This window comes from Miscanthus floridulus, chromosome 2 (genome assembly GCF_019320115.1).
Source record: "Miscanthus floridulus cultivar M001 chromosome 2, ASM1932011v1, whole genome shotgun sequence".
NCBI lineage: Eukaryota > Viridiplantae > Streptophyta > Magnoliopsida > Poales > Poaceae > Miscanthus > Miscanthus floridulus.
Window position 1 is genome coordinate 154,198,513 of NC_089581.1, and position 71,326 is coordinate 154,269,838.

General features: G+C 47.3%; 3 protein-coding genes across 4 annotated transcripts; 1 reads left to right on the top strand and 2 right to left on the bottom strand.

The window, feature by feature from the left end:
* Nucleotides 1-26,167: 26,167 nt before the first annotated feature.
* Nucleotides 26,168-27,076, top strand: LOC136540178 (small polypeptide DEVIL 11-like). The gene has a single exon (XM_066532184.1). The coding sequence runs from the start codon at nucleotides 26,258-26,260 to the stop codon at nucleotides 26,570-26,572; it is 315 nt and encodes a 104-aa protein (XP_066388281.1). The 5' UTR covers nucleotides 26,168-26,257; the 3' UTR covers nucleotides 26,573-27,076.
* A 12,772-nt stretch (nucleotides 27,077-39,848) lies between these two features.
* LOC136540179 (tRNA (guanine(26)-N(2))-dimethyltransferase 1-like) lies at nucleotides 39,849-45,556 on the bottom strand. Its single transcript, XM_066532185.1, has 12 exons — nucleotides 45,113-45,556; nucleotides 43,915-44,205; nucleotides 43,364-43,451; nucleotides 43,145-43,266; nucleotides 42,677-42,816; nucleotides 42,529-42,601; nucleotides 42,273-42,361; nucleotides 42,074-42,179; nucleotides 41,758-41,973; nucleotides 40,568-40,762; nucleotides 40,380-40,457; nucleotides 39,849-40,268 (listed from the first exon to the last, which is right to left on the bottom strand). Exons 1-12 carry the CDS (start codon nucleotides 45,215-45,217, stop codon nucleotides 39,957-39,959), a joined length of 1,815 nt encoding a protein of 604 aa, XP_066388282.1. The 5' UTR covers nucleotides 45,218-45,556; the 3' UTR covers nucleotides 39,849-39,956.
* Nucleotides 45,557-48,498: 2,942 nt separating this feature from the next.
* On the bottom strand, nucleotides 48,499-60,510 carry LOC136533650 (uncharacterized). Of its 2 annotated transcripts, none has more exons than XM_066526199.1 (3): nucleotides 60,337-60,510; nucleotides 48,932-49,572; nucleotides 48,499-48,839 (listed from the first exon to the last, which is right to left on the bottom strand). In XM_066526199.1, exons 1-3 carry the CDS (start codon nucleotides 60,429-60,431, stop codon nucleotides 48,781-48,783), a joined length of 795 nt encoding a protein of 264 aa, XP_066382296.1. In that variant the 5' UTR covers nucleotides 60,432-60,510; the 3' UTR covers nucleotides 48,499-48,780. The 2 variants fall into 2 exon arrangements, with proteins under 2 accessions (XP_066382296.1, XP_066382301.1); XM_066526204.1 differs by lacking the exon at nucleotides 60,337-60,510 and adding an exon at nucleotides 57,003-59,923.
* Between the last annotated feature and the right edge of the window lie 10,816 nt (nucleotides 60,511-71,326).

The following is a 71,326-nucleotide window of genomic DNA, read 5'->3' on the forward strand; positions in this document are numbered from 1 at the left end:
CAACCAAGATATTGCAATTGCGTGACGCCGATCACATGGCACTTGTACTTGAGGGCGGTAGCATAGGCTTGGTCTAATCGACTGCTGCGAGAATCTCTCCATGTAGATGAAGCAGACGCTACCCAATTTAGTCCTGGACCAAAGACAGAGATGTATATGACTAATTCAGGCACTGTTCGTCTGCTACTGTACCTCGCGACTTGCAATTTAGTCCCAACCCGTGCAAGCACACGCGCGCGCACCCATTGAAGATTAAAACTTGCTTAAACCAGTTGCTTGTGCGGGCCAATTACATCCAACGGATAAGGTGATCAGGACAGGAAGCATGGCGCGGCGTCCCTCTCCGCAAGCTAGCCTAGCAGGGTGCGGTCTCGGCTAGCTAGCTGGCCCTTCGATCGGGACCAACCACGAGTCCGTACATGTCATCGCCCTATCGCCCCCACGTGCCACCTCGTGGCCTCCTTGTGCACGGGAGCTGATCGACATGCGCGTGTGCCTGCAAAGGCACGACCCAAGCAACCCCTGTTACCGCGAGGTGAACAGCGGTCACACTGCACTATCGAGCTCCCTGTTGATCGCGGCATTGTCGCGCCTGGGCCAGCGATGATGAGCTACCGGGGTTCCCATCCCACAATTCAGGCTTTGGAAATTTAATCTGGACATGCCGTCGCTGCCAAGGCACCATGAACAGCCGCGCTTGGTAGCACAGTGGCATGGTTGTTCAAGATCCTGTCGCCGGTCATCCGCTTCGATGCCAGAAGTGGACCTGCAGACACTATACGGTGCAGTCCTGTCTCGCACGGTTGCGTTTTCTTTTTCCTTCAAAGTGTTAAGTATGTAGATGAAAGTGACAGACAGATTGCAGATAATCGCAAGAACAGTCCAGCAAGCTTCCGTTGCCCAGCCGGCCGGTCCATACGAGGGCGGCATATCTGTCCTCGAAGAGCATGACCGGATAACGGCGGCTGAACCAATTCCCAACCGAACCTAGCTACAACGAGTACGACTACGAGAGCCGAATGCGGCGGCGACGGCGTAGCACGGGCGGACGGTATGGCCGCGCCGGGCAACGCCATAAAAACAGCGTAGGCTCGCCATGCCGTCGTGGGCTCGTAGCGGCACACGCGACCCATGCATGCATCCCCGCGACCGCGAGCCGATCGATCCCTCGTATTTGGGACCAACCGAATGAACAGGAGCCGAGGATAAGGCCGGCCCCATGACGATGCCGAGCCCACCTGCGGAGCCGTCTCTGACCATTTCGGTCCAATCGTCTAACGGTCGCATCGCATGCGCCTCGCGGCCGCTGCTGCACCGAGGGCCGAGGTGTTGCTGAACCGTCCAAGTGCCCGCGTTTTGTCAGACGCCTCACGCACGCCGCTGTTTGTTCCAGCATCGACTCTTCGGTCTTGGCTCTGGCGCCTGCCTTGCCTTGCCGCGGCAGCGCGGGAGGCCGACCAATCCCGCGGCCGCGTGGGATTCGGCGACCGACCGGGCGGCCGGCCGCGTGCCGCTCTGCGGAGTGGGAAAAGAACCCGGCCGACTAGCCGAGGCGCGTCGCGCGGGTGCCGCGCATCGGATGCGCCGAGCCAGAGCCACGCACGCTGCACGCACGAGCGGACACGGCTGCACTGACTGGGGCGTCCAGAGCAGCGATCTGCCGCCGCGCAGGTCCGTCCGTCTACGCGAGTCAAGGCGCCCACTGATTCGAACGGATCGGAGCTAGTAGGTTGCCCAATGCCCAGCAGCCCAGGACCACGACGCGGTTAACAGCGCGCACGAGATTCCAAGTCGTCAAATCAAGTGTTAATCTTATTCGCAAAAAAAAAATCAAACGTCAATCTCGCGGTCGAATGTTAACCCAAAGCCCCAAATAAATCCGACCATGGACTGAAACAACAAAAATCGCTCCGTCCGTTGGGCTATAAAGGTCATACAGTACTAGACCTGGAGTATTTGGACAGGCAATGAAGTAATGATAACAAGGAAATAATAGCCTACTTTTCCTTAAAACCCAATCCTAATCCGAGGAGTTTCCGTTTTAGACGTTGATTAGACTGGAATGAAATGAGGAAACGGCAGTAGTCGTGGGGCTGCGCCAAGAGACATGCGCATTTAATCACCTGCTAGCCTGTGTGGACACGAGGGAACACTGAAGGGCCCGCCTCCAGGCCCATCTGACTCAGCCCAGATTGGACGGCAAAGCCATCAGTCGAGAACACAGAATGCCTATCTACTACTACTGTACTCCATGGGATCAACCATTCGTTCGATGGTTTTGATCTACGGCTTAGCAGTCGTTCTCTCACAATAAATCAGTATCCGTCGGACTTATCAGTCGAAACAAACCAGCCGATGAGCGCGCCGCTGCATGCTCTAATGCTTGCACCGTTGAAGAAACAAGAGAATGGATCCAAATGGTACTTTGCCCTTTTAAAATCTTTGCTTTCTTCCGTGGAAATCACAGCGATTATTAGGTCGGAATGCAGTCTTTTGCAGGACGATTTTCGTTGCATGGTTTCTCGAAAGAATCCAGCCGTACGCCCTTGCATTGATGAAACTCACATGCAGTCGGCCCGCGAAATCTTGAATTGTGACCATTTGGGAATGATTACTCGCTTTGTACACGGTAGTAACTGGTAACTTACGGCAATATATACCACCCATGGCCAGCCAGATGTTGTTGGAGTTTTTTTTTTGTTTTTTTTTTATCCGGGTGTTGTTGGAGTTGAGGATTGTTGCTAGTGCTCTAGCTATCAAGAGTGCTTAAGAAGAGATTAGATGATTAGTGCAGTGATTTACGAAATGGTTAAGCTAGTTAGACCATCATAATAGTGCTTTGCTCCAGGCTAGGCTTAGCGTTTAGGAGTTGTTTGGTTCGCGCATTTAATAACTGGAACCGATCACAGCGGCAACCGATCACGATAATTTTGTTTGCTTCACCGTCAAGGGGACCCAATAGCAGAGTAACCGATCCTATCCTTCAGACGACCGATTACGCCCGATTTTGACGGGCAACAGGTGGCACTCCCGGCCGTGCAGTTATCAAAGGGAACCAAACAAGATAAGAAATCATCGATTTCCTTTCCATTCCCGCGGCGGACACATTCACGTTACATTTATATAGCCAAACAACACATGTATGAGATTTGCATACCTTTTGGCACTTGATGCTTGCACGTAGCACTGTGTTTTGTAATGTTTTGTAATCTTGCGAGATCGCATCAACTTTGTTTGTGGACGGTTAGAATAATACTCATTCCGTTCAAAATGTATGAAACATCCTTAGACGAGGATGTATCTAGTAATAATCACAATCATAACAAACAGACAAAGAAAGACATATAACCAAAATACTATCATATAGCCAAGATATCAGACAGCTTTGATGTGCCCTAAGAAGAAGAAAGGGAAAAAAACATCTTCAACAAAACAACTCGTGTAGTAATCACCGTCCATGACGTTGACTCAAGAAAAAAACTAGCTTCACCGTGTTATATTCTTAGGATCAGTAGGACTAGATCTAGCGGGTGATTTCACTTGCATTTGGGATAAAAACAACCTAGAACATGTACTAGAGAAAGAGAGAGAAGAAAGGATGAGAGAGAGGGGAGGTGTTACCGCCCATCAGTGGGCTTGGCGGAGGAGGAAGCCATGGCGACGGTGATGGTGGAGCGAGGTGTCGGTGAAGGGTGGCAGTGGTGTCCGGCAGCGGTGTGGACGTCGGGCATGGTGCAGAGGTGGCGGTAGAGCTTCCTGTCGCTATCAGTGCCTCCCTCTAGATCCGATTAGGGTTTGTAGGTGGGGTTTGTGGCAGCGGTGAACCTCGTACCTCGAGCCCCGACACCCCACCCCCTTTTTATATGGCGCTACGTGACTAGGCCAACCAACCATGAATTGGTTGGGCGCCCCCGATTAGGGCGCGGGATTAAGGCCCAACTCGGTCGTTGGACCGAGTCAGAGGAGATCAACCTAACATTATCCCCCTTGATCTCAACTTATGACTTAAACTTAAAATACTTATCTCTTTTCTCATTCCATCACAGATTAGCGCATAGAGCGTGCCTCATCACAACGGTTAGTACCGTTAGATTAACAGCTACAATACACCTCTCTGTTTTGAAACAGATTCTCAACTAGACCCTTATTGTCCAGGGATCATAGACTTTCTCGTAAACCCATGCTGGCTAAGTGTTCTCTGAACACATTCGGCGGTAAGTCTTTTGTAAGCGGATCTACAAGCATTTTCTTTGTACTTATATGCTCGAGACTAATAGAATGATCTCGGACTTTGTCTTTCACAACATACAACTTTATGTCAATGTGTTTGGCAGCACCACTTGACTTATTATTGTGAGCATAACATACCGCTCATTATCGTAGTACAACTTGAGTGGTCTATGAATGTCGTCGACCACTTTCAACCCGGGTATAAATTTTTTTAGTCAGTTCACCTGTCCCGTGGCCTCATAACATACTACAAACTCGGCATACATCGTGGACGATGTAGTGACAGTTTGCTTAGAGCTTTTCCACGATATAGCTCCCCCTGTGAGAGTAAATACATAGCCTGATGTGGATTTTCTATCATCTACATCTCCCATAAAATCTAAATCTGAATACCCCTCTATATGTATGGAATTAGATCTTTTGTACGTTAGCATGAGGCTTTTTGCGCCTTGCAAATAACGCAAAGCTTTCTTTACCATTCTCCAGTATTCTATTCCTGGATTACTCTGATATCTGCCAAGTATCCCAGTAACAAAAGCTAAGTCAGGGCGTGTACATACTTGAGCATATTGTAAGCTTCCTACAGCTGAAGCATATGGAACCGCTTTCATTCAATCGATCTCATATTGGTTCCTAGGACATTGGAATTCTCCAAACCTAACGCCCTTGACTATAGGAGCAGGTGTAGGCTTACACGCATGCATACTACATTTCTTTATAACCTTTTCTAAGTATGCCTTTTGCGATAATCCTAAAACCTCATTTCTTCTATCTTAGTGAATCTCTATCCCTAAAACAAATGAAGCTTCACCGAGATCTTTCATATCAAAATTTGAGGATAAGAACTTCTTCGTCTCCAATAGTAGATTAACATCACTACTAGCGAGTAAGATGTCATCTACATATAAGATTAGGAAAATAAATTTCCCATTCTTGAACTTTGTATAAATGCAATTGTCCTACACATTCTCTTTAAACCCAAACTTCCTTATCGTTCCGTCAACTTTAAATACCACTGTCTAGAGGCTTGTTTTAATCTATAAATGGATTTCTTCAGGTGGCATCCCATACATTCTTTTCCTTTTATGACAAAACCTTTTGGTTGTGCCATATAAACATTTTCATCCAAATCTCCATTAAGAAAAGTTGTCTTTACATCTATCTGATATAATTCTAAATCATAGTGTGCCACTAACGCCATTATGATTCTAAAAGAATCCTTACATGAGACTGGAGAAAATGTCTCATTGTAATCTATTCCTTCTCTTTACGTGAAGCCTTTTGCCACAAGTCGCGCTTTATATCTTTCCACATTCCCTTTGGAGTAATATTTAGTTTTGTAGACCTATTTACAACCTACTATCTTGTCTCCTTTAGGATTTTTTTATAAGTCCTAAACATCGTTGGTACTCATTGATCTTATTTCATCTTGCGTGGCTTCAAGCCACTTCGATGAGTGAGCGCTTCTCATGGCTTCTTCAAATGAGGTGGGATCACCCTCTATTTGAAATTCTTCACATTTATAGACTTCGTAGTCATCAGGAATGGGGTTTTTTTTGCTCTTTGAGACCTTCTAGGGGCCTCATTAGTTGGCACTTGTTCCATATGGGGTTGTTGTTGCTCTTCCTCATGTGCGACAACGGGTTCTATAGGATCCTGAAGGATAGGTTCCTCATGTTCATTTATTGTTATCACGGGAGAGCTAACAATAAGTGTTGTCACTACAGTGTACTGTACTGTTGGTGAAGCGGCAACAGGTAACGATAAAAATGGCTCCTGAACCATCGGAGTGGGCACATATACCCGCTTCTCCTCAAAGTTAATTTCTCACGCTACCATGCTTCTCCTGACCATATCATCCTCCAAAAACACAGCATGTCTTGTTTCTACAAACTTTGTATGCCTGTCAGGATAGTAGAAACGATAACCTTTAAACTTATCTAGGTAGCCAATAAAATAGCAACTGACTGTCTTGAAGTCTAGCTTCCTAATGTCTGGGTTAAATACTTTAGCCTCAGCTAAACAGCCCCACACACATAAATGGTTAAGTGAGGGTTTCCTTCCTGTCCACGACTCATATGGTGTTTTGGGCACCAACTTGCTTGGTACTCTATTGAGAATATGAATGACGGTTTTTAACGTCTCCATCCACAAACTTATCGGTAAAGTGGAGTAACTTATCATACTTCTCACCATATCCATTAATGTACGGTTGCGTCTTTCAGCTACTCTATTTTGCTGAGGCTCGCCCGGTGTAGAGTACTGGGCAACTATGCCATTTTCTTGTAAGAAGTTTGTAAAAGGTCCAAGAACTTGGCCATATAGGGTATGTCGACCGTAGTACTCCCCCATGGTCGGATCTTACTACCTTAATCTTTAAATTGTGCTAATTTTCTATTTTAGCCTTAAATATCTTAAATTTATCCAATGCTTCTGATCTTTCCTTAATTAGATAAATATAACCATAACGAGAATAATCATCTGTGAATGTTATAAATGAATCATAACCATCCACACTTTTCACAGGAAAATGACCACATATATCTGTGTGAATTGTTTTCAAAATTCCTACGCTTCGTTTGATATCTTTCTTTATTTTCTTAATATACTTTCCTTTAATGCAATCAATGCATTGTTTTAAGTTTGAAAATTCTAATGGTGGAAGAATTGATTTCTTAATCAATCGTTTTATTCTCCCCCTTGAAATATGGCCTAAACGATAGTACCATAATTTTGATGATACATCAACATAAATAGTTACACCTGAATCAATCCACCAAGTAGATTGTGCATAACTTAAATACAAGGACTCATCTACAAATGTAATAATGACCTCACCTTTTCTCATCAGGTGCTTTAGGAACTCTGGACAATCTTTCTGGTAGTGTCCAATCTTCTTGCACCATCTGCAGGTGTCCTTGTCTACTTGAACATGGTTTGATTTCTGATGGTGATCTTTCTGGAGGGCCTTTCCTTGTGACTTAGAAGAGGAGCTATTGTCCCACTAAGGTTTCTCTTGTGGTTTGTCTTTCTTGTTGTTAAAGTTCTTCCTTTTATTTTCCTTCACACGGTTGACGGAGTCACCATTTGAGCTCTTAAGCCTCTTCTCTTCTTGCACACACATGGCAATGAGCTTCTCAATGTCCCACTAATCTGGCTATAAGTTGTAATTAACAACAACGGTCTCATACTCTTTGGGCAAAGAAGCAAAAATCAAAGGAATTAGGAACTCATCCTTGAGCCCAATGTCCATTGGCTTGAGCTTGGATGTTGTGTTGCTCATTTTCAGTATGTGCTTTCTAATCCCTCCACCAGTGTATTTTTCACTAACTTCTTAATAAGAGTGCTTGCATAAGCCTTTGAAGAGCCAGTAAACTGACTCTTCACCTTCTTTAGATACTCAGTGGTGGTGGTACATTCTGGGATTTATCCCCTTATTGGATCTTTAATGGAGCCCTTAATCACCGTCAAACACTTGCGGTTTGAACTATCCCACTTCACACGATCAAGGTCGTACTTCATTCTCACTGATGCGTGGTCACGCTGCCGAGTAGCGAAAGCTGCATCAGTCTTATTTTCTGCCCTCATCAGGTCCTCAGGCTCAGTGGGACATGGAGAGATAAGCGCTAGATCATTGTCGGACAGTGCAAGTGCTATCTCAAGCTTCTCTCGCCATACGTTATAGTTGCTTCCATTTAGAGGCGGAATGGACGAGATAAATATCATTGGGTTGTATCCTAAAAATGACATCAGAGATTATGAGAAATATTTGACATAATAATTGTATGCCTTAATTTAAAGTTGGTCAAAATTAAAACATACAATGTGCTTCTACATTAACTCTACATCACCGTTGGATGGAAATAGAACTAATGCATAAAACTCATGAATAAACTTACAATATTGTTATCATCAACGTTGGTCAGAAAAATAACAATATCATATTTACTAAATATTATGACTACTCTTCAAAATTAAATCCTCCCATTGGTTCAAATTTAATTAGAAGATAATACACATCAACTTTGCAGCGAAAACATGAATATTGTACTTAAAAATATTATTCAGAAGCATTTTTATGTACATAACTACTCTCTGAACAAATTCTCCTGTTGGTTCAAATTTGAACAAAGATTAAACATCAAAACTTCACAAAAAACATCAAAAATTGATTCTGGAAAATAATAAAACTAAACAAAACATTCTTCCCATTTAGCCCGGCAGTGAAAAATGGCCCACGGCCAGCCACGCGCGCCGCTTCCCCCGTGCCCAGGCCACAACCTAGGCCTAGGCTAGGAAAGTGCCTTCCCGCCTAGGCCGCATCCGAACCGGCCGCTCTCAGCCATCCATCCCATCGGACGGCTAGGCGTGGACTTCGGCGGGACAAAAAAACCCGACCAATGCCTTCCCAGAACCCTAGATCATTCTACTCCCTCCCCTTTCTCTCTCAGCATCATGAAACAGCGGAGCAGCGATGGCCACCCATGGCTGCAGTGAGGGGATGGCGCCACCGGAGCATGTTCTGGTCAACTCCCCCTCCTATTTCCTTTCTCTTCCCCTCCCCCTTTTCACATCATCTAACCACATAACCAAGCGAGTAGATCTAGAGGTCATGGGGCCCTTGACCTCTGAGCCCAAGGCAGAGGCCACGCGGCGTGGCCTCCCCGGACAGCGGCTCGGGTGCTTCTTCCCGCGCGACGTCGGCAGTGGCGACGGTGACAGGTGTGGTAGAACCGCCTAATCTAATGTCTCCTAGGAGTACTTGTCTTCCATTAGACACTAAGTACCCAAGAGAGGATACTAAACTGTGTAGTTCCATCGAGCACACCCCAAGGGAGAACTCGAAAATCCACATTTTCTCATCAGGATCATAAATGAGAGAATACAACTTACAACATTCTCTTAAGTCATTTCTTGTATCACTTTATTACAGTAACAAAATATTACCTCAATTGATTATGACAACGAAATATAATAATGTTATCAGAGTTACAGAGGAAGTAAGATTAATTTAATGATATGATGGAGGATTAATATAGTGGACATTTCCATACAAGAGATGCTAGCGGATTTAACATCTTTTCTTATAAAGACCTTTAGTGAGGGTTATAAATAAAAACTATAGTCGTAGCGGGAAAGGAATCCTCTCTGAGCCCACCAAGAGGTTTCAACACACAAGGGTCAGCTCTATGTATCCTTCGATCACCTACAACAGGGGAATAAAACCCTGAGTACTCGATTGTACTCAGCAAGACTTACCCGATAGGAGGAAAATAAAAGGACTCCAAGGATATGCAAGGCTTATTTGGCTTGTGGGTTATTGCATCTGTAGAAGCATTACTAAATATGCATCCTTATATTAAATTTTTATTAGCAGTTATCATTAGCTCATTAACTATCCATTCTATGTAAGCTCCTGTGCTAGTTTTAAGCAGGTGGTGAGCAATCAGAACCATTTTGCCATCTTTCATATTCTAGTTCTTACTATGGTGCTAGACCATAGCTAAGTCGATACCGTCTCATAGAAATAGCGATTCACAGATCAATGTATCCTAGCTGGGTACCCCGAAACATATGCCACGTTTGTACCCTAGGCACAAACAAGACCAACACATTCTACTCCTACCACGGGGTCTAGGTCCCCGTCCAAACTTAGACTCTAAGCCCCCCACACTTGAGATCCGGTCTCAGTATGGTGCTTAGACCTTCACTTTTCCCCGCCTCCAATCAGTCGGTCCGGAAAGAGCCAGAATCCACGACAAGAGCATAACGAGCCTTCTCACTCTCATAAGCAAGTATGTGCTCAGGATAATAAGTCTGTAACCTGACTACCATCCACAGCAACGGACGGTCCTCAATCGACACAGGCGGAACAAGTGCAATCCAAGCATCGCTCGAATGCCTAACCAAGACCAGATCCAAAGTACCATTCCGTCTAGTCTCCAATTATCATCCATATATATATATTCCATGTGATAGTAATATAATAACAATAATAATATCTTTCCTATCTCTCGCGAGTAACAGGTAATCACTTGACTTCTACCGGATCCTATAGCATAGCAATCTACACGATCTTGATATACTAGTAGGACTCATAGGGTAAGAATGTATAAATGCAAGTGGTTTTCATTCAACTCCTTAAAACTTAATGCACAAGCATAAGATAAAGTGCAAAATAATAGGGGTTATGCACCTGGGCTTGCCTAGGCAAGATGTAAACAATGATTAGCATTTAATCATGGTGACACGATCATCAAGGCACCATATTTTCCGCTACTCTAGATGACTTCGCAATCCATCATTGTTCCTATTATCATATATGTGGATGCAACACAGAAAACGTAATTAATCAACGGCAACCGTAACTCTTAAAATACGTTGACGCCTCTAAAGCTAACGAGCTAGCTCTAACGGCTAACGCACTAGGCTACGTGTCCACGTGGTCGAGTAAGACGTCGTTTCCCAGAAAATATTTTAGTTCTACGATCCCAAGATGTTTCGGTATTTTATTGATTATATATATATATATATATATATATATATATATATATATATATATATTTGAACTAGGGCTCATTTAGTTACCTTAGCAAACTAATTATTATGAAGCTACAAAAATTACAGTGAGCCTATAATAATACTAGGAATTTACTGTAAAATTTTTAGAATTAACACTAGCACTTGTTTGATCATAAAAAATCCTACAAGTTCATATTTTAATAATATTAAAGCATGTTAAAGTATTTAGAGCAACCTTAAAATATTTTAGAGTTATGTGAACCAAACACACTAACAGATAGATTAAAATTTTAGGAACCTAACAAAATTAGTTTCACAATTTTTTTGGACTCCTAAATGATTTTATATTTAAATAACAAAATTAGCCCAAAATTTATTTTAGAAAATCTTTACTAATTCACTGGAGAAAGAAAAGGGCACCGCGACCCACTCGGCCCAGGGCGGGGTGCGTCCATGCGTGGCATCGCCGGCCCAGCAACAGCCCAAGGCGGGGAGCCCGCGCACGCTGGTAATCTTGCAAAAAGGACCCCAGATACTAGAAGAACTATGCAACGCAACGTGTTCCTATTCCAACAAAGAGAGGATTTGCGCTCAACACCGTGCAAAGACTCATCTTTGCAATGGGCATGTCCCCGGGCGCGCGTGCACGATGACGTGGTGCACCGACGGCATACAGCGGTTATGCCGGGGCCAACGGCAGGGTTAGCCAGCGGTCGAATACCTAAACCTAAACAAAGGGGGACCCTAGAACGTGGTTTGGTGACTAGCGGGGCCCTACAGCGGCCTGGCCACGATGGTAGGCCGAACAGTGCCATTCACGGTGTTGGTGTGGCTACTCCAGTAAGCTAGAGCGGTGGTTAGACAAATGGGGAGGCGTGGGAGCACTAGGAGCTTACCACGGTTCTAGCCAAGGTGTTGGTCGGGACCGAGGAAGGCTGAGTCGCATTGGCCACGTACAAGCGGATAGTGCAACGGCACTCCGAGCGCGGCACCTCCGCATGAGCATGTCACTAACAGTGCCTTTGGTGGAACTAGCGTGCGCATGAGGATGAGGGGCCCGGGTAGGCTCATAGGAGCAAGTAATCGAATCACTACCGAAGCATACCAGAATACCCCTGACTGAGTTAAGGCACGGCGGCGGAGGCAACCGGCGGTGAGGAAAACATGAAATTGGTCGGCAACAGAGCTTGGCTATGGCTCGGGGCGGGTGGCTTAGCTAGACAACTCTGCGGCGAAGCTATAAGTGCGACGAATCAAGCTCTAATGAACTGAGGCGCGTGAATTTCAAAACCTTTGTGGGAGGGGAAGTTGGCCTATCGTCCATGATGGCAGTGATGGCTTGCGACGAATCCCGTCGGTGCGGTGGTCTCCATAAATGGGCACACAAGTAGGGTAGAGCGCATGCAGGGAAACGCCAAAGCGGCTGCCTTGACTCTCTGGCTGGACGCGACTCACGTCGGGCGAAAGAGACAAGGGAGGGGTTAGGCTTTTACACAGCTCATCCTTGCCTCGGCGATGCATGGCTGGCTACTAGTGAGGTCAAGCACACATGCAACAGTGAGCGTGCACACCGGCATGAGACGTGTGCTTGGCTGGAAGTGGCGCGAGCGATGTGACCAAACGACGAGCGGTGGGATGCTTGCGTTGTGGCGCTTGGCCGGTGGTGGCACGGTCAGACAGCCGTATGGCCTCTTGCCACTTGGTGTACGACAGCACAGCGATGCACATAGTGAATAGCGTAGGCTATGATGAAGGGAGGGAGAGAGAGAGCAGCGCAGCAGACAGCAGCGGCGGCATCGAGCGCTGCAGCGTGGTAGCAGCGGTGGCGGTGAGCCGGGCCGAGGCCGGCCAACGCCACGGCATGGGCGACTATAGCCGGCCAGCACGTGGCCGAGCGTGGCGTTGCCGAGCCAGGGCTTGGTGACCAGGGCCAGAAGGGCCAACAGTCGTGCCTAAATGCAATTTAGACTATTTAAAACTTTTAATTAGCGACTAAAACCATCTCTAACATGACTAACCCTTATACCATTGCAAAGCACTCGTCAAGATGCAAATCACTAGGCCAAAACATGACACTTGTTTTTAATTCCATTTTTTGGGATTTTAAATGCCAAAATTGCATTGTCATTATAATTTTAGACTTGTGAGAAATCTAGGGTTCAGTTTGAACTAACAATCCTTAACACTTTTGACTAAACTTCTAAAAAGGTCTAAACCCTATTTATTTCACCCAACAAGCATCTCATGCAATAGTCCATACTTTATACTAATCTTATGGAAACAAAATATTTAGGCACTATTTAATTAGTTTGCTTAATATAATTTGACAAAATTCGAACTTTAAACATAAGTTCAAATGTTTGCCTACTTAACGAAAAGAGTTTATCTTAATTTCAAATTGGGATTTTTGAACTCCCAAAAATATTAGTTAACAATATTTATTCTCAAAAATCCAAGTTGCATTTTGATCTACTAAACTTACACTTTGAATTTTATTTAAGTACTATATACAAGTCATATTTTATTTTTGTTTATAAAAATTGTTTTTCGTGCCAAACAATTAAAACGACCTATCCTATTTTTCTTGTTAGGATTTTCATTAGCACTTTTATGCACTAAGTAAGTTAACTTGGGATATTTAGTTGAGTCCACAAAAGTGAGTCACATAGGATTCGTTTGTCATTTTATGTGTGTTTTAAATTTTTAAAACCTGAAAACTTGATTGGTTAATCCCTCTTGGGCCTCAATTTCGGTGCTAAGCAAGCTCGTAACACTAGGTGTCGGTGCAGAAAGTGATCACCACATAAATATTTGTAGTTTTGGCGTACTTTGTGATCAGAGTTGGCCTAGCACTCAATGATATAGAGTTTATACTGATTCAGACAACATGCCCTACGTCCAGTTTGAGTCGATCGGTGACTTTATTTCTGAGCCTAGGTGCTTGAAGTTTGCAGTGGGGTTATAAACAAGAAGGAGAAAGATGGGGGTATAAGAGGTCCGGTCGAACTCTGGTCAGAGGGACCGAGAGTGACAGGAACTCTGCTATGCGATGTGTGTTCGAGCATGTGCTCGAGGTTTGAACCTGGTGGTTCTGTTGTTCTGTACTAGTGAACTGGTTGATCTGAATGAACTTATATGTGGGAAGAGAGCGCATCCTCTTTTATAGATGAAGGGGATGGCCTTACAAGTGAGAGGGAGGGAGTACGTTCGCTGCTAAGTCTTGCTGCCCACGCCAGCGGGTACAAGATGAAGGTAGGCGTCTACAATACAGTTGAATGTCAGATGCACGTGGAAGGTTGTGTCGTCTTCTTCAGGTATGGCAGATGTTGATACCTACGATATTGTTGATGCCGAGAGGCATGTAGGGGGTTTTACCATGTTTGCCTGGCACGGTAAATGCCGATGCCCACAACACTATTGATGCCTCAGAGGCACGTGGGGGAAGCCTTACCGTGTTTGTCTGGTATGGGAGTTGATGGCGCCCACAACACTGTAGGGGAAAATGTCGGCGCCTACAACAATGCTTGGGCTCTGTCATGTTAAGGAGGTCGCATAGTACTGTCCTGCAGGTGTACAGGGCATGTTCCTTGATATTGCGGTTGACTTGAGTGCCCTTCCTGGTCCTCACCGAGTGGGCATCCCCGATCGATTGGTCCTAGTTGGCTCTGATTGCGCCAGTCAGAGAGGAGTCGTAGGCAGGGGTCCGGCACATTCCTGGTCAGAGGAGCGAGCTAGAATCGGAAGTGGCATTTTGGCCAGGCCTTCCGGTCGGAGAGACCGTCCGGGGATAGGATGGAGACCGAAGAGAGTGCTCTGGTCGGAGAGGTGGGGCCAGATTCAGAAGCGGGCGTCATTCCTCCTCGGCCAGGCCTTCCGGTCGGAGATTGGATCATCCTTCTGGCCTATCGTCTAGGTTTTTGGGCCGGCCCATGAGTTGCGCGTTGCTCGCAACGTTGTCTGTTGGGCCGAGTGTTTGTTGGGAAGCCGGTCCATGAGGGACCCTGGGTTTATGAACACGACAAGAGGTCCCAAGCCCCTGGACGATTCGGGTAGAATTGTCTGGGGGGGTTTGTCTCGACGGCAGGTGCGCGCGAGCGCACCCGCGGGTGTAGCCCCTCAGCCCCTGGGCGATTTGGGCAGAATCATCTGGGGAGAGTTTCATGTTGCAAGCAAGGGGAAGTTTTTGTTTTGTCAGCGGGTGCGCACAAGCGCACCCGCGGGTGTCACCCCCGAGCCCCCAGGTGATTTAGGTAGGATCGCCTAGGGGGTTTTGTCAGCGAGCGTGTGTGCGTGTATTTTAGTCGAGTCAGTTATTTTTAGTTTTAGGGATCGGACAAGACGGAGCTCGCGGATCCTGGCGTCGGTGTGTGCCATGGGATCGGGCGAGTCAGAGTCTTTGATTCTAGTGTCGGTGTAGACCGTGCAGTCGAGGTAGTATATTTTAGGGATCGGATGAGACAGAGCTCGTGGATCCTAGCATCGGTGCATGCCGTGGGATCGAGCGAGTCAGAGTCGTGGATCCTAGCATTGGTACAGTCCGCGTAGCCAAGGCAGTTTAGTTTAGAGATCGGGTGAGACAGAGCTTGTGGATCCTAGTGTCGGTGCGTGCCATGGGATCAGGCGAGTCAGAGTTGTGGATCCTGGTGTCAGTGCAGCCCGTGCAGCCGAGGCAGTTAGTTTAGGGATCGGGCGAGACGGAGCTCATGGATCCTGGCCTCGGTGTAGCCCGCGCAACCGAGGCAGTTAGTTTGGTTTTTGGGATCGAGCGAGACAGAGCTCACGGATCCTGGCCTCGGTGCAGCCCATGCAGCCGAGGTAGTTAGTCAGTTAGTTTAGTTTTTGGCATCTTGAGCCCCCGAGCCCCATTGGGCTTTGGTAGGGGTCGGTTTGAGTTTTATGCATTACCCTATCCTCGGTTTCTCACAACTAGAGGAGCTAAGCTTTGTCGCTTGGCTCGATCGCTTAGGCTCGAGTGACGCGCTCAGTGAGTTCTCTAACGGGTATGATCGAGTGGAATCCAGGTCCATCGTTCGTGATAGGGTCGGCATAGCCCTCTTGTGACATTCCACTGCTCCTTTACCTGCAACCCGGCAGATGCCTAGGTCATTCTAGAGACCGACCCGGGTGGCCTACTGGCCTCCCCTCGATGGAGATTCTGTGGGCTTGGTGAGAGGTTTAGGATCGAACGAGAAGGTTGAGATGACCCTATCTGCTTTGGGGCAGACTGGGCGAGGGCCGCACGGGGCTCATCTGTGTTTTCTTCCCTAGCTCTATTTGATGTGGGGCGGCCTCGAGCCCTTTGTGGGTTGGCCTTTAAACCTCAGTCGGTCATTGCTCATGTTGAATGAGGGAACTGCCGCTTCGTGACGCAACACGGAGCGTTGTGATGCATTTCACCACACGTGCGATGGCTTAGTTTCTGAGCCCCTGGGCGATTCAGGGCCTAAATCATCTAGGGGGTATGAGCATATGGGGTATGAGCATATGGAATGAATGCATGTATGAATATATGAATGATTATATAAAGAAATAGCGAGGGTCGGTAGTGTTACCTTGATGACTCGAGTGAGGGGGTTTGAAGGGCTCCAATCGGAAATGTCTGACTGGGACCCGTCCTCGTCGTTCGTGATGGAGTTGGCATGACCTACATGGGGCATCCCTTTGCTCCTTACCTATATCTCGGTGTTTTCCTGAGCCGTTCGATGGGCTTGAGGAAGCCCGATGGTCTCTCCTGGCGGAGATCCCGTTGTTTGGGTTTTTTCTAAGTCCCGCCTAGGGAGGTGGAGAGCCACCTACGCGTGGTGATGCTTTGGTTTTTGTGTCTGGCGTGCAGTAGTGGTAGGCCATACCTAGGCCACGTCCCATCTAACCAGGTGTTGTTCCGTCTAACTAGGCGTCGTTCTATCGGTCAGTGTGCGTCCCATCGGTCAGGGTGCGTCCCATCTTTTCCCATCCGCATTGAATGGGGGAAGGGAGAGAGTTTTTTGCTCTGATCCTTTGCCCTTCTTCAGCTATCATGTTTCCTCCTTAAATAGGGGGAGGGAGAGGGCTTCTTGTCGTAGTCCTTTGCCTATTCTCCAACTATTGCCTCTCCTCCTTCCTCCTCAACGAGAGTGCCTATATGTCGTGGTGGTTCCTAAGTGAGAGAGAGGGTAAGCGAGGGGGAGGACTTATAGATCCTTTCTTGAATCCGAAGCATGATGTCAAGCTGGAGGCTGCCTGAGGTGGTGCTGGCCGTCTTTGCCTGAGAAGGGGCGGTTTCCACCGAAGGAGGTGGCGCGCTGGATTCATCTGCGAGGCCTTTTTTAGGATGGAGCCGTGTGTGGATTTTTTTCGATGGATCTTTACCAGGCGAGCCTTGTCGGACGAGAAGTTGCCTAGGATCGTGCTGGTGGAGGGTTTTGTGCCTATAGCTGCTCAGGTTGGCTAGTTCATAAAGTTTGATGAGATGTCTTCCAGCCATGGTGGCCATACCTTGGTGGCAGTGTCCCTGCCCAGGAGCTGCCTCAACTACATGAGAAGGTTAGGAGCTCCATGCTCTTCTGCTGAGCATTTATGTGTGCGACGCCCTTGAGGTACCTGTTGTGCTCGCCAAAGTCGAGGGAGCGGAACCGGACGGGTCCCTTGAGGTACCCGTTGTGCTCGCCAAAGTCAAGGGAGCGGAACTGGGCAGGGCCCCTGTGGCGGTGGTTATGTCCAGCGGCGTGTGTTGTGGCCTCTCCTTTGGTGTCAGGCGATGTCGTCGAGCGGCCGCAGTAGTATTTGGAGTAGAAGTAGTTAGAAAATGTAATAGTTGAGTTCATGGGTAAGCCCCCGTGTGAACAGCTTTTGTATTAATGAATACTTCAGTTATGTTTTTGTGATAGAATCACTATCCGTTCCTTGTTTCATCCAAGCATAGCTTTTGTTTTTGTCCTTTCTTTTTTGCACCTGCCCATTAGTTCTGTAGGCTGCAGCTTTTAGGAACCTGGGCATGGCTCGTGGGGCTCCGCTGCTCATAACCGTAGGTCATGGCGAGATGTGTTCGGTTAGGAGTAAGAACAAAGTCACGTAGGACAATCAAAGGAATGGAATGCGCTTCCATTTGGGGACAAGGTTGTTACCATGTGATAGTAAAAAAGAGAGATAGTATTTAGTATTATACCCTCATGGAGCCCCTGAGCGACCCAGGCTGAAAGTGTTTGGGCTGGGGTGCTTTACAGGAGCAAGTGTTTGACTAAAAAGCGGTAAGACCAAATTTAGGGGAAAACGACGTAGTTGTTCAATGTTCCAAGTGTTGGTGAGAACGTTGCCATTGTCATCCTCCAGTTGGTAGGCACCCGATCGGATTACTTCGGTTACCATATAGGGTCCTTCCCATGGTGGAGAGAGTTTGTATTTTTCCTTCGTTGATTGGGTCCTTCGGAGCACGAGATCACCGACTTCAAGGATCCTCCCTCTGATCTTCCTTTCATGGTACATGTGGAGAGTTTGTTGGTAGCGAGCGGAGCAGATGACGGTCATCTCATGGGCCTCCTCGAGTAGGTCGACTGCGTCTTGCTGAGCCACCGTGGCTCGATCGCGGTCGAAAGCCTTCACTCTTGGGGCGCCATGGTCGAGGTTGGAGGGTAGCACTGCTTTAGCTCCGTAGGCCAGGAAGAAGAGTGTGAACCCTATGGATCGGTTCGGGGTCATTCTCAGGCTCCAGAGGATCACTGGGACCTCTACAACCCATCGCTCGGTGTACTTTTAGAGTCGGTCGAAGATGCATGGCTTAAGTCCTTGGAGGACCATGCCATTGCATGCTTGACCTGACTGTTAGTACGTGGGTGTCCAACTGAGGCCCAGTCGATCCTGATGCCATATCCATCACTGAAGTCTAAGGACTTCTTTCCAGTGAAGTTAGTCCCATGGTCAGTGATGATACAATTCGGAACGCCGAACCGGTAGATGATGTCGAGGAAGAATTTGACCGCCTCTTCCGAGTGGATGTTGGTGATGGGCTTGGCCTCTATCCACTTGGTGAACTTCTAGACTGCTACAAGTAGGTGAGTGAAGTCGCTCGGGCCCTTTTTGAGGGGTCCTACCATATCGAGGCCCCAGACCACGAATGGCCAGGTGATGGGGATGGTTTAGAGTTCCTATGTCGGCAAATGAGTTTGTCGAGCATAGAATTGGCATCCCTCACACCTGCAGACGACCTCCTCTGCATCTCATAGTGCGGTGGGCCAGTAAAAACCTTGGCAAAAGGCTTTTCTGACCAGCGACCTCGGGGCCACGTGATGTCCGCAAATCCCAGCATGGACCTCAAGGAGGAGCTGCTTCCCCTGGTTGGTGGGGATGCACTTCATGAGCACCCTGATGGACTCTATTTGTAGAGTTCGTCACCAAGCACGACGAAGGTGTTGGCACATCAAGCGATCCATCGGGCTTCAGTCCTTTTGGGTGGGAGAACCTCCTCGAGGAGGTAGGCGAGTAGCGGCGCTCGCTAGTCGGTTTGATCGAGTGCCAATATGGCGACGTCAGCGGGTGATGTCGATATAGAGGCATCGGGGTCAGAGCCCCCGAGTGCCGGGTGAGTTTGCATCGAACCTTCTAGGATGCGGGCGGACGGCTCGTGGAGATCGTTGATGAAGACCCTACTCGGGGACGGATCTTGCCTGGCGGCCAATTTTGTGAGAAAATCGGCGGCATCGTTGTCCTTTTGGGGGACGTGATGTTGCCCGATTTGATGGAATTTGTCCTCGAGCTTGTGCACCTCTTGGCAGTATGCTGCCATGAGGGGGCTTTTGCAAGAGGACTCCTTCATTACCTGATCAACAACCAGCTCTGAGTCGCCATGAACGTAGAGTCGTGTAGCACTAAGTTCAATGGCGATGCGTAGTCCGTTGATGGGGGCCTCGTACTCTGCGGTGTTGTTTGAGGCTGAAAAGTGGAGGCAGATGGCATAGCGGAGCCTGCTCCCATCTGGGGAGATCAGAACCACTCCAGCCCCTGATCCGGGCACCATGACAGACCCGTCAAAGTACATTGTACAGTACTCGTGGGTGACATCTAGGATCGGTAGCTGGACCTCCGTCCATTTGGCAACAAAATCCATGAGAGCTTGAGACTTAATGGCAGTACAGGGGATATACCTGATGTCGTGGCCCATGAGTTCAAGTGCCCATTTGGAGATCCATCCCGTGGCATCGTGGTTGTGGACGATATCTCCGAGCGGGTATGAAGTGACAACCGTGACTTCATGGTCGGTGAAGTAGTGCAGGAGCTTCCGGGTCACCATCAGTATGGCGTATAGGAGTTTCTGCACCTAGGGGTACCAAACCTTGGGGTCCGTGAGTACCTCCCCAACAAAGTATATGGGCCGCTAGACATTAAGGTGGTGTCCTGGTTCCTCCCTCTTGATGACCAGGGCGGCGCTTACCACATGGTTGCTAGCCACGACGTAGAGGAGGAGGGGTTCTCCCCGTTCAGGAGCGACAAGGATTGGGGCCGACGTCAAGGATGCTTTGAGGCTCTCTAGAGCCTACTAAGCTAACTCAGTCTAGATGAAGGCATCGGTCTTTTTGAGGAGCTTGTAGAGTGGCATCCCTCATTCGCCGAGCCGAGAGATGAACTGGCTCAAAGCGGCCAGACAGCCGGTGAGCCTTTACACGCCCTTGACGATGCGTATGGGCCCATGTTGGAAATGGTGGTGATTTTTTCAAGGTTGGCCTCAATGCTGTGCTCTGACACAATGTATCCTAGCAGCTTCCCCTTTGGAACCCTAAAAACACATTTCTCAGGATTCAATCTGATGTTGAACCTTCAGAGGTTCGTGAACGTTGCGGCCAAGTTTGCGATCAGGTCACAAGCTTGAGCCGTTTTGACCACTATGTCATCAACATAGATGGCGATCGTTGGTCTTGGTCACTCGGCTTGATCAGGCTGATCGAGCGGGTCAATTTGGTCGATGAAGCATTGTTGCATGCACCTTTGGTAGGTGGCGCCAGCGTTCTTTAGGCCGAAAGGCATGGTTACGTAGTAGTACGATCCATATGGGGTGATGAACGAGCTTGCGAGCTGATCAGACTCTTTCATCATGATCTGGTGATAGCCTGAGTAGGCATCTAGAAAGGAGAGGATCTCACAACCTGAGGTGGAGTCGACTATCTGGTCTATGCGCGCAAAGGAAAGTGATCCTTCAGACACGCTTTGTTGAGGCTTCTCCGCTTCCCAATCTTCTTTTTTAACAAGAATGGGATTAGCAAGCCAGTCGAAGTGGAATACCTCTCTGATAAATCCAGCTGCCAGGAGTTTGGTGATCTCTTTGCCTATGGCCCTGCACCTCTCATCATCAAAACGGCGCAGGTGTTGCTTGGCAGGCTTTGAGCCCGGGATGAGACGCAGCACGTGCTCGGTGATGTCCCACGGTATGCCTGGCATGTCCGATGGCTTCCATGTGAAGACATCGTGATTGGCGTGCAGGAAATCAATAAGCTCGTAATCCTATTTGGCTAGGAGTTGGGTCCCGATCCGCATCATCTTGGTTAGGTCAGTGGGGTCAATTCCCACCACCTTGGTTTCCTCGAGCGGGCAGAAGGCCGTCGAGGAGTTTGGTTTGTTGCAGTCTAGGACTGCTGGGGTCGACGACTCCCCAAGCCGTGGAAGCTCGAATGAGTTGATGACCGTGGTGGCGAGCTCGAAATGCTCATGGTTGCACATGAAGGCGTGCAGAAGGCGTTGCTCACGGTGATGATGCCGTTTGGTCCCGACATCTTCAGCTTGAGGTAGGTGTAGTTGGGGATTGCCATGAATTTGGCGTAATATGGCCGCCCCAAGATGGCGTGGTAGGACCCTAGAAAGTCCACTTTGAAGGTGAGGACCACCGAGCGGAAGTTGGCTCGGTTGCCAAACATGATGGGTAGGTCGATCTGCCCGAGCGGGTATGCCTACGCTCCTAGGATCACCCTGTGGAAGGGAGAGCCCGCTAGGCGGAGTTCCAACCAGGGGATGCGCATGGCGTCGAGGGTGTCGACGTAGAGGATGTTGAGGCCGCTGCCTCTGTCCATCAACACCTTGGTGAGGTGCATCTTACGGACAATGGGGTCAACGATGAGCGGGTAACGTCCCGGTCTCACGATGTGGGAGGGATGGTCCCTCTGATCGAAGGTGATCGGAGATTCTCACCAGCTAAGGAAGGAGGGGACAGCTGTCTCGGGTTTGCATGCCTCCCTATAGCGCACCTTGTGCTGGTGCTTGGACCAGATGATGTCGGATCCACCGAAGATCATGATGCATTCCTTAGGGTCAGGGAAGCCGTCTCCGTCCTTGCCCGCCATGCCTCCTTTCTTGACTGTCGCCTCTTTGCCGTCTCCTTCTTTCGGCCCGCCGGCCTGTCGTAGGAAACGTTTGAGGAGCTCGTAGTCCTTGTAGAGGTGTTTGACAGGGTAGGTGTGGTTAGTGCATGGGCTGTCCATGAGCTTGTTGAAGTGGTCAGGTAGTCCCTATTAGGGCTGCTTGCCCGTGCGATCAGCCATGGCGACCAACGCGGTGTTGTCCGATCGGCGCCGATCCTTTTTGTTCTTCTTGCCCCAATATGTGGAGGGGCCCTCGTCTTGGTCTGTGCGCTTGGCCTTGCCTTTGTCCCGACCTTCATTGAAGACTGCTCTGACTGTCTCCTCACCGGAGGCGTGGTTAGTGGCGACGTCGAGCAGGTCACGGGTGGTACGGGACTTCAGGCAGCCAAGGTTGTGGATTAGGGACTCGCAGGTCATCCCAGAGAGGAATGCGCTAATGACGTCCGTGTCGACGACATCAGGGAGGGAGTTGCATCATTAGGAGAACCTGCTGATGTAATCCCACAGGGACTCACTGGACTCCTGCTGGTAGCTCTTGAGGTCCCAGGAGTTATCAGGGCGGACATACATCCCCTAGAAATTTCTGACGAAGAGCCTCTTGAGGTCTGCCCAGTCACGGATATTGTCGTGCGCGAGGAATTCAAGCCATGCCCGAACATGTTCTCCCATGCAGATGGAGAGATACTGAATGATAAAATAGTCATCATCCATCCCTCCGGCTCAGCAGGCGAGCCAGAAATTCTCGAGCCAAATACCGGGGTTTATGTCCCCGGTGTACTTGGTGATGTTGGTGGGCGGTCGGAAGCGCTGTGGGAACAAAGCGTTCGGATACGCTGGTCAAAGGCTCGTGGTCCTAGGCCCTCAGGGCTAGGACTCCGCTCGTCTGGCCAGTGACCATGCTTGGGGCGTGTTTCACTGCTTCCCTTGATGGTTCGGCCAGGATCCGTGTCGCCTACCCTCACCACAGCCCAGTGGACGTCATCATCATGCCGGGCCTAATGCCAGTTGTTGATGACGCTGCGAGCGTCTCGATGCAGATCGGGCCATTCGTGTACCGGCGGTAGGTGCGGAGCAGGTGCTAGGTCGGACCACGGCGCAGCTGCTGCCTCCCGAGCCATGCTTGGCGGCTGTAGCGGTGAGTAGATGGAGCGATCCGTCTGGCGCGTTCCCACTCCTCCAATGGGGAGAGAGGGCGCGTGTCGGAGTCACGATGTGGAGCTTTCCGCCTGTTGAACGGTGGCGGCCTCTACCAGTGCTCGGAGGTTCTGGTAGACTGCCCGCTCCCGGGGGTCGACGGGCTCGGGAACACCGCGCAGAAGCATTGCCGCAGCGGCGATGTTCTGGCTAGCTCGAGCGAATTGTGGGGGTTTGTTCCCCTCGTTCATGATGTCGCGTTGGACTTGGCGAGCGCGACCCCGGGCGCTACCCGTCGGGTCATGCACATGGGGCGCAACGTGCTGCACCGAGCGCGCCGACGCAGAGTGAAACTATTGCTCTAGATGGATGTTCAACTTAATAGTCTCCATCGAAACACTGGTATATAAAAGAAATGTGGTTCTAAGACTACTTTGTTATAAACCCTAGAGTTTGATGGGGATTGTTGGATATATTATAGGCTTGGCCCGTATAATATTTAATAAATCAAATAAAACTCTATGATACGTAACTTTAAGTGTTGTATGGTTTAATACCGTATGGGATTTTGACTGAACGTTTACTCAGCTTATATGGTTGGAAATTATCCATCTTAATTGAGAGGCTAAGAAAAGGACAAAGGAGTGCCACACACACGCGCGCGCCACCGCCGCTGCCGCCCGGGTCGTGGGCGTGGGTCGGGCCGGGCTGAGGCCGAGGCCGTGGGCGTGGGCATGGCGTGGCGACGCGAGGCAGGCAGGTAGGCAGGCGGCGAGCGAGCGGGCGGGCGTGGCTAGTTACCGTCTCTTCCACTCTCCATCTCCTGGGATTCTCCGCTGCCTTTCTCCCTTCCCTAGCCAGCCATAAATCTGTAGTCCTCTGACAGTCCACTATTCCGGCTTTACTTACGAGAGAGACCACATCTCAGCAGCTCTTTGGCTTTTCCCGTCCCGTACCTCTGCGCGCACGGAGGAGCGGGAGAGCAGGTGCCTCCAAAACCCTCATCCGCCTATGAACCCTGCACGGGGTGTGCGGCGATTAGGTTTTTAGGGAGCGATTCCGCGACTGCTCGCTGAACCTATCCCCGTCTTCTTCCTGGTGATCGCTGGAACCCGTGGAACCCATCCCCGTCTTCTTCTTGTGGATCGCTTGCGGAACCCGTCTAGTGACCGTTAGTGAGACTGCACTGCGAACACCATCCTGCATCGACTATGGTCCATGACTTCGAGCAACGCACCATGTCGACTAGTGCGAATGGAGCCTCCGATGCCCTCGGCATGGGACCCTCCGCTGGATACAATCTCAACTCTGTGTTTACCGCATTTTGTGTTCTTACTGTATCGATCTGTTTATCATACTTGCATGCTGTAGCGTTTGTCAATGATATACACATGCACATATATGTCATCACAAACATTTTGATGTTTTATTTCTGGATTAAATTGATCATAAAAATACCTAATTATCTAACAGTAACGACATCAAGTCCTGTTATGCAAGTTTCCCATCATCGGAGAACTTACGTTTCAGGGGAAACGCTTGATTGCTTCTTTGCTGCTACCACATCTAGAAGCACCGCCACTACATCGTCTTCCGTGGCATGACACCCTCCCTCCTGCGACGACTAAAGGGTGTCTAGGACGGGATCACTAATTATGCTCCACGAACTCCATCATGGAGAAGTTCTATAAAAAAACCTAGAGTTTATAAAGCGCCCCTTTAGGTGCTCTCATAATACATATTTTTTCTTAGAGCAAAATTGCATGGAGCTTAACCTGTTTGGCTAAAAAAACATATGCCATGTTCGCTTGGCTGATAAAACATGGCTGAAAGTACTATTGACTGATTTGTTGTGAGAGAAAAATATTGTTCATTGGCTGAAAAGTATGGCTTATAAACCAAGCAAACAGGGCGATAGAGCCGAGCTCAGAAACATGGGTTGGAGCTTCCAAATACCACCTGCAAGGAAGCGAGAAGATGTGATTGAATTTCGGGCTGCTGAGAAATAAACGCCGGATCGGAGGAATGCAAGGCAGGTTACTCGCAAATAGGCTAAGTTTTTGCGGGTTACCCGTAAACCCACAAAAATTGGTAACCCACAAAATTTTAGCCTATTTACATGTTCGTGGACAACCTGTCTTGCATCCATGCTGGATCACTTAAGTAAGGTGTCATCTTTGTCATCCATGTAACACACAAGACTACCATACAGCGGCAAAAATCATTTCCACTCTTCCTGAATTGCCATATACTATAAGAACAAAATTTTACTCAGGTGGAGAACGCCACCCCCAACCAAAAAAAAACAAATAATAATAAAGCAATGTCTCTTTTCGATGATTTTCTTTTCCTCCTTATATCAACAGAAAAGTGCATGACCTCTGAGATGAAACGAACGCCTTCCTATTACCAAAGAAATGGGTTGTTCGGCTTATGATTTCTGCGACTGATAAGCCGACTGAAGCTGATTTGTTGTAAGAGAAAAACTTTATATCATAACTAATAAGCCAGGCTGATAAGTTCAAGCGAAAAGGTAGTGAGAAACAAGTGTCAAATACTTAGAATCTTAAGATCAGGAATAATAACACTTGGCTACAACAAAGTCTAGCGTACAAAAGAAGAAGCAACCAACAACGACAGGATTCACAAATGATTGAAAATTCTGACCAGAGAACCTTGGAAGCGATCATGGTGCAAACTGGCTGGAAATTATTTCTGGACCACGCAAAATAAAGCTAGCAAATGCATAACGGGATACAGATTCCAGCGAGCGCTGAGCAGCGTAGGAAGGCGGTCCAACTCAGCCCACCCAATGGATGGAGGCTGCCGCGCTGAAGAAAACGGTCCAGGTCTCGGTCCATCCCCCCACCCCACGCCCTCCTCCTTCTCCCAGGTCCGTCACAGTCTCACCCTCACCCCCGTTATAAATAGCGCTCGGATTCCTCACGCCCCCACACCTCTCTCTCTCTCTGTCTCCAGCGCACTCTTCCCTCCTCACTACCCACCTCAGCAGCCTCAGGCCTCAGCGAAGGCCCGGCGAGGCGCATCGATCCATGGAGTTCTACGTGGACGAGAAGTGGAAGTTCTCCAAGAAGAGCCGGAACAACGGCAGCCGTCGCGTCCCGGGAGCCGGAGGAGCCGGCGGCGGGGACTCTCTGCTGAAGAGATCGTCCAGCATGAGGGACGTCCCGGCGATCGGCCGGCGCGGGAGCGGTGCCGCCGGCGCCGCGGCGGCGGCGGCGGGCGGGTGCGCGCCGCAGCCGTCGTTCTCGAGCCGGTGCGCGGGCCTGGTGAAGGAGCAGCGGGCGCGCTTCTACATCATGCGCCGCTGCGTGACCATGCTCGTCTGCTGGAAGGACTGCTCGTAGCCGCGGTAGTTCCAGGGCCGGCCGCCGGCGAAGAAGCTCCACCCCTTGCAGTTTCTCCGTCCGCCAGGATCAGAGAGCCAGTCATGGTGCTGATTGCTGAAGCAAGCCGAGGGACACGGGGGAAGAAGGCAGATTAGGTGATGTGTGTATAGATCGGTCTTGATTAGGAGTCCTCTCTTTTTTTTACCTCCCATTTCTGGGAAGTTTTCTTGGTTACCGCCTTACCGGTGTTCGTTTAGGTAAGTAGTACTAGTAATTAGCACGCTCTGGCGAGGTAGATGTGGAATCGTGGACAGTTTTGGGTTCTCCTTCAAGGGGAATGGGGATCTGGGTTCTTTACAGCTGCAGTGCTGCAAAGGAGCACCGCAGGCAGGCAGGCAGCTGAATGAAATCTAGTGGATCTTCTGTTGTACCACGACCACGACCACGGTGAAAAAAGTTGTCACTGCCCATGTATAGCTAAAGAAATCAGACCGCAACAGCATGTTAAGGTGTCACCGCGTATTTATTTACCTTTTTTTAATCTTTCTCTCTGTTTTGTTTCTCCTTGCCATTTCTCTCTCTGGGTGGCATCCAACAAGGATGCTGCTGATTGACAAAAGGGACATTGCTGGGTGCTGATTGACAAACCACGAAAGAGAGATGCAAATGAAACAGCCAGAAAGCGGAGTTTCGGGATCAGGGTCAGGGAGACGGGCGATTTGTGGCGAAGACGACTGGAGATGAGAGGAGAGCTGTGACTGTGAGCAGAGCAAATGCCTGCCTCCGATGCAAGGCATATGGATGAGGAAGAGGAACTGAGGGAGGAGCAGGCAGGCAGCCAGAGGTCGATCGCCGGGATGGTGACGGTGATGGCACCCCCCCCCCCCCCCCCCCCCCCCCCCCCCCCCCCTTTTTTCTTTTGTCCTCACCCTTTTGGGACTGCCGTTTCCGGCGGGGCCATCTGACGACCTCCATTATTGCACCTGGTGCTCACCTCTTCTTCGATCTCCACCTCAGCTTGGAGCTCTCCGCTGCTCTCTGCTCAGCAGCAAGACAGCAAGCACGCAGTCAGAGAGACGCACATGTAAACAGAGCGAGAAAACTGCAGGGCTGTACTAGCGCTCCACGCTGATCTGGGCCCAAATCACTTGTTAATTGGGGCGACAATCAGATTACGTCAGCCACCAGCGCCTTGATCCCATTTGTTAATCCCCTGGAATGAGTTGGAATGGTCGATTTCGGGTGGGGAATCACTTGCTACTACTGCTGCCCACGAGAGAAGTGGCTCGGCTTTTGGCCGCAGGTGAGGTGAGTTGGGCCATCACCTCCCTGCCTGCTCCCTTGTAAAAAGGCCCCCGCTTCCCCTGCTGATCAACAGAGCACCCGGGAACCGAGCTGCAGCTCGGATGGTGAGCTCTCCGGGTGTGGAGGCCACCGGTCCTGATAACCCTAGGCAAATTACCCACTACCCAATACCCGAATTCGAACTATCCGAACCCGTACCCGAACCCGATCTACCGGTTATAATTTCGGATAGTGATTCCAGATACCCGAAATTAGTTCAGAAAATTCGGGTAACACCGCCCGGTACCCGATTTACCCATATTCAGATATGCAAAAGAGCAGCAAGAACAAATAGCCCTACCTCCGGTCTTTCCTGTTTCCTCTTCTATTTCTAATTTGAAATGGTTCAGTGCTTCAAGTGATACCGTGTAACTGTTTCTCTGTAATATTTATGTGACATTGTGTTATGACTCTATTTTTAACATTTATGTACTTGTGAAGTGTGAACTTATGGTCTTATGCTATCTGGTACTGTTAGTACTTTGCTTATACATTTTTCTCTATGAAATGCTGGAAACTTGGAAAAAAACTGATTAACTAAATGCTGCTGAAATTCTGTACAAATGCTGGTTTTTCTAAATATCGAATAGTTCGGGAATACCCGAACCCGAACCCAAATTATCGGGTACCCGAAAATTTCGGGTAGTGATTTTTCGAGGCTGAATTCGGGTAACGTTTTTCATTACCCGAATTTCTTATTACCCGAACTACCCGACCCGAAAAATTCGGGTAACCCGAACGCTCAGGGTTAGGTCCTGAGTTTGAGCCCTGCTCGGCTCAGTGATTTCCCACCGTGGGATTTATTCCCAATAGATGATCTTACAGGTCCTAGACACTCGCGTGGCGCTACAATGGGACTACGACGTGCCCGTCGTCTACGAGGCTCGTGTGGCTTCGTTGATTTTCAGAAGGACGTTTGAGATGTATAGGTTGTAGCTTCTAGGGTATATGTGTGTGGTGGTATAAGTGTGTTGTGTAAAGTACAGATACTATAACTTGTACACAAGGAATCAGGCTAAAAAAACAGAGCACCCGTAAACACGGGCAGGCGAAATGATGTGTGCTGGAGTCGCCACCCACCTGCACGGCGGCCGCGCCATTGGCCGAGCTCCCCTGCGCCCCTCTGCCGTCGCCTGCGTGCCCGTGTAGAGGTCGGGCCGATCGCCCTGTCGATGTGGATCCATGGATGTCTGTCAGCAGCTCCCCTGATGATGCCGCTGATGGTCTGGGAGTCGGGCCCAGTAACGCTGCTGGCCCTCCTTCGCCAAGGCCCAAGAGACAAGCGCGGCCCAACTCCAGGGTGCTTGGGCCCATGTGACAAGCCTAGCGGTGTATATGTGCCGAAGCGCCGTGAACGAGAGAGCTTAGCAAAGAAGTAACAGAATACCATTCTTGTATTACAAGCACTTATCATGCGATACATGTTCATACGATACTTGTTCTTCTTCCGCGCCAGTATACTTAGTAACCGTGTCTCACAATTGGTGTCAGATTAGGCCGATCTGGATTCCGCGCCACCGCAGCCGCACGAGCACTTCACCCGGCTCCGCCGCGCTCAGGGTGCCATGGATCCCCACCTGAAGATGGTCCTCGACGAGCTCAATCGCCGGTTCGACGAACAGGATGAGAAGTGGGAGCGGCGCTTCTCCGATCTGGACCGCGACCGCGCCGCTCGCGATTCGGCGGTCGACGTCCGCTTCGCCACCCTGGAGGCTTCCTGCTCCGACCTGGACTCGATTCAGCTCGCCAACTCCACCGACGACCGCGACAGCCGAGTCACGGCGCTGGAGGTGGCGGCTTCGGCCCTCGGGACTTGGCGGCCAACGGTCGAAGCGCTCGTGGATGATCTCAGGCTCGAGGTGAAGCGCATCTCCGACAACTGGGACCACACGCAGGGCGCCTCGTCCACTCTCCAGTTCGGCCCCTCCCCGTCCTCGTCGTTGGTAGCTGCACGGCCAGTTACCGGACCACCCACCGAGGGAACCAACGGGCATAGCTCTCCATCGATTCCACGGGGTACTGGATCCGGGGTCGTCATGACCTGGAGCCATATCTCGGCCAACGGTACGATGTCTACTCCTCTTCCTCCTTCGATTTCTTCATCTGCTGTAACATTGGATCGTCCTCCTCCTGTTATCGTTCCGCCTCGCCCTCAAATTTGGCCGCTACAGCCCACTTTTCCCCCACCTTACCCGCCGTCGGTCAATTTTCCCCCACCTCAGCCAAATCCACCTAGCTTTCATCCGCCGTATTCCAATTCGCCGAGTTATCACCCCACCAGTTCTATTCAGCCTCAATTTTCTTCTCCCCTTCCGGTTCCCCCCAATTTTGCCCAACTCACTCCATATCATCCAAATTTTTCTACCCCACTTCATCCTCCTCCTAATTTTTCCATTCCTTCTTCGGCTCCCCCAATTTTTCCGACTCCTTCTTCAGCCATTTCGTCAGTTTACCCACCCATTACTTCAGTTTCCCCAGTTTTTCCACCACATCCTTCTATTCCTCACAATTTCGCCCACCACAAGCCAGCCGACTCTTATTCTCCATCATCTGTGTTAGGTCGCCTTCCTAAGCTTCCTTTCCCCAAATTTGATGGTGACAACCCTCGCTTGTGGCGTCGTCGCTGTGAGAAGTATTTCGCTATGTATGGTGTGGAGGAGTCTATGTGGATCAGCGTGTCTGAACACTATCTAGAAGGCCCTGCAGCACGCTGGTTCCAATCCATCAAGTCCCAACTTTGTTCTGCATCTTGGTCTACCTTCTGCCAATTGTTGCATGATCGTTTCGATCGTGACCAACATGAGCTGTTGATCCGTAAGCTATTTTCCATCAAACAGCTTACCTCTGTCTCTGATTATGTCACACGTTTTACTGAACTTGTGGATCAACTGTCAGCCTATTCCAATTCTACCAATCCTGTCTATTACACAATGCGCTTTATTGATGGATTGTTTCCAGAGATTAAAGCAGTGGTGTTGGTTCAGCGTCCGCAAAACCTCGATGCTACTTGTGTTTTGGCGTTGTTGCAGGAGGAGGTAGGGGTTGCGGCTCCAACCAGGCAGTCTCATTCTGGTGATTGGTATTCATCATCCAAATTCCAGCATCCTCCCTGGATGCCATTGCCTCTTCCTCCGCCACCCCGTGCTGACAAGGGTCCGGCCCCAGCTCCTGGCCTTGCGGTCGCGGCTCCTGCAGTTAAGCATGCCTCCAGTGCTGATCCCAAGCTTCAGGCAGTCAAAGCTTATCAGAAGGCTTTGGGTCTCTATTACAAGTGTGGTGCCAAGTGGAGTAAAGAACATACGTGCCATCATGAGGTGTTGCTTACCGTGGAAGCTCTTTGGGATTCGTTTGATACCTCTGAAGTTGATTGTTTTGACCTTCAGGAGAAACCAGTCACCGAACAGTTATTTGTGCCCATTTCCAAAGCTGCTACTCTTGGTGCTTCTGCTGCTCGTACTATAAGATTTTTAGGGACAGTCGGTGGCCGTTCAGCCTTAATTCTGATCGATTTTGGTAGTTCGTCATCATTTCTCAGTGAATTGTTGGCCACTCAATTGTCATCAGCAATGATCACTCCGCAGTCCACTCAAGTGCAAGTTGCTGGTGGTGGCTTGTTACTGAGCTCCGGAATCCTCCATAATGTGCCATGGACCCTGGACAAATGCACATTCATTTCTAATTTCAAGGTGCTTCCATTGACGGCCTTCGATGCTATTGTGGGTATGGATTGGCTGGCTGCATACAGCCCAATGCACATTCACTGGCAACAGAAGTGGATCTCTATTCCATATCATGGTGAGTATGTGCTGTTGCAAGGTTTGGATGAGGAGTTGCCCAGTCAGTTGCTTCTTCAGCTCTGCCAGGTTCTGAATTCCACTGCAGCATCTTCTTCTACCACTCAGGAGCTTCCAGCGGAAATACAAGCTCTTGTTGATTCATTTCCGGAATTGTTCACTCCACCGGTGGACTTGCCACCATCCAGAGCCTGTAACCACTCCATTCCGCTGCTGCCCGGTGCTAGTCTGTGTTCATCCGCCCTTACCGGTACCCACCGAGCCTCAAAGATGAGATTGAGTGCCAAGTCAATGAGATGCTCTCTCAAGGGATCATACAGCCAAGCTCTAGTTCCTTCTCTTCGCCAGTGCTCTTGGTCAAGAAGAAGGATGGCTCATATCAGTTTTGCGTGGACTTTCGTCACCTCAATGCACTCACAGCAAAATCCAAGTTCCCTGTACCGGTGTTCGAGGAGCTCATGGATGAGTTAGCTCATGCCAGTTGGTTCACCAATCTGGACCTTCGTGCGGGGTTCCATCAGATCTTGCTCCAACCGGGTGAAGAGCACAAGACCGCCTTTCAGACTCATCTCGGTCAATATGAATTTTGAGTTATGGCATTCGGCTTGACTGGAGCTCCGGGAACTTTTCAAGGTGCTATGAATGTGACATTGGCTCCGGGGCTTCGCCGCTTTGTGATAGTCTTTTTCGATGATATTTTGATCTACAACCGGTCTTATGAGGAGCACGTTCAGCACGCTGCTCTGGTTTTCCAGTGGCTGGCAGCAGACCAATGGAAGATTAAGCTCTCGAAGTGCAAGTTTGCTCAAAGGCAAGTTACTTACTTGGGCCATGTGATCAGCGGCTCCGGTTTGGCCACAGATCTGACCAAGGTTCAGGCAATTCAGGATTGGCCACAACCATCTTCCGTCTGTGATCTTCGGGGATTTCTTGGGTTGGCCGGCTATTATCGGAAGTTCGTCCGCAATTTTGGGATCATCTCCAAACCACTGACGGATTTGCTCAAAAAGGATTCACTCTTTGTATGGACTTCAGTTCATCAGTCGGCTTTTCTGACCCTCAAAACAGCACTCTCATCAGCACCGGTGTTGGCACTACCAGATTTTTTCATTCCTTTTGAGATCGAAACTGATGCTTCTGGAGTAGGTGTGGGTGCAGTTCTGCAGCAGCGAGGCCATCCCTTGGCTTATATCAGTAAGGCCATGGGGCCTCGCAATCAGGGTTTGTCAGTCTATGAAAAAGAGTACCTAGCCATTCTTATGGCAGTGGATGCTTGGCGTCATTACCTGCTGTAGTCTGAATTTGTTCTGCATACTGACCAAAAGAGTCTCATTCACCTCAATGAGCAGCGGCTACACACACCGTGGCAACAAAAGGTCTTCACACGATTGTTGGGGCTCCGCTACCGGATTGTCTATCGTCGTGGTGCGGAGAATACTGTTGCCGATGCCTTGTCACGGCGGCCCCATCCTGAAACCCTTCTGGCCCTGTCGTCTCCAACACATGATTGGTTGGTTTCTTTACAACAATGGTATTCTTCAGACTCGGAAGCAACAGCCCTGCTTACTCAGTTGGCTCTTGATGCCGCGGCCAAACCTCCTTTCAGTTTGTGCCAAGGTATTATCTTATACAAAGGTCGCATTTGGCTGGGTTCTAATACTGATTTGCAGACTAAGGTAATCTCAGCCCTCCATGACAGCGCTGTGGGTGGTCATTCCGGTGTCCCAGCTACCCTTGCCAAGGTCCGTCAGCTGTTCTATTGGATTGGTATGCGCGCTGCCATTCATCAGTATGTGCAGTCCTATACTGACTGCGCCCAAGCTAAGCCTGACCGCAGCAGCTATCCCGGTCTCTTTCAACCCTTACCTGTACCCAAAGCATCCTGGGAGGTGATCTCAATGGACTTTGTCAAAGGGTTGTCGACGGCTAGTGCTGCCAATGTCATCATGGTGGTTGTTGACAAGTTCTCCAAGTTTGCCCATTTCATTGCCTTGCGCCATCCACTCTCTGCTGCATCTGTGGCACGGGCATTCCTGGATCATGTCTATAAGCTACACGGGTTGCCTTTGGCCATAATCTCTGATCGGACCGGCTGTTCACCAGTAAATTCTGGCAGTTGCTTTTTAAGCTGGCAGGGACAGATCTTCGCATGAGCTCAGCGTATCATCCCCAAACGGACGGGCAAACCGAACGTGTTAATCAGTGCATGGAGACTTATCTTCGCTATTTTGTCCATTCATGTCCCCGGCAATGGTCTCATTGGCTGTCGACAGCTGAGTTTTGGTACAATACCTCATTCCACTCCGCTTTGGGTCGCTCTCCATTTGAGGTGTTATATGGGATTCCTCCAAGGCATTTGGGACTAGATCTTTCTGCAGCAGCGCCGGTTCCTGAACTCCAACAGTGGCTGACTGATAGAGATCTCATGCAGCGCTTGGTTCAGCAGCACCTTCATCGCGCCTAGTACCGTATGAAACGGCAAGCTGACAAGCATCGCACTGAGCGTTCTTTCAATGTTGATGATTGGGTATTTCTTAAGCTTCAGCCTTATGTCCAGTCCTCTGTTGCTGCTCGCTCCAACAACAAGTTATCCTTCAGGTTCTTTGGCCCCTTTCGCATCCTCAAACAAATTGGGAAGGTTGCCTATCATCTAGACTTGCCAGCGTCTGCTGCGGTACATCCAGTGTTCCATGTCTCCATGCTCAAGCGGTCTCCAGGGTCCCAGCCGGTGAGTCCATCCATTCCGTCTTCCCTGACTGAATTTCAGGTTCCTGAGAAGCTATTGCAGTGGCGTTGGTCATCGGGTGAGCAGCCAATTCATCAAGTCCTTGTCAAGTGGTCGCACATGCCGGTGTCTCTGGCCACCTGGGAGTCAGTTGAAGACCTTCGTCGCCAGTTTCCCAGATCACCGGCGTGGGGACACGCCGGCACTCAAGGAGGGGGATTGTCAGCAGCTCCCCTGATGATGCCGCTGATGGTCTGGGAGTCGGGCCCAGTAACGCTGCTGGCCCTCCTTCGCCAAGGCCCAAGAGACAAGCGCGGCCCAACTCCAGGGTGCTCGGGCCCATGTGGCAAGCCTAGCGGTGTATATGTGATGAAGCGCCGTGAACGAGAGAGCTTAGCAAAGAAGTAACAGAATACCATTCTTGTATTACAAGCACTTATCATTCTATACATGTTCATACGATACTTGTTGTTCTTCCTCGCCGGTATACTTAGTAACCGTGTCTCACAATGTCGCAGCGCCACAGCCACACGACGGCCCGTGATCTAACAGGGTTACAGGGCGGCAGCGAGGCGTCTACGGTCTACCGACGGATACACCTGAATCTGCATACCTGACACTACTGTGCGGTAGCGTCTTTTCGCGGTGAGGCTATGATACGGCAGAATCTGAGTCCGCTGGCCTGGAGCAGTGACCGTATGTAGGAGCTGCTGGGCAACGCCAACTCGTCAAAATTTCTTGCGAATTTTTTTTCGAAAGGACGGCAAAAGCTTTGCCGCGGATTTTATTAGACGATATAAAGAGAAAAAGAGCAAATACAACTCCCTATTTACACCCAGCGTCCCTGCTAATCAAAACGGAAACCAGTAAAACGGCAGAAAAAACAACTATACAGGTAAAAAAAAACTTAGACTAGGGACACTCCGAAAACAAGAACCCTGGCCCAACTGAAGAAAAGGTCTACTGCTAGTTCGTCGTGTTCGTCGTGTTATGAATTGGAGCCGTCGCCAAAGAAAACTGACTTATATCATCTTTGCACAAACTTGCGACTTGTCTTGGGCTCAAACTTTTTTGTTGAAAAGTTCGCCTATTCCTCTCTTTCCAGATATTCCACCAAAAATAGATTATGATCCCGTCAAAGCACCGTCTTTGATTTTTGTCAACTTTTCTCCTACATCTTCGCCAGTAATTATGAAGCGACCCGGTTGTGTTTATGGAGCTTAGGTCAGTTAAACTGAACCATATCTTGATCAACTCCCACACTTCCTTAGTGAAAGGGCAATCTTTACACAGGTGCATGTAGGCCCAAATCTTGCGAATTGAACTCTGGGCCGAAACCGAAACTGACCCGGAAACATGACAGTGACCTAACAGTGAGCATGTAGGCCCAAATCCGGGGCTCGGTCTTGGCAGGTGTCGTGGCAAGCTGAAAGGTGTCCGGCACGCACTTCATAGTCCATCCTTCTTCGGATCACGCGGAGAGCTCGTTTTCCGAACGCAAAACCCCACGCCGAACGGAGTATCCTACGATATCTGCTGCCCCCTGCCCGATTTCCCAAGAGACAGGCCGAATCGTCTTGCGGAATGTGCTGTAGCAAAGTCCGGGCCACGACGTGCGTTCGTGCGCTTCTAGGCAGAACGTTCAACTGCGCACTCCATCCATCGTCCTCGACATCTCCTCCATTATCTCACCATCTCGATCTGAACTGAACATGACATTGACATGCGAAGGTAGTTTCAGTCAGACCACGCCATGGGTTTTTTGTACATGCGGCAGAGGGACGGACGATCAGGCGCGCTCGAGAAGCAGAGGAGAGAGCACGTACGGTACGGTGCGTCGCAAGAAAGCCAAGGCGAAGGACCATACGAAAAGGGCTCAAGTGATTGAACCCAGCTGCCCCTCGTCCCGTGCCCTACCCCTACCCGGCCTAGCCAAGAGACAGTCCATGTGCCCTCGCCAAACACTGATGTGATGTGCATGCCCAGCTCTCTCTGCTCGTGCCTAAGGGCCGGTTCGGATTTCGGATAAACACACACTTGGCGTTACCGTTGAATTATTGCTCATCGAGATGGCACGGCACGGGTATGCAACCCAAGTATCCGACCAATCACAGCACTGATGACAGTGTCATCTCGCAAGTTTGCAGCGACAATCAGCTCCGGTCAAGCCTGATCACGCGCGGAATCCCTCTCGTCAGCTGTCAAACTCACTCGCGGCTCCACCCCCGCTTTCGCAACTTGTTGCGCATGCAAAGCAACGCTTTAGAGGGGTTTTGGCTGATGTATCATCGTGTGTCGTGTCGTGTCCGCTCTTTTGGGGCGGGCCGGGCCTACGACGATTTTGCCCGGCGCTCATGGTCACTGGGAGGAGAAAGTGGCGTTGTTCGTGGCCGTTCGCCGAACATTTGTGGGGCAGGCGTATATAAGCTACTAGCTGGGCCTGCAGATACGTTTCAGGATTTGGCTGATTGCTTATAAACACGAGCTGATACGAAGAACGGGCGGTGTCTCTCCTTGGCAGGTGCTTAACCATTAGTCATGTTCTGTGATATATTTTGTGATGTTCATATAATATACATATAATATTCTGTAGTATATGATATTCTATAATGTTGTGATGTTCACGTAGTATGCATGTGATATTCTAGGATATTTTTTGCAATGTTCAAGTGATACACATGTTATGTTCTGTGATATATTATATAATGTTATGTGATGTTTCAATAGTATACATGAGATGTTTTATGAAAATTAACTTACAAGAAAAAAAAAACAGGCTAACTACATTTGAGTAAAACTTAATATATATTACTTGCTTTGTATTCTTCTCGGGCGCACGCACGGTCCTTAGGCGCACTTAGGTTAGCGGAAACGGTTGCCCGCCCCTGGCGTCAGATTCTTTCTGACCGATAATTTTCTATCAGCGAGAGCCCGCGCGCCCTAACTTCACGCCTCCCACGTTCATTTGACCTCGTTAATTTTAGTGGTGGTAATCTAAGCATGCTCTAGCCACTTATTCCGGTTTGTTTTGGAAACGCTACTGTTTCTTTTGGGAAGAGACTTGTATTACCATTTTCCCTTCGGTCTTCAGCTCTACAAAAGTACTACTCCTACTAGGGTAGCTGTCCCAATGCGTGAGAATCACTCTACCACAGCTTCCTCGGCGTAGGCGCGGGCGTGGCCCCCCTCCCGTCAGCAGTTTGCCAAGAATTTGTAATTTTTTTTCTGTTTATGTTTTTGGGATTTTATATTTATGTTTTTTTGCAATTTTTTATTTGGCCTTTTATATGTTTAATTTTTTCAGTTTTTCAATTTATTTTTTTTTCATTACTTTTTTTTGTGGACATCAGATTTGGATCTGACGTTTTTAAATTTGGTTGTTTTTTTGGTTTGTAACAACTGTTTTTTTTTTGTTGCTTTTTGGCTTTGAAACAACCCGTTGTTTTGAAGCCTCAAAACAACCGTTTGTTCACTAGCTTTTAATTGAACCAAGCCCGGCACGGCGGCAACGCAGCATGGACCGCCCGTCTCGGCTCCCGGATGAAACGTACCTCGAGGCTCATGACACCCGTGCGTGCGCCCGATGGGACGTGCCACCAGTAGTGCGCGCCCGTGCGGTACGTCCTTGGCGCGGTGCATGCTTGCTTGCAGCGTGAAGCGATCGGCAGCTGGCCAGCTGCTGGAGCTGAGATAAACCGATGGGATGGTAGTAGAAACAGATAGAAACACCGTCGTTGTGCTCGCCACGCCGACCGGCGAGGGAACATGGAGACGCATGCATGCACGGTGGTGCGGTCGAACAAAAGCTTTTCCATTCCGTCGGCAGCGGAGTGCCGAGTGCGTGCATCAGTGGAGACTGGAGGTGCGACAAATGCTCACGAGCTGGAACGGGCACGGGGAAAATTTCTGTTCCAGGCATCCGACGCAGCCTGCACTCCAGGCACCTCTTTCTTTGACAATTTCACTTGCAGCGAACGGGTTCTCCTCGGTTCGCACTCAATTTCCACGCGCACCTCGACCTCGTGCCCGCCGGCCCGAGCACTGGTGCTAGCTGCGGTGTATCGTGCTCGTGCACGCGCGGCTTGCGGCCCGGGCAACTTGCTACTCTACTGCATTCGGGCGCTGCGCCCGTGCGCACGGCGCGGCCCGCCCCTGACCCCTCCAACGTTGGGGGCGCCGCTAGAGCTGCCCGTGCGTCGAGAGTCGAGACCGCAGCCGCCCCTCACGAGCGAGGCGCCGCCGACGGGCGTGCCGCGTGCGCATAGGGGTCTCCCTCTCGCGGTCACGCCGCCGGTGCACCTGCCGCCGGCCGGAACGGAGCGCGCGCGGGAGCAGAGGATCCATGCCGTGACGCTGACCGTTGACCTGATGCGGTCCAGGACCCACAAGTAGCCACGACGGAGTCATCCAGCCGTCGAGCGGGCAGCAGAAAAGACAACCTCAACATCGCACGTGGGGGTGGCGGCCCCATGCGCTCCCCCACTAACCGGACCTGGATCAGCCGCCCCCGGTGTGACGGATTTGACCGCGGGCGGGGACCACCTGGGTCCGGGCCTTGCTGCCCGTGGGTCGCGGGTCACGTCGACGAGCGGCCCGGCCCGCCACGTCGGCGGGGTCCGCGGCGGGGCGGGGGTGGGGACTGGGGAGCCGGGCCACGTGCGGCGGGACCCGCCCGCGGCTGTTCGGCTCGGGCTGATTCTTTGGTTTCACACACTCGAATCCTGCTAGCTTTTTCCCTGATTCTTTTCCGGGGTGCTCGCCGGCTGGAAAATCTGCCGGTGGGTACCGAGGAGATTCAGGTGCCGGGGCTGGAGACGCGCCTTGGATACGCACGTACGTAGCGCCGCCGTTTGGATCCATGCGCGCGTGTGAATGATGAGTAGGATACCACTAGGAGCTCCGTGCGGGACTGCAACGTGGTCACGAACTCATGATTCGGGCTACAAGCGGCCGCAAAGAGTTGGTGGTTTTGACTGTCTCTGACGACTGACCGCGCGCACACCCACGCACGCTGCTCTGCTCGCAGATGCTGCAGCCTGCAGATGACTGACCTCAGAAGTCGAGCCTGCAGGAAGACTGACCTCAGAAGTCGTAGGTTCTTGGAGGCGGATTGTTCGTGTTGTAGCCGGAGTCAGAGATTCTGCATGCGTCCAATGTTAATACAAGCATCGAACATTATATGACAGTCTATGATAGCCTCTCCCTGATCAAATTTTGCTTGGTAGTGGTGGTGATTGTTCGATGTAGTTTGCTTCGACGACAGAGCTAGTTTCCACAATGGTTTCCTTGTCAAATTCCAACGGCGGCAACATTGCTCAGCTTAAGCAACACTAACATCTCGACATTGCAAAAGCTATATATATATATGCTTTAATAGGGCTTCCCCCCTGTTAACAGGAGCATCACACATGCAGCAAAAGATAACAAAATCTTGGCACAAAATTTATTCCATCAAAATTCAGGTGATATAAATAACCCATCGGCCACAAACTAGCAAAGCATAGGCACAAAGGAACCACGCAAAAGATTGACAAACAAATCAAGGTTCGCTTGCTGGTTCGCCGTCGCTGGTTTTTTGGCGTTTGTTTGAGGGTTCATTCTCAACGTCTTTGATCCCCTCGGGTTCTGGGGCTGTATTATCTGGCGCAGCACCGTTTCCTTCTTTGTGGCAGTCACCACCATTCAGAGCGCCATTGATAGCCTCAGGGCCCAACAGAGAGAGATGTTTGCTCGTGATCTTCCGGCCTGCTCTGACCTTCGGACCCCAGTGCCGTTCTGGGTTTGGAAGGAATCGTTTAATCTTCTTTGCCTGAGCCTTGCTGAGGGCAGCAACTGCTCTTGAAAATTTTGCCTATAAAAAAACATAAAAAGGAAAAATAAATAAATATACAGTTTGCAGCCTGCATAGAAAAAGAAAAACATATAAGGAACATCACAGGCCCAATAATTATAGACCACATACTTCTAGCTTTGGTGATTTTGAAAGGATCGCCGTGCCTGGCGAATCACGGGGCTGTTCCTTAATAGGATGATTCTTCACCTGTGTTGAAGTTTGCAATCAATTTTGTACAGCAATTTAGAAGTTCATGTAGGCAGGACATCCACCAGTTCATACTAGACACGAGATGCTGAGGAACAATACAAACTTACCCAGCAGCGCATTATGTCCCAAATAACATCCCAAGGGGCATCAGACTTAACGCCAAGTGGGTTAACATGGGTGCTTGAGATCTGATACCCTGCATTTAGAACTGCAGACCGAAACATAACCAAAGATGGAGATGTGCACTTAACAGTGCCAGCTATGTTATGGAGACTGAAAAACAATGGAATGTCATGTAACTCCTGCATCATCAGAATAACTCAAATGAAGTTGAGTGTTTAGAGAGTATACAAAATACTTCGTGAATTGCAAACAGTTAATAACTCTAAAAAAAGAACAGGTTGCCAAAAAGACAAAAGTTAAGCTATTCAGTCAAACTTTCTGCAAAATCCTACCAAAACTTAGCTGCAATCATTCAATTTTTATCATGCACAAGGGGAATGAAAACAAGGCCCAGAAATGGTTTATTAGTTGCACTTGGGTAACCTATTGATTAGATAACCAAATTCTTGACTTAATGGCCTATACATCTAGTTTGTATATCTCCATTCCCAATTATATAGCTTATACTTCGGTTTTGTCCTAAGTCTAACTTCTCTAACTTGTGACAATTCTACGGAAAAATACACCAATGTCTACGATGTCTAATTAGTTTATTAAATTCCCCATGACATATGTTTTGATAATGCATTTATTTGAACTATAGATGTTAATATATTTTTGTAACAGTCGGGTCAAGAACAAGTTAGAAGTTTAACTTAACACAAAGCCAAAGTGAGCTATAATTTGGAATCCCCTACATTGTTTCTTTGACTTGAGCAGTAAACCATGTATAGGTCATCAAAACATTAACCTTGCTTTAAAACTCTTGCAAGCGTTATCTTTTAATTAAACTATATACTAAAGCATAAAAAATCTGGAGTTGGCGATACAAAATAATATTAGAAACCAATAGGCCTTTAACAGTAATGAGAATAACAATTTGATACTCCTCAGGCATCAATTAAAGGCATGAGTAGGGAAAGTCAAACTTAATTTTGAAACAACAATTCATCAAATTATATGAATATTTAGTGCATACAAAGTTGCATCAATAAATTCGTATTGAAAGAACCTTTAGGATTATGTTGATTTTATGGCAATTGACATAAAGTGCAAGAGAAATTAAGGGTCAAAACCTACTGTGGAACACTTTTCCCCTACCTACAATTGATGGACGGGGAGGGGTAGGAGGTACCTCTGACACAGTAGTCAGAACTGAAGTAATTTTATCATATGCAGGATATCTATCCTTCATCAACTTAACACCTGTCAAAGTAGAAACTACCCAGTCTTGATCATGAATAGGAGCTGACCATATTGGCCCACCTATATTAAATTTCTTTCCACAATCACTGCATTCTTGAGGAACAACAGGTCCAATAGCAGGTGCATGCTTCACACCATTATTCTTCTGCTTATACAGGAAGAATAAACAAAAGGAAAGTTAAGAGTGTCAATATATAACAGAGAGAATGTTGTATCAAAGAGTTAAAATGGTATGCAAAACATACCTTCGGAACAGTCCTCGCAAGACATTGAAGATGGAAAGAGTCACAGCCAACACACTGATATATGTAAGAAAGTTTAAGAGGTGTATTCTTTATTTCACTTGCAGAACTGCACATGGAATCCAAATACAATGCCACATTAGAAAAAAGTACTTTAACCAAATATATGGAACAAACTAGGCACTAGAGGGGGGAAACTCACGTGAATACTCGAACAAAAACACGGATATAAAAATCCATGAACACAGAGAGAACAGGCACAATATATCGCTTGTACCGATTTGCATGGCTCTGGTGTAAGAAAAGAAGGGTTAAGGGCATGAGAAACTAAGATAATAACCAAAGAATGAAGCATGTAAAGTGCAGATTAACTTGATACATCCTTTAGCAAAAGCCTGAAATGAAAGTAGTTTATAGTCCTCAGTATATATATTGCAATTTGTAAATCACCTATGTACCTCAATACTGGCAAGGAGGATCCTCAAAGCCATTTCGTGGCAATACTTGCCCTTGGTTGGGAATGAACCATACCTACAAAATATAATTGATTATTACACTATAAACTGCTCAGATGGAACATTCCTTGAACACGTAGTACCAACATACTTCGAGTAACAAACTTCTCCATTGGTACCACAAAGAACTGCCATATCAGTGGCAGTGCACATTAATAAACCACCATCAGCAACAGCCTGTACAGCTGAGTCGAGAAATATAGATGGTGATCCATAAGGGTCAAGATCAACCTAAGAACAATGAGAAGAAAATATGGAGTAAAATCATATTAAATAAAATTTGCAATGTTTATAAAAACAACCATTATCATTTAATGCGATTATTTCATGGCATATTTACATGTGACTTTTCAGTCCATTGACTTGTACCAAGAACAAGATTCACCCTTGCATAATAAATACCAGAAATGGTAACCCCCACACCCTGACACAAACAAGTGCATCATTCCAATCAAAAAGCTAATGTATACAGCAACCTTGAATCCATTGTGTTTTCATCTTAGAAAGAATAACAGTAACAAAATCTCAGATTTAGAAATATTTTTCTAGAATGCCTTACCACATCAAATTCTTTTGGATGCATCAGCATGTGAATTCGAGAATCAACCAAGTAAGCTTCCACCTTACTAGCAGCGGAAGCGCCATTGAACTTTATGTTTCGCTTGCAATCTTCGACAGATGCTGAAGAAACAAGAACCATAGTGAATTAGTGAAATAAAGCGTGGAGGCGTCAATAGCAAAGAACATAAGAAGCAAATGTAGTAAACTGAAGCATTACCTTTATCATTATCCAGAGCAACTACCTTTCCTAAGCCCTCAACTTCACGGGCATACCGGAGTGATCGCAACCCAGTAGCAGCTAAAGCCTGGGAAAAAATTAGCAGTGCAATCTTACAAACCTAGATATTAATTGTGAGAAGAAAACTAGTTATTTGAAAGAAAAAAAGAAAACTAGATATCAGTTAATGTTAATTTAGAAGTATACAGAAACTGCATTTCCATTAGGGATGAAATATGGGAAGGATATTCCAATCTGTCCATCCTTCCGAAGGATTTAAATCCGTCTGTAACCAAGCCTAGATATTCAATGTCCCTTTCAGATGGACATTCAAAGTTGGGTATATGATATGGATATGTAGTATTTTATTATTATCCGACTATCCCTTGACCAAAACTATTCGTTAGTATCTGTATCCAACACGCCTGATAATATTTGTGTCCGAATCTGAATCCGATAAAAAATAACTATCTGTATTCATATCCATATATATTTGTTCGTATTCGATCCGTTTTCATACCTAATTTCCATACTATTATGAGAAGTCTCACCTCGAGGACAAGTGGTGGCTTAAGCTCTCTGGTTACTTTCCAGGAAGGTTTTGTTGCTTCTTTTGACAGATCATCAATTTGATCTTCAGCTTTATTTAGCTCCTTTTCACAAACAACATCCATTTCATCTTGCTGCCCAGTTGACGCATCCTCTCCATTTTGACTGGATGTTTCACTCTGTTTGTTTTTTTCAAGTGATGTATTCCTCTTGTCCACCAGCGCTTCATGTTCTTCCTTGCGCTTGGCAACAAAGGTCCTTAAAACAGCAATGGACATGTCTCTGTTGTGAACCTAATCAAAGCAGTAAACTTCAATTTTCAGAAATCTTTATGATGGTATAACTGGGAAAATATCCCTAACTTTGGAGTCATATGTGATTTTTCCTCAGCGTATCAACTTTAAAACAATAACAAAATTGACTATCAACAAACAGTAACTACTTTCATTTGAGAAAAAAATGTTTCATAGCAATGTATCTGTTATGGGAAAAAATCAGGGAGTTACAGCACAATTTAAAACTGTTATCTTCTTCAATGAAACCATAATAAATACTGTGATGTGAAACCATTAGACTTTTTTTTTGCCAGGTGCATAGTCCAATACTAGAATATGACATGCAGAAGCTCAATCTACTGTTTCGAGTTTGAAATATACCTAAGCAATTTGAAACTTACACTGTTCCCATCCACTATGATAAGCAAATAGGTCGAATGGATAAATTCATTTAGCTGCACAAACTGGTAGAATGAGGTAAACTTGGAGTGGACAACTTGATCACTAATTGATTTCCACAGAAACTCAGATAACAGCAAGATAAACAAGACACATACACAAAACACAATTCACTGTTTGGTCTCCGTATAATAGCAAGCTTAACCGCTACCGGTGTATGTGAAGCACTAGTAAATGCAAATGAATTGTGATAACAATATAACTAGATAAACTTGAAGCCTACAGACCCAATCCCACACCAATCACCACCCAACACTCAATTTGGAATCCTCCAGAATACCGCAAAGCAGCTCTACGAGCGGTAAAGACAAATTATCAACTGGAAGTCAACAAGTCACTACAGTAAATCGCTACAAGCAAATTCAAAGGGCGGAGACTGTAAGCTAATGCAGATAAGGAACCGATAGAACAACACCCCCGTTTTTTAAAAAAAGAAAAAAGAAAGAAAAACGGAAGACGAACAGACCTGCACGGGATTATAGAAGACGGCGTTCTTCTTGTGCAAGAGGATCTCTGCTTCTCCCTCCTTCTTTATCTCGTAGTCCTTGAGCTTGTCCTCCACTTCCGCCATGTCTCCAAATCCAAAACCGAACCCTGTTTTCCCTCCCCAACTCACGAGTGGCGGACCGCTCGCCGGTGCCCGGTGAGGAGCCGCAGCCGCCAACCCACCACACAGCAGGAGACTGGGAGGGCGGGAAGCGGGAGAGGGAGGGCCAGAGGCCGGAGGGTGAGCTGGCGTGCTGGTGCGGCGAGGTGCTGAGCGCCCGAGCCTGCCCGTGCAGCGGTGTAGGGAGTTGGAGCGCCGCCGCCGATTGGGTGCCGGGTCGGGAGCTCTGCTCTGCCTGCCCTAAGCCTAAGCCGCTAAGGCCTTGATCTGTTAAGTCCTATCCTGTACTCCATAGCCAAATAGCTCAAGGCCTCGTTTAGATGCTGAAAAAATTTCAAACCGATGAATAGTATCACTTTCGTCTTATTTAACAAATATTGTCCAATCGTGAACCAACTAGGCTCAAAAAATTCATCTCGTGATTTCCAACTAAACTGTGTAATTAGTTATTTTTTTACCTACATTTAATACTCTATGCAAGCGGCTAAAAATTGATGTGATAAAAAGAGAGTGAAAAAACTTAGAATTTTGGTGGCATCTAAACAAGGCCAAGTTAGATTTCGGGGGCAGACATACCTGGTGTGGTGGGTTCTACTAGTCGGCAGAAAGGAACCGACGAAAACCTGGCAGATGGACGTAGCGCGGCGGCGGTCGCCCTAAACCATAAACCCCAGTGCACGCTAGGTGAACTCGAGAAGAATTCTTCCGATGCTTGCTTACGGCAACTTCTCTCCGCGCGTTAGTGGGCCTACTGGGCCGACTTCTCTGATTTCTTTCAGATTCCGAAAAAAAAAATCATCGGTCTTTAACTTTCGCGAGAGATAATTAAAAAAATATTTCAAAAGTTTGATTTATCTCTCTCAATTAGAAAATTAGATTTTTAGACTTTTCCAACTTTTTGAAACCGTGCGATTCACCTCTGAACGGTTTTGAACTTCCACATTAGCAATAAGAGAGGTAAATCGGACTTTCACGATAATTCAAGGATTAATTAGACTTTATCAAAAAAATATCCTAATAGTTTTAAAACAATGTCTAAATATTTTTCAAAAAATAAGCATTTAAAATACTAAATTATGTTTTAATCTCAGAAAAATTGTTTTTACTCGGGAGAATATGTCGTAAAATCAGTCTATGTTTTTCTAGGCTAAACACCATAATATAGAACATGATTTTAGAAAATGCTGAAGCCCAGCATCCCGAGCTCATCTAACCCTCCACAATGTTGTGCCTGAGTGCAGCTAAAAGAGGAGAGAGAACATTTGGGAATCGCACGCTGTGGCATGCGATGTTAATTCCAAGCGATGCCAGTGAAAGCTGGAGCGGCGCAACTACTCGCTGCGGTTCCCGGTTCTTAAAATACTATTTTTGTTGCTCCTTCCGCCCTCATCTCGGTGACAGTCGTCATCCTCATAGGCTCTCGGAGGAGAGCACCGCGCTGGAGACGAAGACATGCGTCGACTGCTGGAGGAGAGCGCCACGCCCTGGATGAGGACGAGGCTGCGGGACCACGCCGCCTACTCGTCGAGGTGCAAGATCCGCTGCTGCAGCCGCTCCAGCTAGTCACCGAGGACCCCGACGCCGCAGCCGCTCCAGCTTGTTGCCGAGGAACCGCCGCCGGGGAACAAGGGGATGCGACCCACGCCAGCCGCCGCCGCTTGGATCTAGGAGTCAGAGAGAGAATCCATGGAGATTTTCTTCATCTGTGAAGGAAAGGCGAAAGGAGATTTTTCTTCCTGCTTTGGACGGCTCGCTACTTTATTTGGCATGGGCCCCGAGGTTTGCATGGCGTCGGTTCCTGTTTTACAGAACATTGCAGCCATCTCGGCACCAATGCCTATTCCATGACGTGGTTTCCAATTTTTTTGAAGCACCACTCCACATTGTGGAGGGCATGCACAATGTATGGTTTGAGTGCTGCCTAAAGAAGAGAGAGAAGAATCTGGCACCGCTCTCCCCGTTGCAGCGAGCGAAGCCAACTCTTAGCGACGCCAAGAAAACTAGGAGCGGAGAACGTACTTGCGTCGCTGCTTGAAACATAAAAAACTATTTTTTCTGGCTCACCGCGTCATCCAAGCCGGTATAAATGTTGCTGTGACTGTGCAGACGGAGGGAAAAGTTGCATTACTTTATTCACGTGGGTACCAGTACAGCTAGGGAATCCGGACCGTTGCTATGTTTTTACACACACTGCAGGCCAGAAAGAGTGATGCCCGAATTCACCCTGTGTGTCAGATAGGAACAATAGTAGGCAGCACCCACGTTGTGGACGGCCGCCTTCCGCAGTGGTAAGCGGTGCCAAAAGAAAAGAGCTGGGCCCCACCACTTCTTTGGGCGTCACTTCTGAAAGGCTGTAATGGGTGGGCATCACTCGGCACCACTTTGGAACCCACTAGCTCTGCACCATGCAACCAAAACGAAATAAAGAATGAAAACCACTCCTTCTCTCCTCAGTTGCCACACACAGACTGTTGCCACTCGCTCTTCTTTCTTTGTATTATTTTATTGATTGAGCATCAGTTGGCACCGGAACACGTAGATGCACCGCTCCCCATTTTCCAGGCATCACTCTGGAGTTGGCTTCACTGCCTGCAGTGTGTGGAGTGAAGCTAAAATCTTCTCTTTCTTCTTTTGGCACCACTCAATTGCAACACTGTGGAAGGCCCTGCCTTCTCGCTCGATCATACTATGCTCTTTCAGACCTACAACGACGTGGTGGAAGCAGTGCACCTCGATAACGACGCTAGCCTTGGTGAGTCGAGTACATGGTGCAACAGCCCACGCAAGAACGTCAAGTACATGATGCGAAAACCCATGCAAGAGCGTGTCGTACCTGACGAGCCACCACAAGCCCGTGTTGGCCAATAAAGTCACTCTTTATGTAAAACTAGCAAATATATTCGTGCCGCACACACGGGGTTTATCGAATCTATAATAACTCTCATGATCCTAAACCCCACTAGCTATGTATCTTAACATAGTCCACCCCAGCAAAGCACACCATTGTAATATCCATGTCAGCAAGACGCATGAGCATTTTATTGTCCACGTCAACGTGCCACCAAATTTACTAATCCGTAATTCCCGCAGCAAAACACGGGGTATGCTTCTAGTAATACCTATACACAATGACTGCTATGATAGAAAGACTGAATGATTACCTTAAATCAGATTCTAAATCCATAAACATAAATTCCTTCTTATTGAAATATATTTTTTCCTGACATTTCTTAATGCATATCATAGAAGACATCAAATGATTGACGGATTGATTGAGAAGCAAGAACATACAGGTAATACGCAATTTACTATTTTGCCTAGACATGTTCTTATCTGCACACATACATCATGATGCCAACATTTGATGGGCACGCTGAAAAGGATACACATATTTACATTCAGTGATAGGATTCGGTGTACAAATAGACCGATAGCTCCAAGTAGCAAAGGTTCGCCACTTTGCTCAGCAAGCAAACCATGTTCGGAGGTCCCAACGCCATTTTTGTCACAAAATTATCCACTCGATCCTACAGCATGAGGTTCGAAAAATACTGCTCAAATTCTTGATCGATGGTTAGCTTCTCACCTGATTGATTGCCACACACATTATCGGATCCACTGTGTTAGTACCTAAATCAAGCAAGCAAATGCAAAAAGGAGGTGCATCGGAGAGCTTACTGTGATAGCCGGTCTGGCCTGTTGACAAAATCTGAAAATCGTCAACGCCATTCGAATAAAGCTTTTCATCCATGATCTGAGCAGCAGAACCAAAGACATCGCCAGCCATTAGTTCGTCCTCCATTAGGTCATCATACTGTTCAAGCACATTGTATATCCTTTCCAGGTCGTCATTATGTGGTTTCAGCATCACATCCGGATGATGATGCTCTATATCGTGCATAACCCAGCTGTCAGTTTCTCTGGTGCCGCTGCTATGGGAAGAATTAAAAGCCTCTGATAAAAAAATGCTGCTCGAGCTACTGGATGCAGATGTCTGGATCTCAAACATTTTTCTCAAAGATTGTTCCTGAATTCCATTTTTTGAGTCCACTTCAATGCACCCACCAAATAGGCTTATAGTGTTCTCACAAGAGTCCAATTCTTCAGGTATGCTGACCATGTCCGTCCCAGAGGTCTTGTTCATGAAGATGCCATCATATCCTAAACTTTCTGTGGTTGCAGACTCATCCTCGTGGCAAGATAACCGTTTGCGAAACTTGCATTTCAGTGGTAGCAACTTTGGATCACTCAGCTCATACTGTGATTTTCTTTTCTTACGAGGACTGTTGATGGTGTAAACTTTTTCCGTGCTGTTGGAACTGTAACAAACAATAGCAAGGCACATTACAAACCAGAATTACATTTTCACATAGACACATAACAGTAAGCAATCACCTAGGAAACGAAAACGTTCTCACTATTGAGGCTCCACATTAATCCTCACAAGACATACTAAAGAAAGGGATAATACAAGAAATTCTCACATAAAACAGAAGCATCTAGCCACTAGTACAGTAGACTTTAATCATCATTGATAATAATAGCTATTGGAGACACATATATGTATGATGCAGAGGAAAAAAATACAAATATGGACGGAAAAACAGAGTAATTGGTAAATGATTTTATATATGGGTACTGTGTAAGAAAATACATGGGCGACTGAGGGAGAGGGAGAGAGGCAGAGGGAGTAGTGGTTCTCATCTCTGCAACCCACAATTTTCGCAAGAGAACTAAATCCAAGTTGGAGAAGATCATGATTTTTGCTGGTATAGTAGTTACTACCTTTGCAATTGCGGTTCGAATCTATCTGATCTTTATCTTTTTGTTCAAAGAACAAATAAAACCCCTCGTTGAAGCCCTTTATGATAAGCTTCCCTGGATCTGGGAAGCTTCTTTTTTTGATCCCACTGATGATGAGTAGGACCAAATAATTCAATTGGAGCAGTTGCCGATCCATACAACATAGTTTTGTCAACTATGAAAGTAGCCAAAAAAAAACCCAGTAACGATACTACTGGAAAGTACAGTTTCAATATTGCCCATATGTAATCCTTTGTATAGATGTTGAGGCAGACAAACACTTGGATGGAATAGGCCTGCTAATATGCTACATGACCAGGATGAAGCTTGGATGAAACTAAGCAGAGGTCCAAACCAAGTGATGTTGAGGAATCAGCAGATGAGTTGTGCTTAGGGGTGAAATGCAACTCGAACCCAAATCAGCAGATGAGTTGTGCTTAGGGGTGAAATGCAACTCGAACCCAGGGCTAGCTGGTTCTCCCTGAAATGTGTTAGGCACAGCGGTTGATTGGACATCTAGGGGTAAAGCACTATTCCGGTGCAAGCTACACGAGTGGTACCAAATCGAGGCATGGATTTCTTTTTGAATTTCTATGTATAAGTACTTCAGAACTTGAGTCTGATTCCACTCTTCTATTCGTGCCTTTTTCCCTATTCTTTTGTATATAGTTCTTCATATCGGAACCCGGGTATGGTGTTAAATGAGCAAGGGCCGGGTCGTCACCCCCGTGACGCGCCGTGTCGCGATCTGGGCACGGTGTCAAGTGATCAAGGATCGGGTCGTCGCATCCTTAGTGGCGCGCTACATCGGCGCCCGGGTGTAGTGAAAAATGAGCAAGGGTCTTCACATCTGATTCGACGGGTGCGAATGGTAAGGAAGCTAGTCGAACCAACTAGGATCCGTTTAGGCAGTTGGAATGTAGGGTCGCTTACAGGTAAGTTAAGAGAATTAGTTGATACCGCGACTAGGAGGCGTGTAAATATATTATGCGTTCAAGAGACTAAATAGAAGGGTCAGAAGGCGAAGGAAGTGGACAATACAGGTTTCAAGCTTTGGTACACAGGGACAATTGCGAATAGAAATGGAGTAGGAGTTTTGATTGATAAGAGCCTCAAGAATAGTGTGGTGGGAGTGAGAAGGCAAGGAGATAGGATTATCTTAGTCAAGCTTGTCATTGGTGATATGGTCTTGAACGTAATTAGTGCGTATGCCCCCCAAGTAGGCCTCGACAAGAGTGCTAAGAGACAATTCTGGGAAGACTTAGATGGCCTGATTAGAGCTGTACCCAGTAGTGAGAAGTTTTTTATAGGAGATCTTAATGGGCATGTAGGTACTACTTTTATAGGAGATCTTAATGGGCATGTAGGTACTACAAGCGCAGGTTTCGAGGCAGTTCATGGAGGTTTTGGGTATGGTAGTAGGAATCAGGAGGGGGAGGAAGTTCTAGACTTCGCGGTAGCTTTTGACCTAATGATAGCCAACACTTTCTTTAGAAAGAGAGAATCTCATCTAGTGACCTTCAGTAGCGGACAACACTCTAGCCAGATTGACTTTGTCCTCACAAGAAGAAAGGACAAACGAGCATGCTTGGGTTGCAAGGTGATACCAGGGGAGTGTGTTGTTTCTCAACATAAGCTTTTGGTGGCAGACTTTCGTTTTCAGGTGCGTGCCCGTAGGGATAAACAAGCTAAGATTGAAAGAACAAAATGGTAGAAACTGAAAGGGGAGACATCAGAGGTATTCAGGGAAAGGGTTATCAAAGAGGGCTCTTGGAAAGAAGAAGAAGACATAAACAACATGTGGGAAAAGATGGCAACCAACATTCGGAAGGTAGCCTCAGAGGTGTGTGGAGTAACCAAAGGAAGCGGAGGCGAGGCTAAAGATACTTGGTGGTGGAACGAGGAAGTCCAAAAGGCTATTAAGGAGAAGAAAGATTGTTATAGACGCTTGTACCATGATAGGAGTGTGGACAACATAGAGAAGTACAAGGTGGCAAAGAAGACAGCAAAGCGAGCTGTAAGTGTGGCAAAGGGTAGAGCGTATGAGGATCTTTACCAACGTTTGAGTACGAAGGAAGGAGAGAAGGACATTTATAGGATGGCTAGAGTTCGTGAGAGAAAGACAAGGGACTTCAACCAAGTTAAGTACATTAAGGATGAAAGGGAGCATCTCTTGGTGAAGGAGGATGAGATCCGACATCGATGGCAAGAGTATTTTGACAAATTGTTCAATGGTGAGAATACGGACACAACCTTTCAATTGGATGACTCTTTCGATGACACCAATAGGCGTTTTGTGCGGAGAATCCAAGAATCTGAGGTCAGAGAGGCGTTGAAAAGGATGAAAGAAGATAAGGCGATGGGACCGGATGGTATCCCAATCGAGGTGTGGAGATGTCTCGGGGACATAGCTATAGTATGGCTAACTAAGCTGTTCAACCATATTTTCGATCGAACAAGATGCCTGATGAGTGGAGGAGAAGTATATTGGTACCGATCTACAAGAATAAAGGGGATATTCAAAGTTGTACTAATTACCGGAGAATTAAGTTGATGAGTCATACTATGAAGCTATGGGAGAGAGTTATCGAGCATCGCTTGAGAGCAATAACGCGGGTTTCTATGAACCAATTTGGTTTTATGCCCGGAAGGTCAACCATGGAAGCCATTTTCTTAATAAGACAAGTTATGGAGCGGTATAGGGAGAAGAAGAATGACCTACACATGGTTTTTATTGACTTGGAGAAGGCTTATGATAAAATACCAAGGAATGTTATGTGGTGGGCTTTGGACAAACATAAAGTCCCAACGAAGTACGTCAGGCTCATTAAGGACATGTACAACAATGTTGTGACTAGAGTTCGAACAAGTGATGGAGACACGGATGACTTCCCGATTAGGATAGGACTACATCAAGGGTCAGCTTTGAGCCCTTATTTGTTTGCCTTAGTAATGGATGAGATCACAAGGGACATACAAGGGGACATCCCTTGGTGTATGCTTTTCGCGGACGATGTAGTGCTAGTTGATGAAAGCCGAACAGGAGTGAATCGGAAACTGGAGTTATGGCGGGAGACTTTGGAGTCTAAAGGTTTTAGACTCAGTAGAACTAAAACTGAGTATATGAGATGTGACTTCGGCACTACTATTCGAAAGGAGGAAGATATTAGTTTGGAAGGTCGAGTTGTGCCTAGGAAGGATACCTTTCGATATTTAGGATCAATGCTACAGAGAGACGGGGATATTGATGAAGATGTTAGCCATATAATCAAAGCAGGGTGGATGAAGTGGCGGCAAGCATCTGGTGTCCTATGTGACAAAAGGGTACCACAGAAGCTAAAAGGCAAGTTTTATAGGATGACGATTAGACCTGCTATATTGTATAGTGCAGAATGTTGGCCTACGAAAAGACGACATGTTCAACAGATAAGTGTCGCGGAAATACGTATGTTGCGTTGGATTTGCGGTCATACAAGAAGGGATCGAGTTAGGAACGATGATATACGTGATAGATTAGGGGTAGCACCAATTGAAGAGAAGCTTGTCCAACACCGGTTGAGATGGTTTGGACATGTCCAACGGAGACCTCCAGAGGCACCGGTGCGTAGTGGAATCCTAGGCCAAGATAGTAACGTGAAGAGAGGCAGAGGAAGACCGAAGTTGACTTGGGTAGAGGCAATAAAAGGAGACTTGAAAGGATGGAATATACCCAAAGACTTAGCCTTTGATAGGAGTGCTTGGAAGACAGCTATTCACGTGCCTGAACCTTGATTGCTTCTGTTGGGTTTCAACTCTAGCCTACCCCAACTTGTTTGGGACTTAAAGGCTTTGTTGTTGTTGTTGTAGTAGTAGTTCTTGATACAATTCCATTTTTTTTCATCTTCCTGTAGATCTTCAAATGATTTTTTGGTTGTGCAAACCAGAAGGAATGGTGATTTTGGGTTATACCAAATCTGAAACCGAAGCGAGAGAGAGGGAGAAGATAAGCAATTTTGATTAGTTGTAACCCGTGAACTTCTAGTACTTATGTCTCCTAAGATTCTAGCCAATGTTCTAAATAGCGGGATTTAGCCCCCGCTATAGCGCTATTTAGCCTTTGGGGAGCTCCACAGCTAAGCTACACCACTTTTGACACTAAATGGAATTTGCCGCTAATAGCGGCTAATAACCGGTGAAATAGCGCTGAAATGGAGGCACCTTAGCGCCGCTATCAGGTCAGACTGAGCATGGGCTTTCAGCACCTTGTGGCCCAAATCACACGGCAACCCAAATCGAGTCAATACACGCATTGGAGACTGGTAACCCTAGCCACAGACCACAGCCACCCATTCGTCTCGTGTTTCATCAGACGGCGGCGGCAGCGGCGGCGGCTGCGGTTGCTTCGACTGGCGGCGGCGGTCTCGACGCGAGGAGTTGCTTCGACCGGTGGTGGCTGCTGCTGTTGCTTCGACCAGCGGCGGGCTTCTTCTCAGCTCTCAACGAGAGTAGTTCTCGCGGCGGCGGCGGCGTGGTAGCAGCTGCTGCTGTTGGCCGACAAGCAGCTGTGAGTTCGATCTGCAAGCGGCCGTCTTCGAAGTGCGGCTGCGGGGCGACGAGCAACTTCGATTGGGGAGCGGCGAGCTGGCGACCATGTCCCAACCAGAGCAGACAGGCAAGTTCCTTCCTTTCCCGCTTAAACGCTTTACTAATTTGCTACTGCTGCTGTTGAATGGTTTACTCTTTACTGTAAATAAATTGACAATTATCCCATGAAGCAAGTAGAGTATCATATCTATTCCAGGTTGGTGCAGTAAGCTGACATTTTTATCTCATATTAATTTTTGTTGCTTAGGTGGTACTACATCTGAATCAGTAGAACAATCAGCTTCAACCAAAGTTTTATCAACTCAGATGACCCTGCATGGAGTCATTGTTATTGCCCAGACCCAAAGAAGAAGCATTCAATAGTGTGCAACTACTGTAAGAAGACGATAAACGCTGGAATTACAAGAGTGAAGTACCATCTTGCTCGTCTTGGTGGCCACAATGTCAGTAAGTGTGACAAGGTTCCGACCGATGTGAAGGAAGAGATGCTAGCTTTGGTTGCCAAGAAAACTAGTGAAAAGGAACAAAAGCAGAAGGAAAAGCAAAGGGCCAGAGATGAAATTGATCTGGATCGCTCAGATGGTGAAATGTGCAGTGAAGACTCTGACCATGGGAACGAGGTTGTTGTGCTAAAGTCAACAAAAGGACCTAGTTGTAGTGCTGTTGGTTCATCGGGTAGTGGCTCTATCGAGAAGTTCTACAAGCCGGCTTCTATAGAAGAGGATGTTCAGAAGAACCAGAAAGGAGCTAATGTTAGCCAAAAGGTTCAAACAAAGTTAACAACTCAGAAAAGAGGAGAGGAGGGATAGAGCTTGTGAGTATATATGTCAGTTCTTTTATGAAGCTAGCATTGCACACAATACAGTCCTTCTTCCTAGCTTTGCCAATATGGTTGAGGCCATTGGAGCCTTTGGTAGAGGTTTGAGAGGGCCTAGTCCCTATGAGATGAGTGGACCATTTTTGCAGAAAAGGAAACAGAAGGTGTTGGATGGATTCAAGAGCCATGAAGAATCATGGAAAACCTCAGGTTGTACACTTATGACAGATGCATGGACAGATAAGAAGGGCAGGGGAATAATGAATTTAGTCGTGCATAGTGCTCATGGGGTCCTTTTTTTGGATTCTGTGGACTGCTCTGGTGTCAAGAAAAATGGTAAATACGTCTTTGACCTTGTGGATAGATGCATTAAAGACATAGGAGAGGAAAATGTTGTCCAAGTGGTCACTGACAATGCTAGTGTTAATGTAGCAGCAGCAAGTCTTCTAGCAGCAAAGAGACCCAAAATATTGGCGATAAAGATTCTAAGTTTGACATGTAGCTCCTCTGGTTGTGAGAGGAGTTGGTAAGTATTTGAACAGGTAATAAAAATAATTGTACTTCCACAACTCACCTACATGAATATATTTTTGCATCGTTATTCATTCCTTGAATTTTATTCACCTAAACAAAACTAGGTGCACACAAAAAAGCGCAACAGATTACTTCATGAGAGAATGAGAGACCTTGTATTTGTCAAATTTAACTCCAAACTAAGGCATAAGAAAGAGAACAAGAGTAGAGATCCCATAGAGAAGGAAATAAATGATGTGCTGGAGGATGACAACAATGAGTTCATTACTGGATTAGAACCAAATGCAAATCAAAGTCAAGAAGATCAGGGATGTGCAGAAACAGCAGCAAAAGCACAAGAAGGAGCATCAACATCACAAGCAAAAGCCAAAAGGAAAAGGCCTGTGCGCCCTAGGAAGAAATTCAGGACCGTGGCATCTCTGACGAAGCCTCGGTCTGCAGCCTCTACTTCTGAATCAGAGGAAAATCAAGATGCTATGGAATCTACTGATACTGAAGATGATTAGATGAGTACAACAAACTATTCAGATGCTGAAATGCATGTGTGATGTACTGATATGTATCAGACTATGGCCTATGCCTCCATGCCTTATGTTTGTTTGTCTATCTGTCACTGTTTAGTTGGTATGCAGTGTAATGTCTGTCAACCTTGTTTGAACTTTGAACTCATGTGTGTATGTGTCTATGTGATGTATCATGTATGAACTATGAAGCTGTGATCTGATGTGTTAGTAAGACTTTGAACTATCTGTCCCTAGTTACTTGATAATTGGTATTTGTAATGTCTTCATCTTCTATGTTTATTATGTGTAAAATTACCTGATTTTTGACATATTTTTTGTTCAGCCGCTAAATGGCTTAGCCCACTATTTAGCCCGCTATAGCCTTTCTTAGCCTTTGGGAGAGGCAGCTGCTAAGGGGCTTAGCCCGCTATTTAAAACATTGATTCTAGCCCATGCAATATTAACAGTTTAAGGCAATATAACAACCAAATGACAATGTTTTCATTACCATCTGATCTTGCAATCATCATCCGTTAGCATTTCTATATCATCTGTTAACAATTAACATGATGCTCTTATCATCTCTGATCTCTGCAAGAGAAAACATGATAAGATCTGCCTAGTAGTAGTGGGGTTGGAGAAGGGTCAAGCCTGAGGTGCTGAGTTATCCTGGTGGCCAAATAGGAGGATCCAGTCAGCCAGTTGGGCTATTTATTGTTCTCTCCCATAGTCCCATGCACTTCCTAAGTCATTTCAAGAGCTTTATATTTTTCAAGCATGGAGAATATATGAAAAGACCAATACCATTGATTTGGTGGTACTCAGTTAGGACGTGGGAGGCTTAGCAAGACCTTACTCTTGGATTATGTGCTACAACATATATATGGTCACTCAACCACAACAACAGGTCCAGTCAATACCAAAATATGAGGCCCTATATTTTGATCCTTCTCATGATTTGGGTTATATAACATTTGCTAGGACAGGTTTCCAAAAATTTTAACAAAATTATTGATTATCAAAGAAATGGAAAAATTGTGTTTTTGAATTATAAGAAATAGAAAAGGTTACTATTTTGGCCCAGATTGTTTTCAGAATTGCATGTTTGCCACTAGAATAAACTAAATTTCTATGGTTAGATTGTACAAGAGAATCTGCTTGTAATGCAGGAAACTTTTAAAATCCATTGGCAATCTTGTGAACCTCTAGCTAAATTTATGTGTTCTCCAAACCTAATATGCACTATAAAACTCTTTGAGATATTAGCATGTACTGGTGAAGTAAATATTGAGGCAAAAAATAAAGTTTAACAAAAATAGACACTAATGTTGCAATGGCACTTTAGTTGTTTAGTACTGTCAGAATTAGTCAGATGGCCATTAGCCCATTACCCACCTAAAGAACGAGCATGTATGCATGCAGTAGCTATTTGTGAAAAAGGGCAAGGGCATACATAATACTAGAAGAGTTTTAAGGTACTACTAGTATTAGACTTCCTACACCTAGAAAGGAATTAGACTTTGTGATCACTATACTCATTAAGTGCGTTGAGGCGAGGCCCCTCCGGAACCTAGGGCGCTGGTTGGCTGCCCCTCTTGCCCTTCTACAGGGCCAGGCCTGCACATTACCATGCCATTCAGATCACGATTGATTTGAACTAAGTTGTAACAGCTAACAATGCATATATGGATTTCAGTGCATGGTGCAATTAGAAAATATGCGAGATTGGATTGGCGGTTGGAACCATATTGTTCAGATCATATACATGGACATATGAGATCCTCAATTTGTTGTAGTTTATCCTTACAGATGAGAATTACAAATCAGTAGGCACAATTTGCTAGCAGTTCAATAGAGCGGACAGATCACCTCATTTTAAATCCTGTGGAAAGTGGATGTTTGATGTACCCTGATCTAATTCCACCAAACTTCTGAGACTGTGGGTGGACGTTTTGCCTACTAATGGAAATTATGGGTGTTTCTACCTCTATTATCCAAAAAGCATCCACCTAACTAGTACTGTTTGTGATGTTGATTTCTTTTCCTCATCTTCACTAGTGATAAAGACAACAACAACAATCCTGCTCATTGTTTCAGACAATGATTTTGTTCCATTGTTCGTTTCATCGCTTGGTAGACCACAAGCATTAAGCGAAAGTGCTTGATGTTATCTTCTTATTTCCCAAAAGTCCTAGCTCATAGTTCTTCCCAAATGTAAGACCATGCAAAACCAGAATATTATGCACAAAGGTGCGAATCATTTTGGTTCACCCTTAAAGCTTATTGCTAGGCCTTTAACTACAAATCCATTGCAAATTTGCAAAGCCAGCTTGCCGATTCCCCAGTTTTGTAAATAGATCTCATAGGACGACAGGAATCACGCCTGACCACTCATTCTACCTTAAGCTCTTGCCTAATCATTGCATACAGAAGAAGAACAGGAGAAGAGAGTCCTCTACAGTCCTAAAGGATCGATAACAACTAATGGCAGACAAATCTTTTTTTATAGAGTGTGCCGAGCACGTTTTTTATTAAGCAGAAAGAGTTTTTACGACGACCAAAGAAAAAGAACATAAAAGAAAGCTACAACTACTAAGAGCGACCCACAAACCAGAGAAGCAAGCAAGACTACGACCAGAAACCTCCTCTCTCACCAGACACAGGACTAACTGCAACCCTGCAACCTAGTCCTCAAACAACTACAATGAGAAGTGCCAAAGGCACGAACCACAAACCACGGGCGACAGGTCAGCGACCAAGTAGAGAGAGCCCAGAACAGCAACAGCACCAAATAGCAAAGAGGGAGCACCAGCCTCTGCACCACGAGCAACCACCAAAAAACAGCAACAAAAGGGGCTCTGTTTCACGAACTGTTGTCCGCCTGGCCAAGCACAAACAAAAGGGAGAAAGGGGATCGTATGCCAATGCCTCCAATGAGGTTAACAGCGCCCGAGGGTGTCACCATTGTCGGCCTTAGCCATAGCCAGGCATGGTTTTCGCCCTAGACCCTCCAAAACTCGTCATCCAATCTAATCACTACCGACCGGGGCACAAAATTGCAGCACCGACCAGAACAGCAATCTGAAGCTAGGCATGAAATTTTAGTAGCCACCATGAGGCACGGCAAATGCTCCGTCCCAGCCCAGCCGACCGAGGGGAACCAGAAGGGCCCACATGAAGCGCACGGAGAAGGGCCGGCCATCCACCCCTGCCCCAAAGGCAGTCTTTGCGAGAGGAAGATGGCACAGCGGGCACAGCCAAGTCGGCGACGACACTGGGGCGGCGGCGCGACGGCGCGACCCAAATCGCAGTGAGATACCCGCCAGCACCACGCCGACCGTCCACGGCTCGCCAGATCGCGCGCCGACGTTGCTACACACCAGTGCCTCCGCAGCGCATAGCGAAGAAGACGCCGGCGGGCCACAGCACAACGAAGAAGGTGAAGACACCGAGGGGGCACCACCTGGGAAGCCGAGCGTCGGGCCGATGGTCGCAGCGGCCAGAGGCGAGCGCAGGGATGATCTGGCCGAGGGACCGCGGACGACCTGGCGGCGAAGGACGAGGGTTGAGGGCGGCCGAAAAGTGGGAACGAAGGAGGGGGTACGGGGCGGATGGGGGGGGGGAGGGGGAGGCCGCTGAAGAAAACCTCGCCGCCGCCGTCCTCGTGGCCGCGCGGAACTCGGGGGGGGGGGGGGGGGGGGGGGGGGGGGGGGGGGGGGGGGGGGGGGCGCGGGCATGCTCCTCCTCGTAGTGACAGGAATGAGCCCAAGCTTGGCAGGCAGATCATGCGAACGAATACTACAAATTAAGCTGAGTGGAGACTGGAGAGGGTGTGTACTGACCAGCCTTTGAGGATGAGGGTGCCCTGATTGGTGGAAGCTGCCTCTTCCGCATTCGCCGCCGCCGCCGCATACTCCCTCTCCACCTTTGCTCCCATGCCGCAAACCCCACCACGATCCTCGATCCAGAGAGAAAAGCAACTGAGCAAGTGGTGGCAGGAAAATGGGTTGGGAGAGGGGACGGAGGCCCATCCGTTCCGTCCATGTGATATGACGGAGGTCAATCCCACCGAATTTTTTACATTTTAACCTTTTTTTTAATTTCTCACAAATAGACCCGTGACGAAAAGAATTCAAAAAATAGACCCTTAGCTCGACGCTGTTGGTGCTGGCGCCGAGCTAACACGTCTCGGTGCCAGCGTCTCTGGCGCCGAACTCCTGGGCACGGTAGATGACATAGCAGTGAGCTCGGCGTGGCAGTGAGCTCGGTGCCAGTCACTCTGGCGCCGAGCTCGGCGTCGTAGATCTAGGAGCCGAGCTCGGCGCCAGAGTGACTGGCGCCGAGCCTTTAATACCTATGGGCCCCGCGTCTCTCTTCCTCTCCCTCTCTCGCCCTAGCAGAGCCGTCGTCGCCCGCACCCTTGCCTCCACAGGCCATCCTCGCCCGCGCTGCGCCCACGCCGCGCCACCGCGCCACGCCCCAGCGGACGGCCCGCGCCCCGCGGCCTCGCCAACCCCCTCCCCGCGCCGCGGCCAGCGGCCCTCCTCCACCCTCCATGACCGTCCTCGCCTTAGCCTCGCCTTGGCCTCCACCGCCGGCCTCGGCCGCGGCCCGCCTTGCCACCCTCCACCGCTGGCCTCGCCCCGCCTTGCCGCCCTCCACCGCCGACCTCGGCCGCCGTGCCTCCAGCGCCCGTCGAGCCGAACTCGCCGCGCGGAGCCCCGAGCATCCCGCGCCCGTCGCGTGCCACCGCCGGCCTGGATCGTCAGCCTAACCCACGCCCATCGTCCGCTGCGACTCCGTCGACGTTCGTGGATCCACCGAACTGCATCTGTACTCTTGTCTCCTCCCTTGCCTCATTCCTTGCCCTCTCCTCCTCTAACGTCATCCGCCTCTCCAATCCCCATTTGTTAAGCTTAACATCGATCGGGTTACATATACCGCGCTGTCTAGCAAACTCACGTATCTTTTCTTTGTGATGTTTAACGAATAGGTTGACGTAGTCAGGTGCATATCCCCTTTTCCGTGTAATTACTTGCCTCTTCTTCAGTTCATCCAAGAACTTAGCTTGACCATCATAACATTCCCACTTGTATTTCCTAGTGCTCTATTCAAATGGCAAAATCTATCATATATGTCTTAACAAAAGAAACAAAATACGATTTCATATTTACCACAAAAAAAAACCAACCTCATCATACTCAACCATATGACCGCAATAATGGCCTATTCTAAGCTCCGAAGGGACTAGACCATAGTTGGATTTAACATCATATTCGCACATGACATGAGGTGCTTTGTAAATTACCCTTTCTTTCTTCTTTTCCTTAACCTTTCGCGGTTCTTTCGGCCATTGGTTCTTAGGACCATACACCCACTCCTTGAAATGACACTTCGCCATTGAAAACACCTAAATAAGTAGACATTAGTACATGAACACATATAGCTCAATATTTCAACACATACACTTTGCACTTACTTCATGCTTGTTTGGACACACAAACTCCAACGTATTCTCAGGGTTTATTGTAACACCCTAGGTGTTTGGCTTCCACTAATTGCATTTCATTTCATAAGCATGTGTATCATCTATGTCATCATTTCCATTGTCACTGAAACATACACATGCAATATTCGCACATTCTGTTTGTTTCGTATTGGAGTGCTTATGAATGATAGTAGTGCAACATATGAATGCAACATAAATTTCTCATACCTTGAAACATGGCAACATGGTAGAAATATGACAAGTGTAGAATAACAACCAAGCCATGAAACATATGAAACATTTCATTGCAACATATGATTGAATTGTTTGTTTTAATTGTTTTATTCCATGTGATCATTAGAAGTGGTATAACAAGTTTGTAAAGTGGTTGATCATGGTCTAATACACCTTAACTACATTTAGTTTACTTGTTGGAACATTGTTCATGTAGGTCAAAATGACAGAATTGCCCTTGAATGGAGGTTTGACTAGGATTGACCCTAGGAGTCTCACTGTTTGACTGATTCAAAAGACCAACTTAGAGACTTTGCATGGATGTGCACTCTTTACCAAAGTTGTAGCTAATTTATCAAGGAACAAAAGTTGTTTTATGACCAACTCATGAAAATGTGTGGAACATGTTCAAACATGGCCCACAAGTCAAAATTTCATGTTGATTTCACTGAAAAATTTGTCTAAGTCTTAAACTGCATTTCAGTTGCATCGAGCCCACTTTGGCTCCATGTAACTTCGGATCCACGGCGTTTTAGGTGTTGGTCCTTGAAAAGAGTTTGTAGAGGAAAGGTAGGTCTACAACTTTGATGTTCAATTCCTCCACTAAATCGTCATGGATTTGGAGCAAATCATCGTCTAACCTGCTCTGTCAGTCGGTCATTGGATAACTGAATCGCAATTTCTGAAATGATTCAGTCGGTCATGGCCGACCGGCAACAGAGGTCAAGCGCCGCGTGGGGGACACCCGGCGTCGGTCGGCTGATCGCGCTGCCACGCGCCGTGGCTGATCTGAAGCCGCTGCACGCTGCCCTCCACTTCAAGCCAGCGCCGCGCTCACCCGGCGTCGGCCCTGCTCCATTCGCTCAACCCGCGCGCGCGTCTGAGCCGTTGTGAAGCCACCGCTCCGCCATTGCTCGCCGTCGCGCCTCGCCCTGCACCCTCGCGCTCAGTGCTCCGCTAGCCTCCCACGGATCTCGTCTACACCTTCTCTGAGTTGTACGAACCATAGGTAAGCAGCCTTGCCGGCTCCACGCACCACCGCGCCATGGCCGCCATTGCCGCACCGGTGACCTCACCGTGGTCAGCACGGCCCCATTCCCCTCCTCCTCTCTTAGTTCGCGATTAGTCATCTCCTTCACGCGTAGGTGCTCGAGTGTAACGGCCACCCCCAGTGCCGGTCCAGCCGCGCCGGGACACGGCCGAGCGCCGCCGTGCGCCATGGCCGATTCGCCGTGCGCCGCGGCCGGAGCTCTTAGGGACCACTAGAGCTTCGGCTTGGTAGGGAAATCAACGCGTGGGAGCTGGGGAAGCACGTCGGTGCTATTCGTTTCGCCGGGAGGGTTCGCCGTCGGCGAGTTCCCTCGTCGCCGCGCCGGCGGAACCGTCTCCCCTGTCTTCGTCTCGCTGACGGGTGGGGTCAGCTGACGCCCGGGCCCCGCAGGTCAGCCGCCGAGGCTCAGGCGGGATACGGCTTGGGCTGAGCCGCGTCTTGGGCCGCGCCAGCGTTGCTCGTGGGCCGCCGTTCCTTGGGCCAGCCCACCTGTAGCTTTTAGGTTTTCTTAATTGTTTTGTTTATTGTTTTCACAGATTTATGTGCATGATTCTAAAATATGTATTTCCTAGTATATAGATCCAATTTGATGTGGTTCTAATTTTGTTAAGTTCCTGGTCATGTCTAGTATTTAACAAAAATAATGTATGAGCACATGTTTTAGAAATTTTTGATGAATTAATTAGGACTTTGAAATGTGTTTTTAGACGCATGCAAATTTGTTTAAATTTTATCTTGAGTTTCTGTGGTCCAAAAATTATGAAATTTTGTGGGTCCTCTATTTTGGTTTAGTAGAGTCCCTGGTTAAAATTTCAGAGCTAGTGCATATGTAGTTTTTAAGTTATAGAATTTCCTTTTATTAATAGGTGGATCTTGTGTGAATTTTCATAATTTTTCTATAGATCCAGTGAAGGTGAAATTTGATGGGTACTATTCTTATGCTAGAAGGATGCTAGGAAAAATGGGAAATCTGTTGCTTGACACTTTTCATTAGGATTTCTTAATTATGCCATTTTAAGCCAGTATGCCTTATCATTTTTGTGTAGACTGTTATACTTACTTAATGGCTTTGAAATTTTTATGGTAGTCTATGTGAAGCATGATATAGGTACTATAATTTTTGTAGATTTTTCTGAACAGTTTTACTATATATTGCTTTAATCACCTAATTAACTAGATAAATTAGAAAAAGATATTAAATAATTTATTTAGAAGTTAGCACTATACTTTCTGATGTTTCTTAGGTATGAAAATAAGTTGGTAAACTTGGTTTGGTCAAATTAGGCTTTTGCACAATCATTAAATAATTAAGTTAGTAACCCTGTCATTGCGGGACAGATTCTAGGTCTACTGGAATGGAATTTGGTTAACTTCAGAATCATGCTTTGATGTTTACCAATGAATTGTAGAGAATTTCATAAGCTTTCCAGAATGTCCTCTTGCAAGTCAATTGGAGTTATAGAACTCTGGTTATGATAGAATTAAGTTACTACTTGTTGCATATGAAGCTTTAACTGCTATATTAAGTATGTCTTTACTATTCTAAGTTCATGGTACTGTTCCTAGGTGTTAGGCCTTTAACTGAAGATGAGCATCTTTATCTTAGGTTATGCAAATTAGGTAAGTTGCTCTTGTTATTTAAGTTAAGTTGGATACATGCTTAAAGTGATTTGAATAGAGCTAAGTACTCGGTAAACGAGTGTCCAGTAATACTTTCGTAAACACTCACTGGGATTCATTCATCATGAGCATCACGTCATTCCTTATACATCCATGATATTCATCGTTTGCATCGGCATGCAATAGGTGTACCGGAAGGAGTAACCCTGCTGAAATTCGAGGAACTGAACGAGCAGCAGCAGCCGACACCGGAGATTCAGGAGGAGCAGCCTTCAGGAGAAGTGCCAGACGAGGTCGCCGTTGAGTGCCCTGATCATCGTCCTTGCAACTTTGTGAAAGGCAAGCCCCGGAGCATATTAAGCCTCCTATTTTTCGAACTGCAGCTACAGTATTATTATTACATATATTGTGCATTAAGTTTAGGTGTTGGATGCAAACACTTGCTGCATTGGTTACCCATTCCTTGTCCAGATATGGTTACCCTGAATCCTATGTAGCTCAGGCTCGAGTAGTGCTTAGCCCTGCTTAAACGCGGTAGAAGTCAGGTGATTTCCTGTCACCTGCGAGATATATGATGATACATATGGCACGGTTGGCTATATTTGCTATCGTGGAAAAGAACCAGTCTTAATTTGAAATTAAGACCGGGCGGAGGCTTGCCGGTTTGCAGTGACTCCGTCTGTGTCAATTAAGGACTGGATCTTGGAGCCTTTCCTGTTCATGTTGAACGCATGCCTCTCTCTTAGTTGGCCGGCCTGAAGACCGACCGCGAAGCCGAGTAGCTCACCTCAGGCCAGGAGTCGATAAGTATAAAGTGCGCCTCGGAAGGGAGCCGTAGGCGTGAGTCCAAGGGCAGGTGATTTAAAAGTCCTGGTCGTCCTGGCAGAAGGGTAATCCCTGAGAGTGCTGGCGCTGATCGAACCCGCGAATTTGGTTCCTGAGATGTTCCAAAGGTGACCCACGGCTACCCTTACAAAGTATGCCAGGGTGAGAGTTAGGAATACCCCCTCAGCTGAGTTGTAATTCGATTCGAGTCGCCGTCTCTCCCGGTTAGTGAAAACTTGACGGGCTTATCTCCAATGTAGATACACTAAATAACTTAATGGTTCGGAAATGATGATATGATGATGACAGCCTTATTATACCTGCTATGGTTAATATTGTTTGCTCCTAATAAGTGAGTGCTCTAGTACAGGTGCTAATCTAGTGGACAGGTAATTAATGATAAGCTTGATCATCAGTTTAAATTGGTTACTATAATCTTAAGCTCTTTTATGCAACTGTGTCAAGCTAGCCCACCTAAAAAGCCTTGCATGATCCTTGGTGTCTTTTATTTCTAATTTTTGTCGGGTAAGTCTAGCTGAGTACCTTCTCATACTCAGGGTTTATTTCCCACCTGTTGCAGATGACCAGTTCTACTTTGGTTGCTGCAAGTACTGCCTTCTCCCTGCTGGGGATGAAGACTAGACCGTTGGGCGCGGTTTCTACTAGTTCTCGTACCTGATAATGCTTTTGTGGGACATGACTCTGATCTTGGCAATGTATTTGAAAACTATGATGTTTTGTACTAAACTATGTTGCTTCCGCACACTCAAACTTGGTTTGTAATATTTATTTGAACTCTGATGGATGTAATCCGAATGCTACTTATGAAATGTTGTAACGGATGATGTGTTGTGTTGAATCATTACGATCTTGGATTGTATGTCGAGAGTTGGTTGAAATCCTTCGTGATTTCCGGACTACCGGGATTATGGGAGCTTAAGTACAGGAATTTGATCGCTTCGGTGATTGTTTTTGTACTTACGTTCTTATGATTTGGTCGGTTCTGTTACAGCTGGCATCAGAGCAAGATTTGACACTAAACACGTCATTTGTGTATTTAAAACAAAAGTATTTGTGAAAATCCTTAATTAAATACTAAGTATTGCCAGTGGTCATATCCCTTATGCCCAAATAAGGACTCTTAGGTGGCTTATTAAAATACTAACTTGGGGATTCCTGCTTGTTTCTGTTTCGTCGTCCATACGGCGTGCTATTGTATGGATGTCATCCGCTTGGGTGGTAATGTATGGATCAAAATACCTCTACGCTCTGGTAAGTGTGAGTTGTGAGAGCATGACCGTCCAATCGTCGGTCTAGGGGAGAGTAGTTGTGGTTGCTCGCATACTTACATGTTTAACCATGTATTTATGAGAGTACTTAATTGTGGGTATCTCTGACGGGTAGCTGTGATACTAGAGTATATACATCAGGGGATGTATGTATGAGAGTATTTAGTGTACTGCTTGCTTTTATACTTTTTGGGAAATTATTGGGCTGAAATGAAATTTTCTGCAGGTACACTAACAACGTATCGTTGTAGATCGACTAGCTACCGTATACGAGAGAACGTATGTATGCCACCGTATATTTCGTTAGCCTTTAAATTTTTCTAGGTTTGTGAGGACGTACGGATCGTGCATGCATCATGTTCAAGCATACATGGCATTTCTTGCATTACTCTCTCCTTTAAAATTGATGGTCCTGGCTAATTAAACTTTCGTATCCCTTAAATGATTCTTCCCTTACGTTGTAACTTTTTGCTACAGATGGCGCGCACGAAACGCACTGCTCGCAAGTCCGCTGGAGGTAGGGCGCCTCGTCACCGTTTAGCTCCTCGTGAGCCCCGTCCTGAGCCTACTGAGGCGGAAAGGCTGAGGGCAGAGCTAGCTCAGGTGACTGCTGAAAGGACTGTAGTTCAGCAGCGTTTGGAGCAAGTCACGCAGGAACGGGATCAAGAGAACCTGGAGGTTCAGAGGTTGACAGTTGCTCACCGCAACTGTGAGCGTATGTTGGTTCACATGCTGAACCAACGAAATGAAGCCTGGCACGAGGAGAATGTGTTGAGAGCGAGGCAGGTTGAGCTAGAGCAGCAGTTGGCGGCTGCAGAAGAGTACAATGACAATCTCCATGAGGAGGTCCACCTGTTACACAATCAACTTCACCCTATCCTGCCACCTGATGATGAGAATGAGATGGGTTCTGGTGTCATCATGGCTGAAGGTGATGATGACATGGAAGTCAATGGACCTGAGGACGCTCCACCTGATGAGGAGGAAGATGAGGAGTTAGAGCCTCCTAGTGATGAAGATGAAGGAGAAATCTTCGACACCGACTCCGAGGACGATGCGTAGTTTAGCTTACTACTTAGCTAATGCGCTAGATCTAGTCTTTTGTTGATCCTCATGCATGAACGAGTAGCAAATTAATCGTTGGGATGTAATATCGAACCCTATGTTACCTTTGATGTAAGTTGAAACCACTATGGCTTGGATGTAACCTATCGAACGTATTATGCTTCACGTATGTGAGCTTTTGATGAATTTCGCCTTTGCGGTCTATGGATCTCGTTGTTGGTTAAGTTCATCGCATTAATGTGTTAATTGATGCACTTGATGAGTTGTGTGATTGTGATGGATGATTGTGCCTCTGTTGATAGTACGAATTCATTTTCTCCATTGGAGTCAGTTTGGCATAATTATACATTTCATCTACAAAATTCCACATCGTCAGTGCTCATTGGCTATACATTTTGCAGATGGCTTACAATCTTCGTCGCGGTCGTAACCTTGGAGATGAGGAGCAAACACCTCCTCCACCACCGCCTACACCAGCTGAGCTAATGCAGACTATTGTGGAAAGTCAGCGCATGCTAGCTGAGGCTATGCGCCAGATGGCTAACCGTGAGGATCGGCATGTCCGCCAGGGACCCGAGCCGAACCAGTACAGCAGCTTCAAGGACTTCATGGACACGAAGCCTCCTATCTTTCGTGAGGCAGAAGAACCCTTACAAGCGGATGAATGGTTGAGCACGATAGAGCAAAGATTTGGATTGCTCCATTTGACTGAAGGCATGAAGGCTACGTATGCAGGACACCAGCTCCAAGGCCCTGCAGGTATTTGGTGGACCCATCACAGGACCACCTTCCCTGCTAACATTGAGATCATCTGGAACCAGTTCCAGGCAGCCTTCAGGGGACACTTTATCCCTCCTGGTCTCATGGCCATCAAGCATACTGAGTTTATGAAGCTCACCCAAGGCAATAAGAGTCTCAATGAGTACCTCCAGGCATTCAACAACCTGGCAAGATATGCTCCTGAGTTCGTCGATACTGACGCCAAGAGAATAGCTAGCTTCAAGAGGGGACTTTCCCCAAAACTGATGAAGTCAATGGGCAACTGCAAGTGTGTCACCTTCAATGAATTTATCAGTGACACTCTGACCCAGGAGAACAATGACAAGATTTATGCTGCTTCCAAGAACCGAAAAAGAAACTTTGAGGCTGGTGCTTCCCAGTCCAAGGCTCCAATGGTATCTAAGGCCCTGTACCGTCCACCCAATGCTAATGTCCGGTACCACCCACCGCAGAAGAAGAACCAAGCTAAAACCGGTTTTCGCAAGGGGTATACCATTTCCTTGCCGAAGAATACATCTGGGCAGAGTAGCTCCAATGTTCCACCATCAAACAGGCCGTGCTAGAACTGTAACCAACCTGGTCATTGGGCAAACAGATGTCCCCATCCTCCCAAGAATGCTCAAGGAAACGTCCGTCAGGGGCGTGTTCACTATACTACAGTGGAGGAAATTCCTGCTGGTGAAGTGGTCACCGCTGGTAAGTTTCTTATTAATGATCACCCTGCAGTTGTGCTCTTTGATTCTGGTGCTTCGCATTCCTTTGTGAGTTCTACTTTTGCATCTAAGCATCAGATGAATGTGATTACAATTGTCAAGGGGGGTTATTGTATTAGTGCCGCTGGGAATAATATCATGACTAACCAAGTAGTTAAAGATATAAAGCTTGAGATTGGGGATCGAGAGTTCCGTACGGATCTTGTGGTTCTACCAGGGGTAGGAATTGATATAATCCTAGGAATGAAGTGGATGAGCGGGAATGGAGTGTTGATTGACACGTCAACCCGTGTAGTAATGTTGAGGGATCCTGTGGATAAGAAGGGTTTTCTCGTGCAGTTACCTCGTGATATCTCTATTCACAATACAGCCAATGCTACCCTAGCCAAAGCCATTAAGGATCTACCGGTTGTCTATGAGTTTCCAGATGTCTTTCCTGATGACTTGCCTGGATTACCTCCGGACCGCGATGTAGAATTCAAAATAGAACTCATTCCGGGTACGGCTCCCATTTCTCGAAGGCCCTATCGAATGCCGCCCAATGAGTTGGCTGAGCTGAAGAGTCAGTTGAATGAGCTATTGAAGAAAGGATTGATTCGGCCTAGTTCATCTCCTTGGAGTTGTCCAGCTATATTTGTGAAGAAGAAGGACGAGTCTCTACGCATGTGCGTGGATTATCGTCCCCTAAACGCTGTTACTATCAAGAACAAGTACCCTCTTCCTCGCATCAATATTCTGTTTGATCAACTCTCCAAAGCTAAGGTATTCTCCAAGATCGATTTGAGATCTGGCTACCATCAGATCAAAATCCGTCCTGAAGATATACCAAAGACAACTTTCTCTACTCGTTATGGCTTGTTCGAATACCTCGTCATGTCATTTGGGTTGACAAATGCTCCGGCACACTTTATGTACCTGATGAATTCGGTATTCATGCCGGAATTGGACAAATTTGTCGTCGTGTTCATTGATGATATCCTGGTATATTCTCAGAATGAAGAAGAGCATGCGGAACATCTTAGAATTGTTTTAACTCGGTTACGTGACAACCAGCTTTATGCTAAGTTCAGCAAGTGTGAATTTTGGTTGAACAAGATACCTTTTCTAGGTCATGTGTTATCTGGTGATGGAATTTCGGTTGACCCTACGAAGGTGCAAGAAGTCCTTGAGTGGAAGGCACCTACTACGGTCACAGAAGTCCGAAGCTTTCTGGGTCTGGCTGGCTACTATCGTCGCTTTATCCCGGATTTCTCAAAAATCGCCAAGCCCATGACTCGACTACTGCAAAAGGATGAGAAGTTTGTGTGGACTCCGAAGTGTGAAGAGGCTTTCCACACTTTGCGGACCCTACTAACCTCTGCTCCTGTATTGGCACAACCTGATATCGAGAAGCCTTTTGATGTCTACTGTGACGCATGTGGCACCGGTTTGGGGAGTGTTCTTATGCAGGAAGGCCGAGTAATTGCTTATGCTTCGCGCCAGCTTCGAAAGCATGAAGTCAACTATCCTACCCATGACTTAGAACTAGCCGCAGTTGTTCATGCCCTGAAGATTTGGAGACATTACTTGCTGGGTAATGTGTGCAACATCTATACTGACCATAAGAGCCTCAAGTACATCTTTACTCAACCTGAGTTGAACATGCGTCAACGATGATGGTTAGAATTGATCAAGGACTACAACCTTCAAGTGCACTACCATCCTGGTAAGGCAAATGTTGTTGCTGATGCCTTAAGCAGAAAGGCCCATTGCAATTCCTTAGTTAGT

What these genes read in the sequence shown, in the direction of transcription:
- LOC136540179 (XM_066532185.1), bottom strand. Translation starts at nt 45,217, where the DNA reads ATGGCGGAAGTGGAGGACAAGCTCAAGGACTACGAGATAAAGAAGGAG. An exon ending in ATCCAAAAGAATTTGATGTG is followed by an intron (nt 42,817 to 43,144) that starts GTAAGGCATTCT and finishes CATTGTTCTTAG; the next exon opens with GTTGATCTTGACCCTTATGG. An exon ending in TTCTGACTACTGTGTCAGAG is followed by an intron (nt 40,763 to 41,757) that starts GTACCTCCTACC and finishes CTGATGATGCAG; the next exon opens with GAGTTACATGACATTCCATT.
- LOC136540178 (XM_066532184.1), top strand. Translation starts at nt 26,258, where the DNA reads ATGGAGTTCTACGTGGACGAGAAGTGGAAGTTCTCCAAGAAGAGCCGG.
- LOC136533650 (XM_066526199.1), bottom strand. Translation starts at nt 60,431, where the DNA reads ATGGGAGCAAAGGTGGAGAGGGAGTATGCGGCGGCGGCGGCGAATGCG. An exon ending in ACCCTCATCCTCAAAGGCTG is followed by an intron (nt 49,573 to 60,336) that starts GTCAGTACACAC and finishes TGTTTGTTACAG; the next exon opens with TTCCAACAGCACGGAAAAAG. An exon ending in AGGCCAGACCGGCTATCACA is followed by an intron (nt 48,840 to 48,931) that starts GTAAGCTCTCCG and finishes GCAATCAATCAG; the next exon opens with GTGAGAAGCTAACCATCGAT.